The sequence below is a fragment of the Lotus japonicus genome, chromosome 6, assembly GCF_012489685.1.
Source record: "Lotus japonicus ecotype B-129 chromosome 6, LjGifu_v1.2".
In the NCBI taxonomy this organism is placed as follows: Eukaryota; Viridiplantae; Streptophyta; class Magnoliopsida; order Fabales; family Fabaceae; genus Lotus; species Lotus japonicus.
Genome location: NC_080046.1, coordinates 28,570,285 through 28,642,373, shown reverse-complemented (window position 1 = coordinate 28,642,373; position 72,089 = coordinate 28,570,285).

Here is a 72,089-nt window from a genome sequence, read left to right as displayed (position 1 = left end):
CCTCAAACAATTGCTCTAAGTCTTCCAAAGTTCCCTCAACTGAACCTCGGAGAAAAACAAAGCAGAAACCAAACAAAATCGATTAGTTCGATCGCAAAACAATACATAAACGATAGACAAAGCATTAAAGCTTCAGAATAGGACAATCAGGTACGAAAAGACAAGTTTTCGAAACCGAAAAACTCCCCCCTAAAGGAAATAGTCCACGGCCTCAAAGGAAAAAGGGCTTCGGCTCTTTTTCTTTGATCAAATCAATTCACAAGGTAGTTTTAGGGTAAAACTAAGGCAAAGAAACTGTCAGAACAATTTTCGGACAATCGGGCCGAAATACGACTATCCAGGGGCATTTTGGTCCAAAATAAAGGCTCAAAACTTCAAAGTTATCAGTTCTGAAAACAAATTTGATAGCAACGATCCTCATGACATCCGTGACAACAAATCCTAAAGGCACGAAGTCAGATTATGACTTTTCGACAATAAAGTTTCGAAATGTGAGACAAAAAGGTTTTGAAACAGTTTTTCAGATCCCTGTCAACTGGATCACAATCAGAGTTTACTGACAGAGGTTTTAGGCTCGTGGGAACCTAGAGAACATAACCCAAGCAAGAAATCGAAGAAAACGGACAATTTTAGAAAAAGCTCAAAACTGTGAGCACAGAAACGACTTCAGAAACGCAACAGAAACAACAATCAGAGGTAGGAATCGTGTTAGTTACCTCGATACCTAGAAGTAGGGACGAACTGCACGAAGATTGGTCAAGTTTTCGCGAAAATCTCCTCCCCCCTTGCTCTCCACGAAATTCAGCCACAAAAGGAAGAAAATGAAGGAATTTTTGCTTTTTGAGCTATTTATAGACAGGCGAAATCGCGGGAAAATGAAAATTTCGCGATTCCGATTTTTGCAGCACGATCACCGTGGAATTCTAAGAGAGATTCTGGCGTCAGAATTCCAGAACTCAAAACAAATATCTAAGATTTGGGAAAAACGATATCCAAAACGCCAAAAGCGGTGTAAGTTAGTCTGTCCCGAAAAACTACTTTTTGCTGTGATGCTCAGACGACAAAACTTCCAACAGAAGAAAGATTGGAAATGTCGAAACAAGTCTGGCCACACGGACGGAATCTTCGTTAGATGTCCCAAATAGAAAAAGTCTTCATCCTTCGCTCAAAACTAAGGTTTCGAAGCAAAGAAATTAGCGTCGGCGGACATCCGAAAAGTTAAACCTATCGTGCGTACAGTCCAGAGTTCCGAAATGAAACGCTGGTCGATGGAAAAATAAAGAGAAACTTTAAATTTTCCAAGAGTTTGAAATCTCACTTAAAACGTTGCTTTAAGAGCGAAATAGCCTATTCTGGACACGCTCGCCATAAGGCAGGTGTGCAGACGACTCGCACTAACTCCGAAAACAACTACGCAACATTCCTCAAGCAATTCCTGAACTTTCTTCTTCATTAATCTTTCTCAAATGTCAAACTCCTGTCACGCTTACACTGATTCTACGTGTGAGTCGGAAATTAACTTGTTCTGAAAATCCGGGTCTTACAGCCATCGTATCGAAATTGACATTGCCAACATAAAGATTGTTAGTCACAAAAGGTGGCAACAAAATTCCGTTAACAGTCATTACAACTAAAGGGGCCAACACATGGCTAAAAAGAAAAGTGAAAGTCCTAGATCCTAGACTTGAAGGAATCAAGCTGGCCATTAAAAGCAGCAATCCTTGCCTCAAGGCCACTCTTGGTTAGTTTGTCAGCTCCAATCTCTTTGGCAAGCCTCTGCGTCGAGATGATCACTTCTTTGGATTTGCTATTGAGCTCAGCCAAGAGATCGTTCACCAAAGGCCCCTCCTCAATCAAGGCAGTCTTTTTCTCCTCCAGCTTGATCATTTCTCTTTTCAGCTCGTCGAACCTGACATCAACACTAGAGAGATCAGCTGCTATAACCGCCTTCCTGGCACTTAATCTGGTGAACTCATCCTTCACCGTCGCGATCTGAGCCTTGCCAGATGAAATCTGAGCCTCCTTGGTCCTTATAACTTGGCCCACGCTCTTGTCCTGATCAAAGGTAGCCAAAGCATCTGCCAAAAGTGTTTGCAGCTCAGTAAGGGCAGTGGCCTGGGTAGGGGCAAGTTGTTGGCTGAACAGGAAAGTGAGTAGTTCCTTGACAGCATGACTAGCTTGAGAGTTAGCTTGAACTCGACTGAGGAATCCATCATCAAAGACTAACGCCTTAAGCTGGCCCAGACTCTCCTCAATCTGCTGAGCATTAGCTATCCTAGTAGACTCAGCAGAAGCATCAGCCTGATGAGGGGGAGAATCTATTTCTAGTGTGTCATCATGGAAGCCTTGAAGAGCGATGAGAGGGTCCGTGTCGAAAAGAACGTCAAGCTTCTCGCTGGACACATGAGATGAGGGTCCAGAGTCGAGGTCTGAGCACCAGCATCAGCAACCACTGTCTTTGGAGGAGGCATGGGAATGGCCACTTGGTCAGGTTGAACCACATGAGGCACCTCCTCCCCATCAGGATGAACTTCGACGCGAGGCATGTCTTCTTCAGGTTTGGTCAAAGTAGTGTCTGGAGAACCCTGTGGAAGGAAATCAGTAAAATTAGCTCGAGCCTCTTTAGTAAAATAAGGCTCTCGGCCAGAAGGTGCTGCCATGCAATTGGCTTTGAATCCAAATGGGACATTAACTTGTCCGACTCAAAGTCTATCTCATTAGAGTCCAGACTATTCACAGACTCCAAGCCACTGGAAGAACTCAACACAATAACAGGTGGAGATTTAGGATGTTTCGAGGTGGCTCTAGGCACAACCATTTTTGACATGCCAATCCTCTGAAGAAGGAAATTAAAACTGTTAAAGGGAAAAACCATGGGATAAAATACTAAGAAAGCCTTGACTTTCGAATGGTTACCTTTTGAGCAGGACCCTTGGCAGGAATAGACTCAGCCGAGCCCTTTGCAAACTGGGAGGACTTGTCACCAGATCTGTGACTGACCTTCTTCATAGACTTCTTTTTCCCAACTGGTGGAAGAGGGGCAGCCTTAGAAGGTTTCTCGACAGAGCGATGTTTGGATTTCTTAGGCTTGGGAGCGGGAGAGTCTTCTCGCGATGGAGGACTGGATACGGAGTGTTCTTGGGCTTCAATCTAAGAAAGAGAACAACAAACCAACGTAAGAAAGTGGTCACTTTACTGTCAATCAGGAACTACGTAAAACACACCACAATGTTCTCAGATGGGGAAGTCTTCTCGACAGAATAATTGTCTCCTTGTTCAGGAGCAGCCTCAGAAACGCCTTGGGTCATCGAGGTAACAGGTGAAGCTTTGCTAACGGTCGAGCCACCACCTCCTTTGGTCTTCTTCTGACCAGCGGAAGAGGTAGAAGTAGCTTTCCTTTTTCGGCTCTACATCAACATGAAAAAGTGTAAGTCAAAAGTCGATAAAAAGAAAAAAAAAATCCTAAGGAAAATACCTTGGTGATAGCAAGCTTCTCGGAGAGGCTAACTTCATCATCATCATCGTCACTCACTTCAACAGGAGATTTTGGGAAGTTTGAGGAACTTGGGAAGACTGCTGAGGGATAGGCGTAGCTGCAGGAAGAAAGAAAGAGTCAAGTAACAGATAATGTAACAAAGACCAAGTCTAAATTCCTACCTTGACCAATACGCATATTCAACGATATGTGGTTGAAGATTTCGATCGGCACGTAATATGGAAAATTCTCCATGTAATATTTGGTCCAGGTCACTCGCTTCCGATGAGGCAATGCCTCATTATATATATTCTTAATGCTAACATGATCAACCCACTTAGGGAGAACAAGTGGGAAGGCCAGAGCAAACCTACAGGTAGCAAAGGTGGAAACTTAAAGCCAGTTTTTCGAACAACAAAAGAAAGACCAGGCTCACCAGGAGGGATGATCAATCGAGATTTTTTTGGAAAGCGTTGATCTCGATCAAATACGGACCTTTGGTTTTCTTCGGAGCTTGGGTCTGCAAAAGAAAAGCAGTAGTCATATGCTGGATGCAATCCACAAGAGGTAATGCGATCTGAGTCCAATACCCAGACCACCACGTCTTAAAGGCCTCATGGGCATAATAAGAAACGGTATCAGGAAAAGGGTTGAGTATATAAGCAGTTCTTCGTTGTAGAACGCGACAATATTGTGAAAGGCTTGAGCCTTAGTGACAACCCCAGGATAAAGGACGAGGCTCTTGTCGAACAAGGTATTGGGAAAAACTTGGCTTAACCCAAACTGTCGAGATACTAACTGAGGGTTGTAGCCACACGAGGTGAAATCGTTGCTTGCAAAGCCCACTGTCAAAGCACGGGGAGAAAGCAAAGTTTGCCGAAGTTGAATATGATGGTTCTTAGGAGGCTCTTGGTTTTCGATATTGGGATAAGAACGCCTCAACCAAGAAGGGCCATAGGCTGGTTTTCTAGAAGGGGCAAAGCTAGAGTGGAAGCGTTCCAATTCACGGAACATGGCGAAGTACTTCCTGAAATCATATTCGAAGTTGTCTGCGTTGTGGAAATGAGTCAAAGTTTCTAGCCGATGGGCATCAATTCTCGTCCTGAAATTGCTGGGGGCACCCTCCCTTGGTAGTAGATAAAATCCAAACACCGAGTAGAGCCAGAGCTGAAGCAGCCACAAGGGACCAGCGACGTTCAAGGATGATGCTTTGGGATCTCGAAGGTCTGCTATGATCTCATTTAAGAGTTGGTAAAGATTACCAAGAACAAGCCTAGCCATGGAGATTTGTCGACCCTCATGGAGCATTTTTGGCAAGAGGAAGGAGCTTGGCAGGAATCCTCAGGGATTTGGTGCAAAACACATAGGCAGAAAGCCAATACAAGAGGAAAGCGACGTGTTCAACATCGGACACTTCACCACGAGAAGCACCATGTGTGTCAACAAATCGACTGAAAGCCATGTTGGCAGTTGGAATGGAAATTGGATTGGTAGGCGCGGGAGTAGAATGGTAATCATCGCCTATTGGCCACATACCAGTTATGGTAGCTACATCCAAAAGGGTAGGGGTGATCATGCCAAAAGGGACATGAAAACAATTGGTGGCCCTCTCCCAGAAGTAAAAAGAGCTAAGTAACATGGCTGGATTATACGAGATAGGGGATCTCGACAATTGAATTAAGTCGAAAATCCCTACCTGTAAGATCAAGATTTGGTCATGTGGTACAACTCTATGTTTTGATGATAACAAGTATTTATTTGTGGATGAACAACTATGATACTCTAATGTTTGTCTTGAGTGTTTTGACAAACAGGTTCTGATTCTGACACCAGAAGATATATTCGTCAGAAGTTCTGAAGATCAGAAGATCTGAGGATCAGAGGATCTGAAGATCAGAGGATCTGAGGATCAGAAGATCAGAGGATCAGAAGATCTGAAGATCAGAGGATCTGAAGATCAGAGGATCTGAGGATCAGAGGATCAGAGGATCAGAAGATCAGAGGATCAGAAAATCTGAGGATCAGAAGATCTGAAGACCAGAAGCTCTGAGGGACCAGAGGCTCTGAAGGTTCAGAAGCTCTGAAGGTCCAGAAGCAGAAGTTACGAAGGTCAGAGGATCCAAGCATCCCTCTGACTCTGATCACCAAGCTTCACAAGTTCCAACACGAAGCATAACTCTGATCAGAAGTCAATGGTTAAAGGCAAATGTCTCTATCAAGAAGTACAAGAGCAGTGTACTATTCTGAAAAGCCTACCTACCAAGGTTCAGCCACAGCAGGTTCTGGAAGTTCCAGAAATGCCCTCCAACGGTCATATTCTCTCAACAGAAATATCCTTTGCACCTTGGACTATAAAAGGCTGAAGAAAAGAAGAAAGCTAAGAGCGTGAGAAATCAAGAGCTGCAATACAAGAAAAGATTCAAGCCTCTACTTTCTTCATCTATTCTTATTTAGTTTACACTCAGCTTATTTAGAAGCAAACCTTTGTAAACACCAACCTCAAACAGTTGTTTGATTTTCCTTAAGGGACCGGGTAGGTCAGTATCCTTAAGAAGGCTAAGAGAGTGAATCTTAGTGGTGATTCCTTTAGGAGATCAAGGTTGATCGGATCCTAGAGAAGACTAAGAGAGTGAATCTTAGTGATAGCTAAGTCAGTGTATTGTTAGTCACTTGTAGGTTTCAAGTGCAGTTGTAACAATTATCTGATTAGTGGATTGCCTTCATTCTAAGAAGGAAGAAATCACCTTAACGGGTGGACTGGATTAGCTTGAGGGATTTATCAAGTGAACCAGGATAAAATACTTGTGTGCTTTTCTCTTCTCTCTATCTTTATCCGCTGCACCATCTATCTTAGAGAAACCGAAAAGATTTACTTTAAATCTTAAGGGGAAAGTTTTTATATTGAAAACGCTATTCAACCCCCCCCTTCTAGTCGTTTTTCACACCTTCAATTGGTATCAGAGCGCAAGTTCTGATTACCACACTTAACAGTGTTCAGTAGATCCGGGCCAGTGTGAAAAACTCATGGATGCCACCACTACTACGAGCAAATATCAATATAGTGCAAGACCACCTATCTTTGATGGTCAGAGATTTGATTTCTGGAAAGACAGAATCGAAAGCTTCTTTCTTGGCTTTGATCCTGATCTCTGGGATTTTGTTGTTGATGGCTACACCCCTCCTGTTGATAAACATGGTGTAAAGATCCCAAGGGAGAAGATGAGTGAAGATCAAAAGAAGGAGTTCAGAAATCATCACCGATCAAGAGCTATTCTGCAAAGTGCCATTTCATATGAAGAATATGTGAAAATTACTGATCGTGATTCCGCTAAGTGCATCTTTGAATCCTTGAAGATGTCTCATGAAGGAAACAAGAAAGTGAAAGAATCAAAGGCACTGTCTTTGATCCAGCAATATGAATCCTTCCAAATGGAAACTGACGAATCCATTGAAGATATGTTTTCCAGATTCCAGTTGATTATTGCTGGAATAAGACCTCTCAACAAAAGCTACACTACAAAAGATCATGTCATAAGGGTCATCAGAAGTCTTCCTGAAAGCTGGATGCCTTTAGTGACTTCAATAGAGCTTACAAGAGATGTTGAGCATATGAGTTTAGAAGAACTCATCAGCATACTGAAATGCCATGAGCTGAAGCGCTCTGAGAAGGCTAAATCTGAGAAGTCAAAAGCTCTCCAAGCTGAAGCAGAAGAATCTGAAGAAGCATCAGAAGATTCTGATGAAGATGAGCTGACTCTGATATCCAGAAAGTTCAACTGCATCTGGAAGCACAGGCAGAGCAAATACAAAGGCTCATCAAAGGACGAAAGGTCAAAGAAGCATTTCAAGACCAAGAAGAGTCTGATGGTGACTTTTGACGAATCAGAGTCAGAGGATGTTGACTCTGATGGTGAAGTTCAAGGACTCATAGCTATTGTCAAAGACAAAGGAGCAGAATCAAAGGAAGCTGTTGACTCTGACTCAGAATCAGAAGGAGATACAGACTCTGACGATGAAAATGAGGTATTTGATTCTTTCTCAACTTCTGAACTTAAAGATGCTTTGTCTGAAATTATGGATAAATATAACTCTCTCTTGACTAAGCATAAAAGGTTGAAAAAGAATTTCTCTGCTGCCTCTGAAACTTCTGTTGAACATGAGAAAATCATATCTGATTTGAAAAATGATAACCATGCTTTAGTTAATTCTAACTCTGTGCTTAAGAATCAAATTGCTAAGTTAGAAGAAGTTATTGCCTGCGATGCCTATGATAGTAAGCATGAATCTAAGTATGAAAAATCTTTTCAAAGATTCCTGGCTAAAAGCGTAGATAGAAGCTTGATGGCTTCATTGATCTATGGCGTGAGCAGAAATGGAATGCGTGGCATTGGCTATTCTAAACCAATTAGAAATGAGCCTTCTGTGTCTAAAGCTAAATCCTTGTATGAATGCTTTGTTCCCTCTGGTACCATATTGCCTGATCCTGTACCTGCTAAAGTTGCTAAACATCCTCTTATAAAGGGATCTTTCTCCATGTCTAAATATCATGCAAAAATTCCTGTATATTATCCTGTTGAAAGACCCAAAGTTGTCAGAACTTCTGGGCTAACTAACAAGAAAGGACCCAGAAAGTGGGTACCTAGGGATAAGATTATATATGTTGCAGATATCTTCAATAGGTCCATCGAAACTCCAACCATGGAACCTGGACAGTGGATGCAGGCAACACATGACGGGAGAAAGGCATATGTCCCAAGATCCAAAACTTGAACCTGAAGGTGAAGTTGATCTTGGAGGCATCAGTAGAGTAAGATTTGGTCAAGTCAAAGCTAGCTGAAAAAGCTTGTAGAGATGAGCATGACTGTTTCAGATAGAAACAAAGACTCAGAACTTGTCAAACCAGAAGCAACAACATCAGAAGATGCTAATACAACTTCTGACTTGCGTCATCAGAAGAAGAGTAGGTTCATAGCTTCTCATTCTGAAGCATCTGAAGATGGAATTTTTTCCAGAATGGAGATGTCACCAGAACCTCTGGACTTTGACACTTCTGCTCTCATACGAAGATATACTAATCAGCAGCCAAGTATCCCTTGGTATTCCTTCTGAGGGGGAGTATTTCGTCTTATACTCTTACTATTTTTTTCCACCTTCATTCTTTTTGCTTATGACAAAAAGGGGGAGAACTTATAGTATCTTGACAACTCCTATATTATTTAGCTCAGAATCTAGATATTACTAACGTTGATATTAAGTATTAGATTCAGGGGGAGCTTAGCTCAGAATCAAGCACGACTCTTGGATTCAGAAGGAGCAAGATAAACTATACACATCAGGATAAGTTTTAACTCTGATACCTTATACTCTGAGTGTATTCAGTTTATTTGTTTAGAGTTGTTCATCAAAATACATGGTTTTGTCATCATCAAAAAGGGGGAGATTGTAAGATCAAGATTTGGTCATGTGGTACAACTCTATGTTTTGATGATAACAAGTATTTATTTGTGGATGAACAACTATGATACTCTAATGTTTGTCTTGAGTGTTTTGACAAACAGGTTCTGATTCTGACACCAGAAGATATATTCGTCAGAAGTTCTGAAGATCAAAAGATCTGAGGATCAGAGGATCTGAAGATCAGAGGATCTGAGGATCAGAGGATCTGAAGATCAGAGGATCTGAAGATCAGAGGATCTGAGGATCAGAAGATCAGAGGATCAGAAGATCTGAAGATCAGAGGATCTGAAGATCAGAGGATCTGAGGATCAGAGGATCAGAGGATCAGAAGATCAGAGGATCAGAAAATCTGAGGATCAGAAGATCTGAAGACCAGAAGCTCTGAGGGACCAGAGGCTCTGAAGGTTCAGAAGCTCTGAAGGTCCAGAAGCAGAAGTTACGAAGGTCAGAGGATCCAAGCATCCCTCTGACTCTGATCACCAAGCTTCACAAGTTCCAACACGAAGCATAACTCTGATCAGAAGTCAATGGTTAAAGGCAAATGTCTCTATCAAGAAGTACAAGAGCAGTGTACTATTCTGAAAAGCCTACCTACCAAGGTTCAGCCACAGCAGGTTCTGGAAGTTCCAGAAATGCCCTCCAACGGTCATATTCTCTCAACAGAAATATCCTTTGCACCTTGGACTATAAAAGGCTGAAGAAAAGAAGAAAGCTAAGAGCGTGAGAAATCAAGAGCTGCAATACAAGAAAAGATTCAAGCCTCTACTTTCTTCATCTATTCTTATTTAGTTTACACTCAGCTTATTTAGAAGCAAACCTTTGTAAACACCAACCTCAAACAGTTGTTTGATTTTCCTTAAGGGACCGGGTAGGTCAGTATCCTTAAGAAGGCTAAGAGAGTGAATCTTAGTGGTGATTCCTTTAGGAGATCAAGGTTGATCGGATCCTAGAGAAGACTAAGAGAGTGAATCTTAGTGATAGCTAAGTCAGTGTATTGTTAGTCACTTGTAGGTTTCAAGTGCAGTTGTAACAATTATCTGATTAGTGGATTGCCTTCATTCTAAGAAGGAAGAAATCACCTTAACGGGTGGACTGGATTAGCTTGAGGGATTTATCAAGTGAACCAGGATAAAATACTTGTGTGCTTTTCTCTTCTCTCTATCTTTATCCGCTGCACCATCTATCTTAGAGAAACCGAAAAGATTTACTTTAAATCTTAAGGGGAAAGTTTTTATATTGAAAACGCTATTCAACCCCCCCCTTCTAGTCGTTTTTCACACCTTCACTACCTTTTTCCATTGTTTCCCCCTCGCAGCTTCAACCCTATCAAGCCATTTGAGATAAGCCCCATTATTGGCGGTAGGACTAGGAGCGACAGAACGAAAGGCTCTTCGAGGATCGGGAAGAAAGGGCATATGGTAGGAAGGTCGAAAAGCTAAAATAAGTTCATCACCTCGAATACTAGGGTAGAAGGATTCATGCCCCTTAGGAAGACTATCAGGTTTACCCTTTTTTACTTCTTTTAAAGGTCCTAACATGGCGCGAAAAGTACCATTAACAATAAAAAGGATAAGTACCTGGGATTTCTAGATAGCCCTCTTCTCCTCTTCATTTGGTGGCTCCGGAATGGGCACACGTGTGGACTCATCTAGCTTGAGCTCGGAGACCAATGGAACAGCACCACTAGGGTTGGAAGCCATGAAGAATGCTAGAAGCACTTACAAGATGGAAATGCCGAAGTTGCTGAGAAATTTCAAGAAGGTGGTTTGAGTTCTGGAAAACGTAAAGCTTGGGAGGAACGTTAATGGGGTATTTATAAACCTGAAGGAGAAGCGGATTTGAAGCTACATTATCTGATAGTGGATAAATTTTGAGGTCCAACGGTTATTTTAATAGTAAATTTCCATCACCCACGTGTTGTGCAAAAAGTGTAATCATGGCCCTAGTGCAAAAAGGCTAAACCTGGAGGTAGCAGTCAGAACTTCAGAGCCGTTGATTGGACCGAGGAATGAATGGCTGAGATCGTTAAACGATTGCGTCCGCAGATTTAAAATAATGGGAATTTCTTAGGCTCAAAAAATGCTTGGTTTCTCCAAAATGGTAGTCGAAGACCAACATTTTTGGGGGGCATCTGTTAACCCAAAATTTGGCTTAAGGTTTATCAACACAAACATGTCGAAATATGGCCTATGAAGAGCCAGAAAGTTAAGTTGATTGCAGAATTTGACAAACACAATGCCTGAAGCGGTTACGTGAAAAGCGGGCACGTGTGAGCACCCACGATGCAACAGAAACGGTTAAGAGCGTGTGCCTTCACCCACGACACAAGCCACCCACGATGCAGGCAAACGGTTGAGGTGCATCCCTCTCCCACGATGCAAGAAGCTTCTAGAGCAAGTAAGAGATCGGGGATCACCAAGCCCACGAACCCGTTCAGCAAAAGGAGAAACCGCCAAGGACATGTGAGGCAATGGAGCACTATAAATAGGAGAAGATCATTCAGAAGAAGGGGATCCCAACTCAACTCCAAAGCTCACTAAAAAGCTCACATGTCTGCATCAAAGAGACTTCAAGAGCCTAACGTGATGATGAAGGAGTATGTTGCAGAACCAGCCCTTTACAATTCCTGCATTTGACGCTTTTAAGCTCGTTGTTTTGTTCAAGTTTCCTTTCAATTTCCTGTCGATTTCTTGTCTGATGTAATATCTCTTTGCTTTCAATTTGCATTTTCTGTACGTTGCAGTAGATAAAAAACTACCGCTAACATTTGTGTCTGTTGTATGTACACCTAAAATGATATGCATACATATCATTACCTAATGATAAATGTTTTATTCTTTTTAATAAAGTATAGAGTTACGTTAAAAAAAAATATGGAGTTCAAATATTGTAACTGAAAAGAATATCACGTGACAAAGCCCCACAAAGAAGGATGTGGGTATCCATTGTCCAAGCTAGGTGTTAGATCAAAACAAGGCCACACAGCCTGAAAACAAAAAGGCAAAGATGAATCAACAGATGGGGTGTCTTGTGTATTTTAGAAAACAATATCTAATTTTAAAATATTCTGATAGGATCTTCGATATAACAACTTTTATTAATGCAGAAACAGGAATATGGATCCTCTCCTGCACCACACTTTCTCCAGCCCCTCCAGCAGATTTTTATCCATTGATTCAATCATCTAATGGTTGAAATTATTTTAACTAAAAAGTAAGTGTTAAATCACATTTAGTTCCTCTAACATTTATGCTCGCTGCACCATTCAGCCGCTGGAGAGGATCCAAATTCCAGAAACAGAGAACACATTATAGGACAATTAAAACTTCTCAATCATAGCCATATTCCTATTACAAAATTATGTAATCAAAGCATCCGTAAATGCATTAGCTTACCCCACAATCTAATTTGGCAGCAATTTAATTATTTATGCTGCACATCAGTTGAAGGTATAAAAAACGATAGAAATGGGGGTTTGAATAGTGTTTTATAACTAAAAACTCAACCCACTTTAGATTTAAATACATCTCTTCAAACACCAATGATAAATGTGCAGGGATAAGAGATAAGGAAAACACACAAATGATTTTATCCTGGTTCACTTGATAAATCCCTCAAGATAATCCAGTCCACCCGTTAAGGTGATTTCTTCCTTCTTAGAATGAAGGCAATCCACTAATCAGAGTTTTGTTACAACTGCACTTGCTACCTGCAAAGTAACTAACAATACACTGACTTAGCTATCACTAAGATTCAATCTCTTAGTCTTCTCTAGGATCCGATCAACCTTGATCTCCTAAAGGTAAAACAAACAACTGTTTGAAGGTATTGGGTTTACAAATAAATGCTTCTTGGAAAGCTAATAGTAAACACACTTAGTTCTATCTGAAGAAATATTGCTAAGAAGATTTGAAATATTTCTTGCGCGTGAATAAGTTTCTTAGGCAACATCTTTCAATCTTCAGCCTCTTTATATACTCCAAGGATTAGGGTTTGAACGTTGCATGCTACCGTTGGAGGGCAGATCTGGAATTTACAGGTTCTGCTGTGGCTGAATCAGTTAGGTAGGGTCGTCAGGAATGGTACAATTGCTTTTGTACTTTGGATAGCGACACGACCTTTATCCTTGTTGACTTCTGATCAAAGTGATACTTGATCTTTGAACTTGTGAAGCTTGATGATTAGAGTCAGAGGGAAGCTTGGATCCTCTGACCTTTGTACCTTCTGCTTCCGGACTCAGAGGAGAAGTGTAACACCCTCTAAACCCCGCATAATAATATATCATAAATCAGAGTAAAATGCATAACACAGAGGGTGTCACACTTATTCTCCAGAAACATAAATCAAAACACCTGTCATGCTCATAATAAATATATAAATTTTCCAACTTTAATGTCGCAACATCATATGCATAGCACAGCAGATTTATTTCAACTCCAAAATTTAACATAAAGAGAGTTCATAGGTAACTCTTAACATCAAGGTACAAAACTAAACGTTTCCCGGTGTTACATAATAGAGCATGACTCCCCTAACTAAACCGTAAATGAAAGACTAGCTCCTCCAACTAACCCTCGCGAGAAGCTCCACTATCTTCGGTACCTGAGCGATGTCGCATAGAACATCATTCCAACAGAAGGGTGAGAACTCATATCATATGGATAAGCATAATAATAAATATTGTAAAAGTTTATTTATGCTCCACCTAAATTACTCACATTCACTAACAAATAATAAATTATGTAATTTTAACATAATTAATCAAGTTCACAGTTATGGCAAATACTCCATAAATTATAGCTCAATTAGAACATATATAATAGTCTCTAATTACCACCACATCAAATCTCTCCAAAAATATCACCATAACACATATGACTCAAGTGAGACCCGTGCAAATGCCTTTGGTACCAAAGTTGTTATCCTTAGAGGTATCACCGCGTCCACTCCAGACAGATAACCACCAATAAAGCCCTCGCTCTAGGCTTCAAAACCACTCCAGTTTTGGGACAAGTCACTAGCCTCCACGAGAACTAGCAAACATTGCCTCTTGACAACTATGCAGTGTATTGTGCAAAACTCAACTAATATATGCATATTCAGACCATCTCCAAGTCCTAATTATTTTAGCATATTCATCACCAGTTGCACAAAACACATATTACATGTTATCAATTATACAACTTGCAATCACAACAACTTAGCATCTCAAACATAACATCAATTCAGAAACAACATCATATAATGATTATTAAAAATAGATGTAAATTAAATATAATTCATATATAACAGGTTCTGCAACTATTTCCTAAAGACTGGATTTCTCTCTAAATTTTCCCAAAAACTCGCGACATGCTCATGCTCGCCATCTCGCGACATCTCACTGCACAACTCGCCATGTCGCGACATCTCACGACATCTCCCTACGCAACTCGCCATGTCGCTGAATAACTCGCCATGTCGCGACATCTCACGACATCTCCCTACGCAACTCGCCATGTCGCGACATCTTGCGACATCTTCCTGCGCAACTCGCCATGTGCGCGCACCACACATCTAATGAACTATTAAACAGATGTAAATTATCAAATATACTCAGAAAAATCTAATATTTTTATCATGGTTCCGTATACACGTTTTGTAAACCTCTATAAATTTTCAAGTCACAATTCAAAGTACAAAAATCAGGAAAATCGTACACTAACCGCAGTTCGTAAGAAACTGGACAGCTTAACCTATACTCACTAAAATACACATAACTCGAGCTACAGACGTCGGAATGCCGTGAAACCAGTGGCAAAAGTTTCGTAACAGAAAAACCTACAACTTTTATGAAGACTACTTCTTCAAATTCGGCCATTAACATAGCACGAAAAAGGGTACAAGAGAACGTAAATTTCTGCGCATCATGCAAGCCTATCATCTACCCCCAAAATCATCTAAAAGCCAAACCCTAACTATTTTAATTTGGGAATTTTTGCAACCTAGGGTTCCTAAATCATGCTTTCTATCATTATCCACTATCATACCAATCCATAAAACATGAATTCAAACCCTTACCTCTTGTAGATCAGTTCTAAGTTTTCTCCTCTTTTCTCCTCTCCTTCTCTGCTTTCACGTGTTTCTAGTTCTGCTTCTCTTCTAATCCTTATTTTTTTTCTTTTCTTTCTTTCTATTTCACTCCTAACCCTTAAATAGCCATACAATGGGCCCCACTCTCAATTACTTACACTAAACCCTAAAACCTTATTTATCTATATCACATAATCACTTAATTATCTAATAAAATCACTTAATTACCATATACCATAATACTAATTAAAATAAAATAATAAATAACCTAATAACATAAAATGGGGTGTTACAACTCTCCCCCACTTAAGAATTTTCGCCCTCGAAAATTGCCTTAAACGAACAATTCGGGATAGGAATTCCAAAACAGTATCGATTGTGTCATAAACACATATCGAATACAAAAAGAATTAGACATGCTAATAACCCTAGACTACTGACCAATCATGCTCTGATACCACTAATGTAACACCCTCTAAACCCCGCATAATAATATATCATAAATCAGAGTAAAATGCATAACACAGAGGGTGTCACACTTATTCTCCAGAAACATAAATCAAAACACCTGTCATGCTCATAATAAATATATAAATTTTCCAACTTTAATGTCGCAACATCATATGCATAGCACAGCAGATTTATTTCAACTCCAAAATTTAACATAAAGAGAGTTCATAGGTAACTCTTAACATCAAGGTACAAAACTAAACGTTTCCCGGTGTTACATAACAGAGCATGACTCCCCTAACTAAACCGTAAATGAAAGACTAGCTCCTCCAACTAACCCTCGCGAGAAGCTCCACTATCTTCGGTACCTGAGCGATGTCGCATAGAACATCATTCCAACAGAAGGGTGAGAACTCATATCATATGGATAAGCATATAATAAATATTGTAAAAGTTTATCTATGCTCCACATAAATTACTCACATTCACTAACAAATAATAAATTATGTAATTTTAACATAATTAATCAAGTTCACAGTTATGGCAAATACTCCATAAATTATAGCTCAATTAGAACATATATAATAGTCTCTAATTACCACCACATCAAATCTCTCCAAAAATATCACCATAACACATATGACTCAAGTGAGACCCGTGCAAATGCCTTTGGTACCAAAGTTGTTATCCTTAGCGGTATCACCGCGTCCACTCCAGACAGATAACCACCAATAAAGCCCTCGCTCTAGGCTTCAAAACCACTCCAGTTTTGGGACAAGTCACTAGCCTCCACGAGAACTAGCAAACATTGCCTCTTGACAACTATGCAGTGTATTGTGCAAAACTCAACTAACATATGCATATTCAGACCATCTTCAAGTCCTAATTATTTTAGCATATTCATCACCAGTTGCACAAAACACATATTACATGTTATCAATTATACAACTTGCAATCACAACAACTTAGCATCTCAAACATAACATCAATTCAGAAACAACATCATATAATGATTATTAAAAATAGATGTAAATTAAATATAATTCATATATAACAGGTTCTGCAACTATTTCCTAAAGACTGGATTTCTCTCTAAATTTTCCCAAAAACTCGCGACATGCTCATGCTCGCCATCTCGCGACATCTCACTGCACAACTCGCCATGTCGCGACATCTCACGACATCTCCCTACGCAACTCGCCATGTCGCTGAATAACTCGCCATGTCGCGACATCTCACGACATCTCCCTACGCAACTCGCCATGTCGCGACATCTTGCGACATCTTCCTGCGCAACTCGCCATGTGCGCGCACCACACATCTAATGAACTATTAAACAGATGTAAATTATCAAATATACTCAGAAAAATCTAATATTTTTATCATGGTTCCGTATACACGTTTTGTAAACCTCTATAAATTTTCAAGTCACAATTCAAAGTACAAAAATCAGGAAAATCGTACACTAACCGCAGTTCGTAAGAAACTGGACAGCTTAACCTATACTCACTAAAATACACATAACTCGAGCTACAGACGTCGGAATGCCGTGAAACCAGTGGCAAAAGTTTCGTAACAGAAAAACCTACAACTTTTATGAAGACTACTTCTTCAAATTCGGCCATTAACATAGCACGAAAAAGGGTACAAGAGAACGTAAATTTCTGCGCATCATGCAAGCCTATCATCTACCCCCAAAATCATCTAAAAGCCAAACCCTAACTATTTTAATTTGGGAATTTTTGCAACCTAGGGTTCCTAAATCATGCTTTCTATCATTATCCACTATCATACCAATCCATAAAACATGAATTCAAACCCTTACCTCTTGTAGATCAGTTCTAAGTTTTCTCCTCTTTTCTCCTCTCCTTCTCTGCTTTCACGTGTTTCTAGTTCTGCTTCTCTTCTAATCCTTATTTTTTTTCTTTTCTTTCTTTCTATTTCACTCCTAACCCTTAAATAGCCATACAATGGGCCCCACTCTCAATTACTTACACTAAACCCTAAAACCTTATTTATCTATATCACATAATCACTTAATTATCTAATAAAATCACTTAATTACCATATACCATAATACTAATTAAAATAAAATAATAAATAACCTAATAACATAAAATGGGGTGTTACAACTCTCCCCCACTTAAGAATTTTCGCCCTCGAAAATTGCCTTAAACGAACAATTCGGGATAGGAATTCCAAAACAGTATCGATTGTGTCATAAACACATATCGAATACAAAAAGAATTAGACATGCTAATAACCCTAGACTACTGACCAATCATGCTCTGATACCACTAATGTAACACCCTCTAAACCCCGCATAATAATATATCATAAATCAGAGTAAAATGCATAACACAGAGGGTGTCACACTTATTCTCCAGAAACATAAATCAAAACACCTGTCATGCTCATAATAAATATATAAATTTTCCAACTTTAATGTCGCAACATCATATGCATAGCACAGCAGATTTATTTCAACTCCAAAATTTAACATAAAGAGAGTTCATAGGTAACTCTTAACATCAAGGTACAAAACTAAACGTTTCCCGGTGTTACATAACAGAGCATGACTCCCCTAACTAAACCGTAAATGAAAGACTAGCTCCTCCAACTAACCCTCGCGAGAAGCTCCACTATCTTCGGTACCTGAGCGATGTCGCATAGAACATCATTCCAACAGAAGGGTGAGAACTCATATCATATGGATAAGCATATAATAAATATTGTAAAAGTTTATCTATGCTCCACATAAATTACTCACATTCACTAACAAATAATAAATTATGTAATTTTAACATAATTAATCAAGTTCACAGTTATGGCAAATACTCCATAAATTATAGCTCAATTAGAACATATATAATAGTCTCTAATTACCACCACATCAAATCTCTCCAAAAATATCACCATAACACATATGACTCAAGTGAGACCCGTGCAAATGCCTTTGGTACCAAAGTTGTTATCCTTAGCGGTATCACCGCGTCCACTCCAGACAGATAACCACCAATAAAGCCCTCGCTCTAGGCTTCAAAACCACTCCAGTTTTGGGACAAGTCACTAGCCTCCACGAGAACTAGCAAACATTGCCTCTTGACAACTATGCAGTGTATTGTGCAAAACTCAACTAACATATGCATATTCAGACCATCTTCAAGTCCTAATTATTTTAGCATATTCATCACCAGTTGCACAAAACACATATTACATGTTATCAATTATACAACTTGCAATCACAACAACTTAGCATCTCAAACATAACATCAATTCAGAAACAACATCATATAATGATTATTAAAAATAGATGTAAATTAAATATAATTCATATATAACAGGTTCTGCAACTATTTCCTAAAGACTGGATTTCTCTCTAAATTTTCCCAAAAACTCGCGACATGCTCATGCTCGCCATCTCGCGACATCTCACTGCACAACTCGCCATGTCGCGACATCTCACGACATCTCCCTACGCAACTCGCCATGTCGCTGAATAACTCGCCATGTCGCGACATCTCACGACATCTCCCTACGCAACTCTCCATGTCGCGACATCTTGCGACATCTTCCTGCGCAACTCGCCATGTGCGCGCACCACACATCTAATGAACTATTAAACAGATGTAAATTATCAAATATACTCAGAAAAATCTAATATTTTTATCATGGTTCCGTATACACGTTTTGTTAACCTCTATAAATTTTCAAGTCACAATTCAAAGTACAAAAATCAGGAAAATCGTACACTAACCGTAGTTCGTAAGAAACTGGACAGCTTAACCTATACTCACTAAAATACACATAACTCGAGCTACAGACGTCGGAATGACGTGAAACCAGTGGCAAAAGTTTCGTAACAGAAAAACCTACAACTTTTATGAAGACTACTTCTTCAAATTCGGCCATTAACATAGCACGAAAAAGGGTACAAGAGAACGTAAATTTCTGCGCATCATGCAAGCCTATCATCTACCCCCAAAATCATCTAAAAGCCAAACCCTAACTATTTTAATTTGGGAATTTTTGCAACCTAGGGTTCCTAAATCATGCTTTCTATCATTATCCACTATCATACCAATCCATAAAACATGAATTCAAACCCTTACCTCTTGTAGATCAGTTCTAAGTTTTCTCCTCTTTTCTCCTCTCCTTCTCTGCTTTCACGTGTTTCTTGTTCTGCTTCTCTTCTAATCCTTATTTTTTTTCTTTTCTTTCTTTCTATTTCACTCCTAACCCTTAAATAGCCATACAATGGGCCCCACTCTCAATTACTCACACTAAACCCTAAAACCTTATTTATCTATATCACATAATCACTTAATTATCTAATAAAATCACTTAATTACCATATACCATAATACTAATTAAAATAAAATAATAAATAACCTAATAACATAAAATGGGGTGTTACAAGAAGTACTTGGTCTTCAGAGCCAGCTTACTCTTAGACTTCAGAATCTTCACTACTCAGCTTCTGATCCTTCAGAGTGTCTGATCCTTGAGAGCTTCTGATCCTTGAGAGCGTCTGATCCTTCAGAAAGTCTGATCCTTCAGAGCGTCTGATCCTTCAGAACGTTTGATCCTTCAGAGCTTCTAGTGAGCTGAATCCATATCAGAGCTTTATGATCTTCAGATCTTCTGAAGCTTGATCTACTGTTCAGATTGAACATAGTACGTGCGAAAGCGTTGCAAAGGTTACTCTTTGAACATTGTGCTTCTGAAATATGTGAAGTAGAACCAGAATCTTGGCCTGTCATTTGAACACTCAGAAAACAACGTTAGAGTACCGTAATTGTTCATACTTAATAGTTAACTTGTAATCATCAAAACATAGAGTTGTACTACTAGATCAAAACTTGATCTTACAATCTCCCCCTTTTTGATGATGACAAAACCAAGTATTTTGATGAACAATTCTTAAACAATAAAATGAATTCACTCAGAGTTTAGAGAACAGAGATAAACTTATCCTGAGGTGAATGGTTTATGTTGTACATTCTGAATCCAAGTCACAACTTGATTCTGAGCTTAGCTCCCCCTGAATCTAGGACTTAATGAAAATATTAGTAATATCTAGATTTTGAGCTAAATAATACAAGAGTTCAGAGTAAGAATATATGACATAGATGAGATGAAATAATCAGAGCGCATAAGTATTCAGAGTTATGAGCAGAGTAAAGGTATCAGAGTCAACTAGCATCACTTTAGAGGAAGTGAAAATGTATTCCTTGTATTTGCCAAGTGACACATCTATGGTCCTAAAAGTGGAACTCTTAAGTTCTCCAAAAGGAGAAAGAAATCACACTAGCACAACTTACACATCAAAAACTGCGTTATACTCCCCCTTTTTGTCATCAGCAAAAAGCATGGGGTGTGAAAAACTTATCTTGAAGTACAAGGTACTCCCCCTTAGAGAAGGTCTAAGTTTAAAAGATGGAGAAAATAAAATAATAAATTAATGAAAACGTATTTAATTAATGCATATGCAGAAGATTAAATGAAGAGGTTGAACGTTAACCACCAGCCAAGGAGTTAAGGTAAACTTCTGTTACCAATAAATAATCCTCGAGAAACTTCTTCAACATTAACTTCTGTAGACTGAACTGAGCTTATTAATAGCGGTTAAACCATATCAGTCTTCACATCTCATTTTCACTTGAACTTAAAATTGCAATGGCATTCGTCATAGCATCCAGAGGAACCGAGACCCTGATAAACCGGCTATTAGGCATGAGCATGAGTCCAGAAATGGACAACATCCTTGGACGCTTCCTCAGATTCATGGAAGAAATGCAATTTTGCTTCCAGAAGGAGCTGGAACTATATAAGGAAATCAGAGCAACAGAGGCGTCTCTGGAGACGGTGACTGGGGGTCCTGAGAGGCAGGAGCTGCGCCAGAGCTTAGTCCTTTTAGAGCATAGGCAGCATCGTCTAAAGCTTAAGAAAGCAGCGATGCGTAGGCAATGTAGAGAAATGAGGAAAAATTCTCCCTTTTAATGTAGCAATGCTTTGTATGCAATTTCTTATTAGTGAAAAAAAAAACGTTTGGTTGTTGGTTAATGAGTATGCGTGAAAGAAATTTTATGATGAACAAGTATTATGCAACACATAATGAAACTGATAATAGAATAATACGAAAATAGATAAAGGAATATAGTTCAAAACAAATAAACGTGGAAAAGAAAAACATAATTCAAGAAGAAAAATTCAACACAGATAAAAACAGAAGAGAAGAGAGTTCCTAAGACTAGGGTTTAGGTGTCCTCTGAAGCAGCTCTGTGCACATTTCTTTCAAACTCTGAAGAAGATCTTCATGAGAGTCAAGTCTTTATTCAATGATATCAATCCTTGAATCTGACTGAGGTTGAGCAGACGTGGTAGCTTCATCAGAGTGAGGAACTTGAGCAGATGTGGAGGCAACATCAGTAACTGGAACAATTCTAAGTGCTTGATTTCTGAGTGCCTCAGCTTCAGCTTGTTATTTTGCTGCTTGTTCCAGAGCTTGCAACCTTGCAGCTTCACGTTGTTCTGCCTTAATCTGTGCAGCTTCTTCTCCTTGTTCTTTCTTCTTTCTATTTTCTTCAATAACAGTATAGAGCTATTCTCTCATCAGCTGTTCATTCAGAGCTTTTCTTCTTCTGAGGCGTTGTTTGGCAGCTTCAACACACTTGTTCTTTTCAGCATTTAGAAACCCCACCATTACTGGAACTTGATCAACCAGCCAAGAACACAGATGATCCCAATCCTCAACAACCATGTCTGGATGCTCACTTAGATCAGTGTGACCATGCACATTACGAACCCTTAAAGATGCTTCATGATTAAATGAGTTGATGCAATCAAGGAGGGTGTTTGGTCTAGAGTAGGTGTAGGGAACAAGAGAGAGGTTAGGTTCAGGTGTTGAAGAGTTATTGCTACTTGCAACCTCAGAGGGAGAACCAATCTGCATAGTCTGATGTGAAGATATGTTGGTCTTAGGGTTTTGATGAGAGGTTTCAGTCTCAGGGTTTGATGATTTGTCTGGGGAATGATTTGAGACTGATTCATCATTCTCTGGAAGAGGAGAATGAGGAGGAGGAGGTGGAGGAGACATTGAAGCCAGAGGGACCGTTTGGATTGGGAGATCTGGAGCAACCAGAGGTTCTGGCCTTGGTCCAGGGTAGCGGTTTGGACTAGGAACAGTAATGAAATGTGTAGGGATTTCTGAAATCATTTCTCTAGCAATTTGAAAGAATTTCCGATTGGCTTCAGAGTCATTTGAGGGAGAAGAGAAAGGAACATTGGTTGGAAAAGAAACATAGGGACCAGGAGAGAGAATTTCACGTTCAGAGTGAATACGTAAATGTGGTTCAGAGGTGGTTTTATCAGAGGCTTGTGTTTCACTGACTTGTGGTTCAGCGGTTTCTGGATTGTATGGGAGAATAATGGGTGAGGTTGAAGCAGAGGGTTTGTTAGCTTGGAGCATTTTCCATAGGGGTTCTTCCTCAATGGAAGGTTGGAAGAATGAGGCCCTAGGGGGTGAAGGATGAGAAGTTGGTTGATTGATTGGTGTGGGTTCAGGATTGGTTTCATCATGAATTGCATCAAGCAAATTTAAATCATCATCTTAAAGAACAACAAACTTACTTGAAGCTCTAGCTGCAGATCTTGTGACTCTGGTAGAAGGTGCAGTTCTAGCAGGCTCTTGAGTTGGTTGCAGATGAGTGACTTGAGTCACAATCCTGACCTTCTTGGCCTTCTTCTGAGGCGGTGGTTCATCATCATCATTGTCATCACCATCAGAGGGATCATTCTCCTCAGAGGCTTCAACTTGCTTTCTCTTGGTCTTCCTCTTCCAGGGAGATTGAAAGTCAGGAGGATCTGGGAGATTCCTGAAGAATTCAAAGACATCAATCTCAAAGCCTTGCCGCCTCAAATCATCAAGGTAGATTCGGATTGCCTCTGGGTCATCAGCCTTGGACCAGAGGGGGTATTCCTTCAGATGGGTTCTTCTTCTTGGTCTTGCATCAGCAATTTTGACTTCAGCCTTTGTTTCTATCAGGCCCATTCTCTTCATGGAAGTAGGAGTGAAGACATCCCTAGTAACTGTTGTCAAGTCTTCTGTGCATCCTAATTTTTGCAGATCCTTTATCAGTTTGCTCTCAATGAAGAAGTCAGAAAGTAATCTGCCAAATGGTATGTATTTGATTGCAGACTTGGGTGAAGCAGTGATTCTTGACTTCTTGATGCACTCCTTCATATAGGAGAAGAGAAAGTAGGGCAGGCAGACTTTGCGGTGCTCCTTGATAAAGAAGAGCAACACCTTCTGAGTGAAGTTGATGTAATCTGGAGAGCTTCCCTTTGGCCTTTAATTTATGCAGTTTAGCAGAATCTTGTGCCAGATTCTCAATTCAGGATGAAGATTCTTGATCTTGCAGTCATTTTTCCCTGGCTTCCATGTAGAATAAAGAGCCATGTTGACTGCCTCTTTGGTTTTTGGTTTGACTTTTGATTCTTGCAACTGGAATCTGTAGCCATTGCTTATTTCTGCACCCAGAAGCCTTGCAAAAGACTTCTCAGAAATGATGATCCTCTTTCCCAGAACAAATGACATGATAGAACCCAGTAAAATTTGAGTATTATTTCTATGAAGAACCCTAATTCCCTTCCCAATTTGGGAATTAGAGAAGATACATGAGAGAAGGGATACCAAACACCCTTCAAACCCAGAAAGAGACCACTCTCTCTCTAGAACCCAAAACCAAAACAGAATACAACGATACCCAATTGACTCTAACTTCCCCTTATTTATAGGACCAACCTCTAACTAACTAACTAACCCTCCCAATTAATTAACTAACAGTGAGTTCCTATCAATACTCCCCCCCTGAAAATTCACCTTGTCCTCAAGGTGAAGGACAAAATACAAGCAATCTAAATGAACAACTATGCCAAAGAACCAATGGTGACCACAACACCTTCCCTGGGCACCCAAAACATATTCTGCCAAGAGTCATATGGCAGAAAACCCAGCAGATTGCAACTAGAAACAGCCAAGGAACAACAACTCTAAAAGCAAACTCAACTAAGAATGAGTTGGTAAGCATCTCCCCATATCCAGCTCCCAAATGCTCAAAGAGATCAATCCTTGAATTGGCAGGTATCTTCCCAAAACTAGCCAACAAAGTCTCAAATAGCACAATACTGGAATCAGCACTAAAAATCAATACTCCCCAATGTGACTCAAGTTGGAATAGAGTCCAGCTGATATAAACAGAAATATGTGGATACCAAAGTAGAACATTGAACTTAGCCACTTGAGAATGGTCCCTTAACCTTTGAATTAGCAAGCTAGTGCAATCAGCAACAGCTAGGTCCCTCAAACTAATAATTCCCGACCCATTTTCCTTCCCACTACCAACTTCAACTTGATTTGTATGAAGAAATTTAAGGGCTGTAACATGGCCATCACTATGCTGAAATTGTCATGTTAATTCCAAATTATTCTGGGCTTTTCCTTCCTCCCAAACACTTTTGTTATATTTGTGCCCCAACAAATGTGCTAGGCCTAGGAATTCCAAAGCTCTAGGTACAAAGGCAGTACACAAAATAAGTGCTAAATCTTGGAAAAACAACAAGCTAGTAGCAAAAATACTGTCATGCCTCTTTCCTGTACCAAGTTGGAGATGGTCTAAACTAGCAGTAAAAGCTTCAACATCCCATTTTATTGTACTACTTTGGCCTTGTTCCATTCTACTAAAATATTTAAATGCATACCTGTGGTGCATCTCACAATTAAAGCAGAAGTATAATTTTGACACAGCAGCCCTAACTTCTTTATTACCCCCATTTGAAGTTAACACCATAGTTCTAGTAAAATCTTGGGAGTGACCACAAGCTCTTTCACTTAGCATTTGCAAATAACCATGTGACTCTTGGAAGTGAATTATGATTCCTTGTTGTCTCATATCAATGGGTAAATTGGGTTTTAGCCCAAAGTATGATAAGTTGACCCAACCCATACGAACAACCTTGTTTTCCATAAAAACTCTACTTCTCTTGATCAGACCAGCTCTATCCTTCTCTAGGGCCCAATTTTTTCCAATAGTGAAATGGGTATGACCCATTCTGTGAAGAAAAAGTTCCGGCTGGTACCCAATTCCTGCTGGCCTTGTCTCCTTGTTCCAAGTATCCCTGAAGCAGTCCCTCACATGCATGCTTCTTCTTACTGGAACAACTTGCTTTGCTTGCCCCCAATTGGCTACTATCTCTGTTTCCACCTCATCCAGAGTTGAATCAAATGGTTTTCGCTGCTTAAACTTTACCTTAACGCTTGCTGTCTTCGTTTCCATGGCTTAGGGGTTTGCTCTCATCATCACCTCTGTTGTCATTACTAAATCTGCAAACCTTGCATGATCAACCGTTAAATCCAGCGGTTCCGGCGGTGGTTGTTTCTCCTCCGGCGACCTACAACTCATCAGTTCCACCGGCGCCATCGCCCCACCAATCTGGCGGTTCCGCCGGTGGCCGTACTGTCTTCCGTCGCATGAGAAAGATCGCTCGCTCGTCAGCTTTCTTCCAAACCAATTCCATCAGCGTCGAAACCCATAACTCCGCCATGTGAGGTGGTTTCGCCGGCGGCCGATTCACCATCTCCTCCTCGCTAGGCCAGAACTTGGTTCTCTTTTCCCCCAATTATGAAATTCCTGGTCCGGGGAACTCTAATTTGTCAATTTGGGGCCAAACAGGGAAATTTTCCCTCTTCTCACCCACGAACGATTCCTTTTGTCGCAACGCCTCGGTGGCCAAACGCCTTGAATCCTCCGCTCTTGTCTCCGATTCACCCTCTGTTTCAAGACTTAGTTTCTGAATCACTTTTGCCGCCGTAGTGTCATGATTCACATTCTCCGGCGTCGCCTCTGCTTCAGAGGTTTCGTTTCCTTCTGCCTCTGATGCAAACTCTGATCCTGTCCTTTCTTGTGCGACCAGAATGGTTTTCTGAATAATCTCAGAAAGAGAATGAAATTCATAGGATTGTACCTCTATCCGGATTTCTTCCTTCAATCCCTTCAAGGAAATGCCTTTCACAAATTCTGGATCAATTTCTCTGAGAGCACCCACGTACCTCTCAAAATCTTTCACATAATCTTCCACTGTTTCATCTTGCTTCAGAGAAAGAAGCAACTCAAATGGATTCTGAATCTTTGAGGGCTGAAACCTCCTCACCACTGCAATCTTGAACCCTTCCCATGATGAATTGGGATTACAACTGGTCCACCATTGAAACCAGGTAAGAGCCCTTCCTTCTAAGTCCTCCATGGTTGCTTGCATCTTGTCTTCCTCTCTAACCTTCTTCAATAGAAAATACCGCTCCAAACAGTGTACCCAATCACACGCATCATCACCCCCAAAAATTGGAATTTCCCTCACCAATTCCTCTGAACTCTCACAATGCTCCTTGATTCTTCCATAACGCAGCAAAGAAATTGTGGTTCAGGCACCAGATCGGTGCTCTGATACCAATGATAGAACCCAGTAAAATTTGAGTATTATTTCTATGAAGAACTATTTGGGAATTAGAGAAGATACATGAGAGAAGGGATACCAAACACCCTTCAAACCCAGAAAGAGACCACTCTCTCTCTAGAACCCAAAACCAAAACAGAATACAACGATACCCAATTGACTCTAACTTCCCCTTATTTATAGGACCAACCTCTAACTAACTAACTAACCCTCCCAACTAATTAACTAACAGTGAGTTCATATCATGACACCACTTGATGCTCATTGCAATCAGCGTGCTTCCAGAATTCCTTCACGAGTTGATCATAAACTGGACCATGGAGTCTTTCGAAATACCCTTCCCAGCCTTGAGCTTAAGCTTCAGGACGAAGATCAACTACATTGTCAGCAATGTTGTCTAGGTCAAATCTCCATTTAGCAAGAACTTGGAGATCTTTTGGAGGGAAGATGCAGGTAACTGCACATCTTCTCTGAGATAGGGGAACAACATCTTCCGCATCTTGGACTTGTGCTAGAGCACCCTAAGTTAATCTAGAACGCAGAACAGGACACACTTGCCCTGTTGGAAGACCCACAACCATTCTTGGAAATACTCTTCCATCGGCGGAATCAGACCTTTCACCAGAGTCAGCTCTTTCAGAATTCGCCATTGTTGAAGGTAGGAGGTTTGGGTAGATGAGAGATGAGTGAAAGCGAGAGAGAATCGAAGAGGATGAGGGTTTTGCAAACAGGAGAGAGAAGCAAAAGACGTGAATGATGGAGAACGTGTGTGCGTAGTGGTTTTAGAAAGTAACCGTTGTTGATTGTAAAAGAAAAGTAAAATCAACGGTTGAAAATTAAGAACATCATTATGAACAGTTAATACACGAATCACACGGTGGAGAAAAAGCACATCAACACTCATTACAACAGATTGTCAGCACGGGCACAAGGAACGATGTATCAAAGTAACTGACACACGCTTACTGTCTCGTCTCAGAGTAAGCACCAATGGGTACTTATCTTCTGACTGAGTTACCTTCTGAACTAGACATCTTCTGATGAGGAAGCATCATAGTCAGAGGTTCTGATTCATCTTCATACTGGACAAAAGTCCATATTCAGATTTTTCAGTATAAATTTAAATATATCCTCTTCTAAGGGCTTTGTGAAGATATCTGCCCATTGATGGTCAGTATCAATAAACTTCAGAAGAAGTACGCCCTTCTGAACATAATCTCTAATAAAGTGATACTTTACCTCAATGTTTTTAGCCCTTGAGTGTAAGATTGGATTCTTACTAAGTGAGATTGCAGCAGTGTTATCACAATAAATTGGAATGTTGGTCTCAAGGATTTGATAATCCTCTAGCTAAAGTTTCATCCAGAGCATCTGAGTGCTGCAAATAGCTGTTGAGATATATTCTGCCTCTGCAATGGATAGTGCAATAGTAGACTGCCTCTTGCTTGCCCATGAGATTAAGTTACTTCCCAGAAATTGACAATTTCCAGAAGTACTCTTTCTTTCAGTTCTATCTCCAGCATAATCAGCATCACAATAACCTGAAAGCTTATACTCTGATGTTTTCTTATACATCAAGCCAAGGTTAGTGGTACCTTTCAGATATCTGAGAATTCTCTTAACAACAGTTAAGTGAGTTTCTCTAGGATCTGATTGGAATCGAGCACATAAGTGTACACTAAATGTAACACCCCGATTTCCAGGTGTCACTTTAGTAACCAAAAATAGACTTTACGCTGAAAACAGGTAATTTTTTTCGTTTGATACCTTTTAAATCAAGCAATAGAAAATAAAGACAAAACCCAACCAACACACAAATATTTACACATGTACAGCCTCAGCTGCACTCCCATGTCACGCGCACTCGCAGTGACTCCAAAGTAGTGTGCCCGTAGGCAAATAGTTACAGATCCAGAAGTGTGAGTGAAAAGGTTATAATTACAATCCACTGGGAGAAAGTCGGCCTCAAAATGGCCTAAGCAAAGACCCCTATAGTCCGACTGACTCACTGTGATCCCTCAATAAGAGAACCACACAAAAGCCATGCGTCGGGAACCTACCCCGTCCCAAAAGCAAAACGAATCAGAGCTCTACACAAATATGACGCCTGCCTAACTCTACCAACCCATAACTGCTCACACATCCGAGTCCTCGGCGAACTGAAGACGGCAAGTTGAAGCTCAGCTCCATGCGTCGTAGAACTTCTTTCGTCAGATGTTCACACTCGTCAGTCCGGTCCTCCATGACCCTTCCCCGGTACGTCGCTCGATGACCCACAACATCGATCACCCAAGCGGTGGGGGCATCCCGATCCACAAGCTCATATCTGATCCCCCCCGAGGGAGAGACCATCGAACACCAGTCGGCCATCGACATCTGGCAGCAGGCCGACCGCCCAAACACAAACATACAAACAAAGCCAAGGCGCTAGGGTCAACTCACAGCAATAAGTAGATATACACTCAACATGTGATATGGGGTATAGATATATGTTGATATATATACATATAAACAATCCTAGCATGTTATGGCTCTAACATTGCTTCAATAAACAAACAGCACACAATCTCAGTCAGCATGAATGTATGCGTGAAATGCACAATATGTATCCGGATTTGTGACGCGTTCCCGTTCGCCACAAGTGAAGCATTTTCACTATGGATGGACCATTCCCGTTATCCATCCTGGATGAAATCCATCCTGGATGAACCATTCCCGTTATTCATCCTTGGTGAACCATTCCCGTTATTCACCGAATGATGAACCATTCCCGTTATTCATCATTAATGCAAGGTGAACCATTCCCGTTATTCACCATGATATGCACAGGTGAACCATTCCCGTTATTCACCCGATTGAATGCAACGTGGTTAGCCAAACAACGAATCGTCCTTACCACGAAAGTGTTTAGCTCACAACCCAATCTCAACAAACCCATGAGTTAGTGTCGGTCAATACAACACAACTCGGAGTAAGTGTCGGTCAATACAACACAACTCCACCCACAGAATACACAAGGGTCTAGTGTCGGTCAATACAACACAGCCCAAACAACAAGAGCACTAGGTGTCGGTCAATACAACACGGCTCCACAACACTCCCCAAGAGTACTAGAGTACTCGGTGACTTTCAATCATCACCATAGCTCACCTTAGTGGCTTCCCCCAATTCCGATAACTCTCCAAACCCACAACAAAGTCGACTTTTCCCCGTCTTTCGTAAATATTTTCCCCTTCAGTTCTCCTATGCTTAAACGTTAATAAAAATTGTTTCAATTCGAATTAGTCAAGTTATGAGTTTATTTCTCAAAGTCTAAGTTTCCCAAGTCTTTAGATTTTCAAAGCTCTATCATTCTAAGTTTTCAAAGATCAACCACCCAAAATAAATTTCCCGGGGAAAGTCTAAGAATTCCAACATATGGCTAAGTCTCAAACCCCACATTTGGACTTGCCTAGGGTTGTTCATCCAACCCGAAATATCAAAGATCACCAAATCAATGAATCTCCACTCCGAAATTGCGTCAAAACGCTCAATCCAACAAAAGCACAACATCACAAGTATGGAAAAGCATCATAACATCAACTCATCATCAAAAACAACATCAGATAAAACATAAGTCGAATTTATCGACGCCTATCATGCAGTCATAGCTAATATATAGTAAGTTGCCCTAACCTCGAGCTGATCCAGCTTCGCAAATCAAATCTCCTTCACAGGAATGCCTTGAAACTTCCAAAGTTCCTTCAACTGAACCTCGGAGGAAAAACAAAGCAGAATCCACACAAAATCGATTAGTTCGATCGCAATACAATACATAAACGATAGACAAAGCATCAAAGCTTCAGAATACGACAACCGGGTACGAAAGGACAAGTTTTCGAAAACGAAAAACTCCCCTCCCCTTAGGAAAACCCCACGGCCATAAGGAGAAAAGGGCTTCGGCTCTTTTTCTTCGATCAAATCAGTTTACAAGGTAGTTTTAGGGTAAAACTAAGGCAAAGAAACTGTCAGAACAATTTTCGGACAATCGGGCCGAAATACGACTACGCAGGGGCATTTTGGTCCAAAATAAAGGCTCAAAACTTCAAAGTTATCAGTTCTGAAAACAAATTTGACAGCAACGATCCTCATGATATCCGTGACAACAAATCCTAAAGGCACGAAGTCAGATTAAGTCTTTTCGACAATAAAGTTTCGAAATGTGAGACAAAAAAAGTTTTGAGTCAATTTTTCAGATCCTGGACAACTGAATCGCAATCAGAGTTTACTGACAGAGGTTTTAGACTCAGGGGAACATAAGGAACATAACCCAAGCGAGAAATCAGAGAAATCGGACAATTTTAGAAAAAGCTCAAAACTTAGAGCACAGAAACGACTTCAGAAACTCAGCAGAAACAGAAATCAGAGGCAGGATTCATGATAGTTACCTCGATACCTAGAAGTAGGGACAAACTGCACGAAGATTGGTCAAGTTTTCGCGGAAATCCCCTCCCCCCTTGCTCCCCACGAAATCAGCCACAAATGGAAAGAAAATGAGAGGATTTTGCTTTTTCGCGCTATTTATAGGCGGGTGAAATCGCGGGAAAATGAAAATTTCGCGATTCCGATTTTTGCAGCACGATCACCGAGAAATTCTAAGAGAGATTCTGGCGTCGGAATTCCAGAACTCAAAACAAATATCTAGGATTTGGGAAAAACGATATCGAAAAACTCAAAAGCGGTGTCGGTTAATCTGCCCCGAAAAACTACTTTTTGCTGTGATGCTCAAACGACAAAACTTCCAACTGAAGAAAGATTGGAAACGTCGAAACAAGTCTGGCAACGCGGACGGAATCTTCTTTAGAAGTCCCGAATAGAAAAAGTCTTCATCCATTGCTCGAAAATAGGGTTTCGAAGCAAAGAAATTAGCGTCGGCGGACATTCGAAAAGTGAAACCTATCGTGCGTACAGTCCAGAGTTCCGAAATGAAACGCTGGTCGATGGAAAAATAAAGAGAATCTTTAAATTTTCCGAGAGTTCGAAATCTCACTCAAAACGTTGCTTTAAGAGCGAAATAGTCTATTCTGGACACGCTCGCCCTAAGGCAAGTGTGCAGACGACTCGCACTAACTCCGAAAACAACTACGCAACATTCCTCAAGCAATTCCTGAACTTTCTTCTTCATTAATCTTCCTCAAATGTCAAACTCCTGTCACGCTTACACTGATTCTACGCGTGAGTCGGAAACTAGCTTGTTCTGAAAATCCAGGTCTTACAATACTCCCCTCCAAAAAGAAAGTTTCGTCCTCGAAACTCAGAGTTCTGCAAAAAGTTCGGAATACAGTTCCTTGATCTTATCTTCCAATTCCCATGTAGTAGTGCCTGTGTCATTGTTCCTCAAAATCTTTACTTAAGCAATCTGCCTTCCCCTTAACTGTTTCACTCTTCTATCCCCACTGCTAACTATCGGCGTCTCAAAAGACAAAACATCATTCAACCTCATGTCGTCTGACTCGATTACTTGCGTCGGACCTCTGCTTGAAATGATACCGGTTGGCATTCCGTGCAGTCGCACAACCTTAGCCACTTACTTCTTTACTTTCGGTCGTCCGGAATTCTTCTTAAACTCAGTGCCTCTCTGTCATCATAAAGTAGATACTCAACTTGTCCTCGTGATCTTCATCTACAGTCCATCACTTGTTCGTTCGATAACTCTTAGACGAAACATTGTGTTGGAATCTAATAGTCCATTAACGTCACATCCAACTTCGTAACTATCATCACTCGCACAATGAAATCAATCTCCTACTTAGTCACCATTCGAATTAAAAATCGACTTATGTCCTTATTTCTTGTCCTTCACTAATCTTATCCCCTTCAACATCAAGTTATCAACAACTTATAAGATAATCCTCTTCTTAATATCTAACAATCCATTATTATCGTCTTCTTCCTTAGAACTTCCCTCACTCAAACCTATTTACACTTACTGAAATCCCTAACACTTCGCACGAATCGAGACTTATCCTCTAGAAGATTAAATCATAACTATACCTCAAGGGACTTAACTAGCCATTACATCTTCCGATCCTTCAACATTCTGAGATTTAACTCTTATCGTAACCGCTAACACCACTAAATCTCTTATGTGTACATGAATCTCAGCTCACTAGGTCAACCTTAGCCCTAGGATTCTCATTCAACTTTAGTAAAATTCACTTGTTACTCGTAATATGCATTATCAAAATCCATAAAAAAGTCCCATTGACTCTTATACTCTACGAAACTCGTCAAAATATAACAACCTCAGGTATTCATCTTAATACTAACACCTTCCTTTCTGTGACTCAATCACCATCTCGTCAATCAACTTCTTAATCTCTCAATCAAATTCTGACAAACTTCGAGTCCTACACCTTAGACAGACATTCATAGATTTAAAACCTACACCTTCACCAAGTTTGGTCCTCTAATAACATTTAATTCTTCAATACTTCTTAAATGAATATCCGTTCCTTAAAACTATAACTCCTTCACTTACCCAAACGACCTGATAAGTGTCGTCATGCTTCCACACTCACCACTTGATCCTGCTATCCATAATCATAACTTATTATGCTAACATCATTCAAATCTTATCACATGGTCATGATGTCCGCAACCTCATAATCAACATCAATCGATCACCAACCTTAACACTCCACACAACCCAGAATTCCCTTACTTCAAGATCTCTCTTATACTACACCTCAATGGTCTTAACCCGAAACTCACCTTCAGGTCTTCAATCTTCTAAGATTCAACTCCTATTGTCACACCTACAACCATAAGATCTCCTACTCGTACGTGATTCTCGGCTCTCAAGATTCAATCTTAACCCTAAGATTTCAATCCAACTTAGTAAATCTCACTTAGTAATCTCAGCATATTTCCTTGGAATCCATATCACCAACCTCAAGTATTCAACTTATGCTAAAACTTTCTTTCTCCAACTTAATCATTAATTCAACACTTTTCAAGCGAAAATTCATCTCTTAAGACTATAATGTCTCCACATATTAATCCAACGCTTAGCAAAACTTATTCCTCGAACTCGACTATAACAATCTAGTTCAGAGTTAATTCTTCTCAATCTCGCTACCATCAAACAATCATCTATAACCGGATATTAAATCCAACCTATCTAATCTCTAATAATCCCACGTCAGAAATCACATAACCTATGACTTCATAACTTCCGAGAAAATACTTAAAGATTTTCCAACATCAATTCTATTGGCTTAGTCTACCTCTACTTGGAGTAATCACACGAACTAACCAATCAATGTCTATACGAAAATCATCAACTTCCAAAGGTTCAAATCTTAATCTTGTACAATCAAATGCTTAACACGAACTTTCCTCCCAAATCCGACTAATCCTCAATCAATTCAAATTCATCTTACCCGTCCTTCTATCAAAGTCCATAACCAGCTGTGATTCCGAATATCACCCCCTCAATATTAGGTTGATCAGGCCTAATACATCGAAGGTGGAAATTTAGAAAAACCCACTGGAACAGACAATGAGATCCTAACATCCAGTAACCACAATTATCCTGATATCAAGTTCCTAACGATTCCGCTACGGAACCACACACCCTCAATCCATGTAAAAGATTAATCCTTCCTCGTCAATTGAGTCAAAGGTCCAACAATCTTGGCAAATCCCTCAATGAAGCGTCTATAATATCCAGCTAAATCCACAGAACTTCTGATCTCTGTCACCATCTTCGGTTGCTCCCAAGCCAAAACAGTCTCCACTTTCGCCGGATCCACAGCTATGCCCTCCTTCGAGATAGCATGGCCTAAGAAATTGACTTCCTCCAGCCAGAATTCACACTTGGAAGGGTTCTCATACAGCTTTTTCTCTCTCAACAATTGTAAAACTTGGCGCAAATGTCCTTCATGTTTATTCGCGTCCTTCGAATAGATCAATATGTCCTCAATAAACACCACCACACGCCGATCTAAGAACTCCTGAAAGATGCGGTTCATGTAATCCATGAAAACAGCAGGTACATTCGTCACTCCAAACGGCATCACTAGGTACTCGTAGTGTCCTTAACGTGTCCTGAAAGCAGTCTTCGGTATATCCTCAATCTTCACTCTGATCCGACGATAGCCTGACCTCAAATCTATCTTGGAAAATACGGTAGCCCCTCGTAGTTGGTCCATCAAATCATCTATCCTCGGCAACGGGTATCTGTTCTTGATCGTTGCCTTGTTCAATTGTCGATAATCCACCCACGATCTCGACCTTCCGTCCTTCTTCTTGACTAAAAGCACTGGCGCTCCCCATGGTGAAACACTCGGTCGAATGAATCCCTTTTGCCGAAAGATCCTCTAACGACTCCGCTTCAAAACTAAACGCCCTAAAATCCTACGATTCGTACCCATAAGGAATTTCCCTGAGATCCTATCTTCCTTATCAACGCCTCGGTAAAACAACTCCCTAGCTCCGCGTGCTATTCTAGATCTCGTGTAACCTCTATAGTTAAATCACGAGCAACTTCGAATAAGGTCCTACTAGGGATAATAATCATAGGATCATAGTCTAAGTAGTAAATACAAGTTAGGCGCGTCACACTCGCTTGAATATAAAAGAGTAAGTTATTCTAGAATACGAGAACAGTTAAAATATTACCATCGTTCCCACGTTCTTCCTCGTTCGACTCCTCAACTCTTGCTCCTCCCTTGATATGAATCCTTTCCTCTGTAGTAAGTTGTTTTCCTTTCCCAACATTCCCTGATGATTCGCCCCTGAGTGCCTTGCAATCTTGGGAGAAATGTCCCGGTTGGTTGCAATTGAAGCATAGACTTTCTTTGGTCTTGCAGTTCACAGCTAGATGCCCCTCTCGGTTACACTTGAAGCATCTCCGTCCAATCACTGAGCATTTGTTAGCAAAATGCCCAAACTTTCTGCAACGAGTAGATGTCACTCCTTTGTCACCAACTGGCTTCCCCCCCAGTATCAGCAGTCGTCGGTTTGTACTCTCTTGAGATAAGATTTCTTCCCTCGGAACGCTGATATGGTCCCCACTTATGGTAACTCTTCCTTCCGTTGTAGCCTTGGGAACCTGACCTCATTGGTCCCCCAGCTCCAGTTCGGTTCATTCCTCTTTGTTGATACATTGCTGTCGCCATCAGTCGTTGATGATGCTCACGTGTAGCCTCCGCCATCCGGTTAAGATCCACCATCCTATATCCCATCGAACGTCCGATTAGTACTAACCATACGGTAGCACTAGACAAACCACTCAATCCGATTGAGTAGTAACGCAAGCAATTAGAGCGAAAATCGCTCTGCAGACAATCAATTTTCACTCTTTGCAGAGTCACACAACCTAGCACAGAAGACCTATTCCCCAAAGACTCCCAAAAGACTCGACTAAGCTCTGATACCACAATGTAACACCCCGATTTCCAGGTGTCACTTTAGTAACCAAAAATAGACTTTACGCTGAAAACAGGTAATTTTTTTCGTTTGATACCTTTTAAATCAAGCAATAGAAAATAAAGACAAAACCCAACCAACACACAAATATTTACACATGTACAGCCTCAGCTGCACTCCCATGTCACGCGCACTCGCAGTGACTCCAAAGTAGTGTGCCCGTAGGCAAATAGTTACAGATCCAGAAGTGTGAGTGAAAAGGTTATAATTACAATCCACTGGGAGAAAGTCGGCCTCAAAATGGCCTAAGCAAAGACCCCTATAGTCCGACTGACTCACTGTGATCCCTCAATAAGAGAACCACACAAAAGCCATGCGTCGGGAACCTACCCCGTCCCAAAAGCAAAACGAATCAGAGCTCTACACAAATATGACGCCTGCCTAACTCTACCAACCCATAACTGCTCACACATCCGAGTCCTCGGCGAACTGAAGACGGCAAGTTGAAGCTCAGCTCCATGCGTCGTAGAACTTCTTTCGTCAGATGTTCACACTCGTCAGTCCGGTCCTCCATGACCCTTCCCCGGTACGTCGCTCGATGACCCACAACATCGATCACCCAAGCGGTGGGGGCATCCCGATCCACAAGCTCATATCTGATCCCCCCCGAGGGAGAGACCATCGAACACCAGTCGGCCATCGACATCTGGCAGCAGGCCGACCGCCCAAACACAAACATACAAACAAAGCCAAGGCGCTAGGGTCAACTCACAGCAATAAGTAGATATACACTCAACATGTGATATGGGGTATAGATATATGTTGATATATATACATATAAACAATCCTAGCATGTTATGGCTCTAACATTGCTTCAATAAACAAACAGCACACAATCTCAGTCAGCATGAATGTATGCGTGAAATGCACAATATGTATCCGGATTTGTGACGCGTTCCCGTTCGCCACAAGTGAAGCATTTTCACTATGGATGGACCATTCCCGTTATCCATCCTGGATGAAATCCATCCTGGATGAACCATTCCCGTTATTCATCCTTGGTGAACCATTCCCGTTATTCACCGAATGATGAACCATTCCCGTTATTCATCATTAATGCAAGGTGAACCATTCCCGTTATTCACCATGATATGCACAGGTGAACCATTCCCGTTATTCACCCGATTGAATGCAACGTGGTTAGCCAAACAACGAATCGTCCTTACCACGAAAGTGTTTAGCTCACAACCCAATCTCAACAAACCCATGAGTTAGTGTCGGTCAATACAACACAACTCGGAGTAAGTGTCGGTCAATACAACACAACTCCACCCACAGAATACACAAGGGTCTAGTGTCGGTCAATACAACACAGCCCAAACAACAAGAGCACTAGGTGTCGGTCAATACAACACGGCTCCACAACACTCCCCAAGAGTACTAGAGTACTCGGTGACTTTCAATCATCACCATAGCTCACCTTAGTGGCTTCCCCCAATTCCGATAACTCTCCAAACCCACAACAAAGTCGACTTTTCCCCGTCTTTCGTAAATATTTTCCCCTTCAGTTCTCCTATGCTTAAACGTTAATAAAAATTGTTTCAATTCGAATTAGTCAAGTTATGAGTTTATTTCTCAAAGTCTAAGTTTCCCAAGTCTTTAGATTTTCAAAGCTCTATCATTCTAAGTTTTCAAAGATCAACCACCCAAAATAAATTTCCCGGGGAAAGTCTAAGAATTCCAACATATGGCTAAGTCTCAAACCCCACATTTGGACTTGCCTAGGGTTGTTCATCCAACCCGAAATATCAAAGATCACCAAATCAATGAATCTCCACTCCGAAATTGCGTCAAAACGCTCAATCCAACAAAAGCACAACATCACAAGTATGGAAAAGCATCATAACATCAACTCATCATCAAAAACAACATCAGATAAAACATAAGTCGAATTTATCGACGCCTATCATGCAGTCATAGCTAATATATAGTAAGTTGCCCTAACCTCGAGCTGATCCAGCTTCGCAAATCAAATCTCCTTCACAGGAATGCCTTGAAACTTCCAAAGTTCCTTCAACTGAACCTCGGAGGAAAAACAAAGCAGAATCCACACAAAATCGATTAGTTCGATCGCAATACAATACATAAACGATAGACAAAGCATCAAAGCTTCAGAATACGACAACCGGGTACGAAAGGACAAGTTTTCGAAAACGAAAAACTCCCCTCCCCTTAGGAAAACCCCACGGCCATAAGGAGAAAAGGGCTTCGGCTCTTTTTCTTCGATCAAATCAGTTTACAAGGTAGTTTTAGGGTAAAACTAAGGCAAAGAAACTGTCAGAACAATTTTCGGACAATCGGGCCGAAATACGACTACGCAGGGGCATTTTGGTCCAAAATAAAGGCTCAAAACTTCAAAGTTATCAGTTCTGAAAACAAATTTGACAGCAACGATCCTCATGATATCCGTGACAACAAATCCTAAAGGCACGAAGTCAGATTAAGTCTTTTCGACAATAAAGTTTCGAAATGTGAGACAAAAAAAGTTTTGAGTCAATTTTTCAGATCCTGGACAACTGAATCGCAATCAGAGTTTACTGACAGAGGTTTTAGACTCAGGGGAACATAAGGAACATAACCCAAGCGAGAAATCAGAGAAATCGGACAATTTTAGAAAAAGCTCAAAACTTAGAGCACAGAAACGACTTCAGAAACTCAGCAGAAACAGAAATCAGAGGCAGGATTCATGATAGTTACCTCGATACCTAGAAGTAGGGACAAACTGCACGAAGATTGGTCAAGTTTTCGCGGAAATCCCCTCCCCCCTTGCTCCCCACGAAATCAGCCACAAATGGAAAGAAAATGAGAGGATTTTGCTTTTTCGCGCTATTTATAGGCGGGTGAAATCGCGGGAAAATGAAAATTTCGCGATTCCGATTTTTGCAGCACGATCACCGAGAAATTCTAAGAGAGATTCTGGCGTCGGAATTCCAGAACTCAAAACAAATATCTAGGATTTGGGAAAAACGATATCGAAAAACTCAAAAGCGGTGTCGGTTAATCTGCCCCGAAAAACTACTTTTTGCTGTGATGCTCAAACGACAAAACTTCCAACTGAAGAAAGATTGGAAACGTCGAAACAAGTCTGGCAACGCGGACGGAATCTTCTTTAGAAGTCCCGAATAGAAAAAGTCTTCATCCATTGCTCGAAAATAGGGTTTCGAAGCAAAGAAATTAGCGTCGGCGGACATTCGAAAAGTGAAACCTATCGTGCGTACAGTCCAGAGTTCCGAAATGAAACGCTGGTCGATGGAAAAATAAAGAGAATCTTTAAATTTTCCGAGAGTTCGAAATCTCACTCAAAACGTTGCTTTAAGAGCGAAATAGTCTATTCTGGACACGCTCGCCCTAAGGCAAGTGTGCAGACGACTCGCACTAACTCCGAAAACAACTACGCAACATTCCTCAAGCAATTCCTGAACTTTCTTCTTCATTAATCTTCCTCAAATGTCAAACTCCTGTCACGCTTACACTGATTCTACGCGTGAGTCGGAAACTAGCTTGTTCTGAAAATCCAGGTCTTACACTAAACAGAATATCTGGCCTAGATGCAGTTAAGTATAGGAGTGAACCTATCATTCCACGATAGAGCTTCTGACATACTTTTCCACTGGCATCTTCTTTCTCCAGAATGCATGTAGGATGCATAGGGGTCTTAGCAATTATTGATTTTGTCATATTGAACTTCTTCAGAAGTTCCTTGGTGTACTTGCTCAGATGAATGTAAGTAGCTTCTGGTTTTTTATCAACTTATATTCCCATAAAGTACTTGAGTTCTCCCATCATACTCATTTCAAATTCAGCCTGCATCATCTCAGAAAATTCTTTGCAAAGAGATGGATTAGCTGATCCAAATTTGATATCATCAACATAAATTTGCACAATTAAGATATCATCTTTGTAAGTTTTGCAAAAGAGAGTTGTATTTACTTTACCCCTTACAAACTCATTTTCCAGAAGGAATGAGCTGAGTCTCTCATACTATGCTTTAGGAGCCTGCTTTAGATTATAGAGAGATTTCTTCAATTTGAAAACATGGTCAGGGTTCTTCTCATCTTCAAAACCAGGAGGTTGATGCACATATACTTCCTCTGAGATGTATCCATTCAGGAAGACACTCTTAACATCCATCTGATGAAGAATTATGTTGTGATTCACTGAGAAGGATATCAGAAGTTTGATTGCTTCCAATCTTGCTACTGAAGCAAATGTTTCAGTATAATCTATTTCTTCTTGCTGACTGTAACCTTGAGCAACTAGTCTTGCTTTGTTTCTGACTACATCTCCTTTTTCATTCAGCTTGTTTCTGAATACCCATTTGGTTCCAATGATGTGAGCGCCTTGAGGTTTCTTGACAAGGTTCCAAACATCATTCTTGGAGAATTGATTCAGTTCTTCTTCCATTGCCAAAATCCAGTCTTTGTCTTGAAGAGCTTCATCAATTGATTTTGGTTCAATTAGGGATACCATGATTGGTGTTTCAGTGGAGCGATCAAGGATATCTGCAACATAGATAATCTTATCCTTAGGTACCCATTTTCTGGGTCCTTTCTTGTTAGTTACCCCAGAGGTTCTGATGACCTTGGGTTTCTCAACATGATAATATAAAGGGATTTGAGCATGATATTTAAGCACATAAGGAGTTCCTTTTTTACGAGAAGGTTTAGCAATTTTAGCAGGCAATGATTCAGGCAAAATGGTACCAGAGGGTACAAACTGTTCATGCAGAGGTTTGGCCTTAAGCATAGGAGGCTCATTTCTACTTGGTCCAGAATAGCCAATGTCACTCATCCCATTTCTGCTAACGCCATAGATCATTGAAGCCATCAAGCTTCTATCTACGCTTTTAGCTAGGAATCTTTGAAAGGATTTTTCATATTTAGATTCATTCTTTATATCAGAGGCATTACATGCAACAACTTCTTCTAACTTGATAATTTGGTTTTTAAGCACAGAGATAGAATTAACCAAAGCATGATTATTTTCTTTCAGTTCAGAAATAATTTTCTCATGTTCAGTAGAAGTTTTAGAAACAGCAGTAAATTCCTTTTTCAACCTTTTATGCTTAGTCAAGAGAGAGTTATATTTATCCATGATATCAGACAAAGCACATTTAAGTTCAGAGGTTGAGAAGGAAGCGAATACCTCATTTTCATCGTCAGAGTCTGGATCTTCCTCTGATGCTGATTCAGAATTAGTTGCTTCTTTTGACTCTGCTTCTTTGTTCTTGACAATAGCCATGAGTCCTTCAACAACTTCTCTATCAGAGTCAACATCCTCTGACTCTGATTCATCAAAAGTCACCATGAGGCCTTTCTTAGCTTTGAAATGCTTCTTTGGCTTCTTGTCCTTTTTCAGCTTAGGACAATCACTCTTGTAGTGCCCTGATTCTTTGCATTCAAAGCATGTGACTTCCTTTGATGAAGACTTCTTCTGACCAGAAGAAGATTCATTCTTTCCTTTATACTTTCCAGAGCCTTTGTACTTGCTCTGCCTGTGCTTCCAAATGCGGTTAAGCCTTCTGGAGATCAGAGTCAGCTCATCCTCATCAGAATCTTCAGAGGCTTCTTCAGATTCTTCTTCTTCTGCTTGGAGAGCTTTAGCCTTTTCAGATTTGGATTTCAAGGCTATAGACTTCTTCTTCTGATCTTGATGTTCAGAACGCTTCAGTTCATGACACTTCAGTATGCTTATGAGTTCTTCCAGACTCATCTGATCAACATCTCTTGTGAGCTCCAAGGAAGTTATCAGAGGCATCCACCTTTCAGGAAGGCCTCTCAGAATTCTCATGACATGATCAACAGTTGTGTAGCTCTTGTTGAGAGGTCTAATTCCAGCAATGAGTAGCTGAAATCTGGAGAACATGTCCTCAATGGACTCACTGGATTCCATCTGGAAGGATTCATACTTTCTAATCAAGGCCAGGGCCTTTGACTCCTTCACCTTTTTGTTTCCTTCATGGGTCATCTTCAATGAATCAAAGATACCCTTAGCATACTCACGATCTGTGATCTTTTGATATTCTTCATAAGAAATAGCACTTAGAAGAATAGTTCTGGCTTTATGATGCAGTGAGTAAAGCTTCTTTTGTTCTGCGGACATCTCTGATCTTGAGATCTTCTTGCCATCAACATCAACTGGACGCTCGTAGCCATCCACTATAATAACCCAGAGATCTGCATCAAAGCCCTGAAAGAAGCTTTCAATCCTGTCTTTCTAGTATTCAAATCTTGGCCCATCAAACATAGGAGGCTTTGCACTGTAGACATCTTTTTGCGTTTCAATGGTGGCAGCCATTTTAGTTTTTCACACCGGCCCGGATCACTGAACACTGTTAGGTGTGGTAATCAGAACTTGAGCTCTGATACCAATTGAAGGTATGAAAAACGATAGAAATGGAGGTTTGAATAGCGTTTTACAACTAAAAACTCAACCCACTTTAGATTTAAATAAATCTCTTCAAACACCAATGATAAACGTGCAGAGATAAGAGATAAGGAAAGCACACAAATGATTTTATCCTGGTTCACTTGATAAATCCCTCAAGCTAATACAGTCCACCCGTTAAGGTGATTTCTTCCTTCTTAGAATGAAGGCAATCCACTAATCAGAGTTTTGTTACAACAGCACTTGCTACCTGCAAAGTGACTAACAATACACTGACTTAGCTATCACTAAGATTCACTCTCTTATTCTTCTCTAGGATCCAATCAACCTTGATCTCCTAAAGGTAAAACAAACAACTGTTTGAAGGTTTTGGGTATACAAATAAATGCTTCTTGGAAAGCTAAAAGTAAACACACTTAGTTCTATCTGAAGAAAGATTGCTAAGAAGATTTGAAATATTTCTTGCGCGAGAATAAGTTTCTTAGGCGACATCTTTCAATCTTCAGCCTCTTTATATACTCCAAGGATTAGGGTTTGAACGTTGCATGGAAATACTACCGTTGGAGGGCAGATCTGGAATTTCCAGGTTCTGCTGTGGCTGAATCAGTTAGGTAAGGTCGTCAGGAATGGTACAATTGCTTTTGTACTTTGGATAGCGACACGACCTTTATCCTTGTTGACTTCTGATCAGAGTGACGCTTCATCTTGGAACTTGTGAAGCTTGATGATCAGAGTCAGAGGGAAGCTTGGATCCTCTGACCTTTGTACCTTCTGCTTCTGGACTCAGAGGAGAAGTACTTGGTCTTCAGAGCCAGCTTACTCTTGGACTTCAGAATTTTCACTACTCAGCTTCTGATCCTTCAGAGTGTCTGATCCTTTAGAGCATCTGATCCTTTAGAGCGTCTGATCCTTCAGAGCGTTTGATCCTTCAAAACGTCTGATCCTTCAGAGCGTCTGATCCTTCAGAACGTCTGATCCTTCAGAGCTTCTAGTGAGATGAATCCATATCAAAGCTTTATGATCTTCAGATCTTCTGAAGCTTGATCTACTGTTCAGATTGAACATAGTACGTGCGAAAGCGTTGCAGAGGTAACTCTTTGAACATTGTGCTTCTGAAATATGTGAAGTAGAACCAGAATCTTGCCTGCCATTTGAACACTCAGAAAACAACGTTAGAGTACCATAATTGTTCATACTTAATAGTTAACTTGTAATTATCAAAACATAGAGTTGTCCTACTAGATCAAAACTTGATCTTACATCAGTTAGATTTAATTGATTAATATGGTTCTATGACTTATTTGCAACGCAGTTGATCCATCCCACAATTAGGGAGGAACTACTCTTAATGAATGAGTGAAATCTGCTTTATTCCTAGTTACAACTTACAATTTATAATGTCAGAAATAAAACTGCTTTTTTTTTTTTTGCTGCATTAATATTTTACTTGTTGAATCAATAAATTTGGATTAATTAATAATAATCAATTTGATAAAAAAACGAATGAATTTTCCCAAAATTAATATTTTTTCTTTACAAAATAAAAAACTAGTGTCATTACTATTACTGATCAATAAAATATATATATATATAAGGGGAGGAGGATAGGAAAGCAATAAAACTGCTAACACAATCCTACGGTTAAAATTCAAATATAAAAATAACTTCCTATTTTACAACCTTTGATCCTATAACTTCTAGTAACTCCCCATTTGCTACATGCCATCTTCAGTTCTGCTTGCTGCCTGTCTTGGTCGAAGAACTTGTCTAATTACTCAAAATAAGCATGTCCAAATATTGCTCCACAGACTTCAAACACATTGGCTTAAGATTATAATATTTCGACCTTGGAAAACATAAGCATAGTGAATATATAATTCCATGACTAATGGTCGAATAATATATCTTAACATCACAAGCATTGAATTATAGAATCACGCTTGCATTCTTTGACACCAAACATGTTAACACATAATTTCGACTAATACATATATGTTTGACAAATAATTTGGCAGTAAAATAAAAACTACACTAAAACATGACATGCATCTATGTAAACAATTTCTCCATAATTAATTTCTAATTCTAGGAATTTTGGTGTAATCAGAGACCCCCCAAAATGTTATTTCTCGAAGGAAGTGAGAGGAATAACATTTTGAGTAATGTCACCAAAATTAGCCAACACTATATGGCTTTCTACAATAACTTAGCCATCTTAAATGCTAACTACCATCTTCTATTTCGTTTTGGGTATCTTTAGTCGAAGAACTCTTCCAAAATTATGCTTACATTAGATACCTTCGACGTGCTTCACTTGTTTCCTCGAAATGATATTAGTCTTGGTCGAAAGATGGCCAATTTTCAAAAATGGAACAAATTTATTTAACTTTGATAAACTTCCAGCATCCTTTAGTCCAAGTTCGACACATTCCTAATATCAAGAGTGAAATTTCAAATGTACTATTTCCATGGAAATCACATAGGTCAAGTACTTATTGCATCGAAATGTATATTGCATCTGCCATCTAGCAATAATCTTCGACCTCTGAATAAGAACCTTGGATAGGTGTTTACACGGATTTTTGGTAAACAAATATCCTCTTAGTTCGACTAAAGGAAGTTTAGATTTCGGGGTCCTTTTGAGAAAACGTCTTGCCAAAGTGTCGTGTGTGAACTAGTGTTTTTCGACAATGGTGAAGAAAACTGGATTTAATTACATAAGGATCGATTACATAAAGTCAGATAAATCAAAATAACATGAACACTATCAAAGATGTAGAATTCGACAAGAAACTAAACAAGCTTAATACAAGAAAACTAAAAATGCTGGTTTCGGTGGCGTCACTTTAGTAACCAAAAGAAATACTTAAGCGGAAAAACGTGAATTATTTTTTTTATAATATGATTTAAGACAGAAACATTACACATCTCAACGAAAGATAAAAGAAACTAATATACATCTACATATATATACATGCCCAGCTAATACCAACCACGTCGCGAGTAACCTCCAGCGACGGGTGACAGAAAGAAAGTAACGCCCGAAGGCAATATGTACAAACCAAGGTAAAACCTGTGTCCGCAACACCCTACCTCAAAAACTGAGAACAAATTGGCCCAGCGGCCTAAGAAAAGACCTCCTAAGTCCAACCAGCTCTCTGTGATCTCCATAAGAAAACCACACAAAAAGTTCAAAAAGTTCAAAAAATTCACTTATCCAAAAAGAAAGTTTCGACCTCGAAACTTAAAGTTCAGTAAAAAGTTCTGGATACTGTTCCTTGATCTTTTCCTTCAGCTCCCACGTCGCATCACCGGTGTCCTTGTTCCAAATAACCTTCACTAACTCGATCTCTTTTCCCCTCAACTGCTTTATCCTTGTGTCACCAATGCTGATTGGCGGTGTCTCGAAAGACAAGTTATCCTTCAAATCAATGTCATCCAGCTCGATTACATGTGTCGGATCAGCAATATACTTCCTCAGTTGTGACATGTGGAATACATCGTGAATGTTTGATAGGAAAGGCGGTAGTGCGATCTGATAAGCTACCGGTCCTACCCGACGAGTAATCTGATAAGGTCCAATGAACTTTGGCGTAAGCTTTCTTTACTTGATTGCTCGACCAACTCCTGTAGTCTGGGTAACCCACAGGAACACATGGTCTCCTTCCTCGAATTCCAGGGTTCTACGCCTTTGATCTGCATAACTCTTCTGTCTACTCTGAGAAGTCTTCATCTTCTCCCTGATCTGTTTGATCTTCTCAGTCGTCTGTTGGAGAAGTTCTGGTCCTACTAACAAATTATCTCCATCTTGATACCAACATAAGGGTGTTCTACTCTTGCGGCCATACAAAGCCTCATACGGTGCCATACCTATGGTCGTATGAAAACTATTGTTATATGTGAACTCAATCAGCGGCAATAGGGTATCCCAACTGCCTTGTTGTCTAACACGCAAGCTCGTAGCAAATCCTCCAATAATTGGATAGTTCTCTCAGTCTGTCCATCAGTTTGTGGATGATAAGCAGAACTTAATCTCAGCCTCGTTCCCAAAGCATTATGAAGAGCTCCCCACAAATGTGAAGTAAACTTCGGGTCTCTATCGGAAACGATACTTGTTGGCACTCCATGAAGTCGTACAATCTCATCTATGTATATCTCTGATAGCTTTTCCACGTTGTACGTAGTCCTCACAGGTATGAAATGAGCCGACTTAGTCAATCGATCCACGATTACCCAAATCGAATCCTACCCTTTCTGAGTCCTTGGCAACGCCACGACAAAATCCATCGATATGCTATCCCATTTCCATTGAGGTACATCCAAGCTCTGTAGCATACCTGAAGATTTCTGATGTTCCACCTTCGCCTTCTGACAGGTTAAACATGCAGCTACATACTCTGCTACTTGTCTTTTCATTCCTGGCCACCAAAAATTCACCTTCAAGTCCTGATACATCTTTTTCATCCCAGGGTGGATGCTCAACTTGCTTTTGTGACCTTCGTCCATAATCAACCTCCTTAAGTCAGGGTTGTTAGGTACGCAAACTCTACCCTTACACCGTAGGATATTGTCACTTGCTACCTTGAATTCCGGGTCCTTACCCTGACTTACCAAATTCCTTTTTCCGAGTAAAAATTCATCTTGTAACTGTTGGTCTCGGATTTCTTCCATCAACCCATTGGTAATCCTGATCATTCCAAACTTCAGTTCTCCCTCGGATACTCTCACATCTAAACTCAAATCTCAGAATTGTTCTAGCAGTTGCAGCTCCTTAACCATCATTGATGAGATATGCATCTTCCTGCTCAATGCATCAGCAACAACATTAGCCTTTCCAGGATGGTATTGTAAGGTAAAATCGTAATCCTTGAGAAATTCCATCCAGCGTCGTTGTCTCATGTTCAACTCCTTCTGGTCGAACAAGTACTTTAAACTCTTGTGATCACTGAATATGGTGAAATTGCATCCATATAAGTGATGTCTCCAGATTTTCAAAGAAAATATAATGGCAGCGAGTTCTAAGTCATGAGTCGGATAGTTCTTCTCATGAGTCTTCAGTTGTCGTGAAGCATAAGCCACCACCTTCCGATGCTGCATCAGCACACATCCCAAACCTTGATGCGAAGCATCACAGTACACTTCATACGGTTCCTCTGGTTGCGGTAAAACGAGTACAGGTGACGTCGTCAAACGTTCCTTCATTGTCTGAAAGCTAGTTTCGCACGCTTCGGTCCATGCAAAAGGTTGATCCTTCCTCGTAAGTTGAGTCAAGGGTCCAACGATCTTGGCGAAATTCTCGATGAAGCGACGATAGTATCCCGCCAAACCGACAAAACTCCTGATCTCCGTCACGGTCTTTGGCCGTTCCCATGACAACACAGTCTCTACCTTTGCTGGGTCCACAACTATACCTTCTTTAGAGATCACATGGCCCAAGAATTTTACCTCTTCGAGCCAAAATTCACACTTAGAAGGGTTGGCGTACAACTTTGTCTCTCTCAACACTTGTAAAACCTGACGCAAGTGCCCTTCATGATCTTCAGCATTCTTTGAGTAGATCAGAATGTCGTCGATAAACACCACGACGAATCGATCCAAGAACGGATGGAAGGTCCTGTTCATGTAATCCATGAAAATGGCAGGTGCGTTTGTCACCCCAAATGGCATCACTAGATACTCATAGTGTCCATAACGAGTTCTGAACGCCGTCTTCTGGATGTCCTCAGTCTTTACTCTGATCTGATGGTAACCCGACTTCAGGTCTATCTTTGAGAATATCGCAGCTCCTCGTAGTTGATCCATCAAATCATCAATTCTAGGTAGCGGATACCTATTCTTGATGGTCACTTTGTTCAGTTGTCGATAGTCGACACAAAGTCTAGATTTCCCATCCTTCTTCTTTACCAATAGGACAGGTGCTCCCCAAGGTGAAACGCTTGGTCGGATAAATCCCTTCGACAGAAGATCCTCTTGTTGAGACTTCAACTCCACTAATTCTGCAGGTGCCATCCGATATGGTGCAATCGAAATCGGTCCTGTTCCCGGTACTGTAACACCCCGATTTCGGTGGCGTCACTTTAGTAACCAAAAGTAAACTTAATGCGGAAAAACGTGAATATATTTTTTTCTTTTATAATAACTAAGACAAGACTGAATTGAATAAAACCCGAATGCGAAAAGTAATAAAACTAATATACAATATATAAACAGCCCCCGCTGTAAGTAACAACCTCGTCACGAGTAACCTCCAGTGACGGAAAGAAAACTGTAACGCCCGTAGGCAATATGTACAAACCAAATAAAAAGGTGAAGTGTCCGCAACACCACCCCTCAAAACTGAGAATAAGTCAGCCCAGATGGCCTAAACAAGACCTCCTAAGTCCAACCAACTCCCTGTGATTCCCGTAAAGAAACCACACAAAAAGCTATAGGTGGGAATCTACCCTGTTCCCAAAGGAACAAATGATGTTCAGAGCTAGGACTCTACTCCTACACTAAACCCATCCCGAGGAGCTCACACTAACACTCAATCCTACATGCTAGCATGATCGTCGTCCGAATTCGAAATCCAGAACGACCTAGTCTACATACATCATCCGTCCTCCTCTCGCAACCGCGATACGCTCCAGTTCCTGCATCTCAACCCTAGTTCCTCCCGAAGGATGAACCATCATGAATCAGCCCGCCAAAGACATCTGACAAAGGGCGTTTGTTCGCCAAAGCACACACAAAAGACGCGAGGGTCAACTCCAAAGAATTAAATAAATAATACCACCAATAGATACCATTAAAGGATTAGCCACTTAGGCTTATAACTCGGGATAACATCCTAGGGTTGCATTATTCCACAAAGAATATAACGACAGTAAAACACAGTTAACCTGCATCAAGTAGAACTACCAAGTATCAAACACACTCATCACTAAGTCAGTATGCATGTTGCATGAAATGATATGCAGGTTAACCCAGTCAACCACATGCATTCCGGAAAGGGATGGACATCAAACGGATCAGCCCTAACACCAGCCACAGTGGAACCATTTCGGCCCGCGTGCCTCTTACACCACAAAAAGGTAGCCAGATCAGCAGTAAACCCGTAGGTCTGCCATTTCGGTCTGCTACAAGAGACGTCTATAAACGCTCTTACACGGCATTCCGGGTCTTATGACCATTTTGGAAACCGACAACATTTGGAATTCTCCGAGGTCCGGTATCACGCCGTGTATTAACCTCCTATGTATTCATGAATGCAATATGATTAACCAAACAACGTCTCCGACCTCACTCGACACGTCGCCACGTGTTCTAGGTAAATTAATGTCTCTAAAAGCTTACCCTAAGGTAAAAGTCGATTCTGCGACAAAATACAATAATCATAAAATGAGTGCAACCACTCACGATAACTCTTCGAGTCATCAATGCTCTCACGAAGTCTCCCGCTTCAGTGGAGTCTCACACATTCACAAAGTCTCACGCTTCAGTGAAGTTTTATGCTTTCACAAGGTCTCACGCCTCAGTGAATTTACACACTTGCACGAAGTCTCACGCTTCAGTGATGTTTTACGCTCTCACAAGGTCTCACGCCTCAGTGAAGATCACGCATTCACAAGGTCTCACGCCTCAGTGAAGCTACATGCTGTTCACGAGGTCTCACGCCTCAGTGAAGATCCATGCTTTCCACAAGGTCTCACGCCTCAGTGGAGTATCCCGCATTCACAAGGTCTCACGCCTCAGTGAAGCTTCTCGGCTCATCCCGTGGATGGCTAAACCAACTGCTCCCAGAGCACAGGAGTATCAACATACTCACAACTTCTTAACATTCTCATTACTTGGGATCCGACGACACTTCTCGCTTTCCACAACTAAGATTTGCATCCAAAGCTTCCTTTCGAGGTTAACGCCATTACTTAAAGATTTAGAGGTTGTTTAATGTCTTATGAGTTTTCTTTTCAAAATAATATCCTTTTAGTCTTATCGCAAATCCTATAAGTTCTCGGGATCTCCAAATCCCCAAATGACTCCGGAGAATGTCTCGATCCATAAACATCATAACAAGGCCCGAATCTCATTCGTCCTATCAAGCTTCCTCCAAAACTCTCAAAATAAAATCGGCATGACCTGCCCGCTATCCTCACCATTCAGAATCTCAGTTTCTAGTGCAAAGCATATTTAAATCATCACAATCAACAACATGTCATATATCCATAAATCTCATCATAAACACTTAACACTTAGCGTATAAAGCATGCACCACACATCCTAGATTACCCACATAGCACATAGCATGTAAGTCAATCTCAAAAACATTCAGTAGATGAATCATCTACATTGTCAGCCGAAGCCTCAGAAAACATTTTCCAATCACACACAATTCCAGTGCATAAACAGTAAACAATGTCGAAACATCGACCCTAAGCATTAACTAGAGATTCAGTGAGAAGCCCTCACCTGCAGATTCTCCAGGATTATCTTCTAACTCTTCCTCACAAGCAAAGCGTTGCTCCTCAGGAAATTCCTCAAAAGTTCCTTTAAAGCAAAGTCACAGAAATACTATCAGAATCTATCGAAAACTAAGCTATCGATACTTACTAAGGTTACACGAAGTAATCTATACTCTAAGGTACGATAATCTAGCGCGAAAGACAAGTTTTCGGAAAAGGAAATTTTCCTCCTCCTCCCCTATAGGGCTCGGCCACTTTTGGTAATTATGGGGCTCGATTTTTCTTCGATCAAACTTGGTTCCTATGCTATCATTAGCCGTAACTAAGGGTATTCTGAACTCGGAAAAATTATCGGATCAAAAACTGTCGCAGGGGTATTTTGGTCATGATTTTTAACTTAGGATTTTCAAAACTGAAATCCCAAAAATATAATTTTGCAGGGACGTCACCAACGACGTTTATGACAACTAATCCTACTAGCACTAAGCTAAGGCGATAGTTTTCAGCCTAAAGGTTGAAGCTTTACTCCAAAAACTCCAAAAATGGGTATTTTAGGCTCAAATTGATTCCGGCGGAATTCCGACGACATAACGGAAAATCTAACCCGGCAGAAGTGATCTTGGGCGCATAAGGAAGAGGTTTAGAATCAGAAATGAAAGATTCAGGATAGTTTTGCAAAAACCCATAAACTATCCGCTCAGAAAACTCTACAGAAAAGCTATGGAAAAAGCGATCAGAGGTAAGGATTAGCGACTATACCTCGAAGTAGCAACTGATTGATCGACGATCAAGCAAACGATGAAGAAAATCTCCTCTTCTCCCTCCCTTGTAGAACTCGCGGCCTTGATGAAGAAAATGGAGGAAAATTTGAGTTTTTCTTCCTTTCTTTGCTATATATAAAGGTTGGAAATTCGCGGGAAAATGAAAGTTTCGCGAATCTGATTTTTTCCGGCGTCATTCTCCGTGAATTAATAGATATGTTTTGGCAAAAGAATTCCAAAACTATAAAGAGGTCTCCTTGTATTTTTGGCAACTAATGCATAGTCGGTATAAAACTATTTTACCCGATAAGTTGCTTTTTGCATCGAATGTCGGAATAGAAAACTTCCTTCGGAAGAAAGATTGAAATCATCAAGAGAAATGGGTGTACGCGTGTAGAATATTCATCTGAAGCTCTGAATAGAAAAAGTCTTCATTGTCGAGAAATTCTAGGGTTTTGAAATATCAGGGATTCGGTTTCGGCAAACTTCCGATGATTGGAATCGAACGTTCGTAGATCCTAGAGTTTCTCCTCGAAACGATTGTGATATATGGAAAAAGAGAAGTTCTAACATTTCTCTGAAGATTTTTGGAATTAACTTCCGTCGTGCCTAAAAGTGAAAATTAGCTATATACTAGGGTTTCTGACCTAGGTTAAGCGTATAACGATCGTACTATAACTTTTATCGATCATGATGTAATCCTTTGACTTTTCCTGAACTTTCTCCTTCATAAATTTATTTCATTTGGTAAACTCTAGTTCAGGTTTCCCTTCACAATACATCAACCCTAATCGTAAATGGAAATCTCTTCCACTGATCCTAAGCTTAAAATCTTGGGTCTTACAGGTACGATGTCGATAGCAAACTCAATATCGCGTACAGGCGGCAATCCCGGTACATCTCCAGGAAAAACATCCGCGAAGTCTCTCACAACTGGAATATTGCTCACTTCAGGATTCCCTTTACTCTCCAAGCTTAGCAATACGGAATACTCTTGAGATCCTTCATTCAAAGAGACGCTAATGTGATTGGCGGATAGATACTCGGAAAGATCCGAGTCAGGAAATACCACTCTCTTTCAGTTGCAGTCCAGAAGACAATGGTAGTGGGACAACCAGTCCATCCCTAGGATAACATCTAGGTTCTTGAGAGTTAGGCACGCTAGGTTAGCATGGTAAACTCGATCTCTATAGGTTACTGGGCAATACATGCATGCAGTATTAGCAAGCAGGGTTTTGGCAGGTGTGGTAACTATAAGATCGAAGCTCAACGCAGTAATAGGAAGTTTTAATCTAGTAGCACATTCCCTAGAGATAAAAGAGTGCGTTGCTCCGGAATCGAAAAGTACAGTTAGGAGATTACCGTCAATCTCGCAGTCTCCCCTGATCAGACCATCAACTCCTTCAGCTTCTTCACCATCCATGGTGTAGACTCTTGCCTTGGCAGCAGGACGCTTCCCACGAGCAGTGTTGACAGCTGGTTCTGTTTTGGGTGCTGTGCATTGACCTGCAGTATGCCCCAACTTGTTACAGTTAAAGCATTTGGGCCTCATATCAGTACAGGCATTGGCGTAGTGCCCAGGCTGCCCACATCTGTAACAGGTCATCTCCCTGTTCACAGTCTGACCTCCAGAACCACCAGCAGTACCCACCATGGGCCTATACGATCCTGAAGCAATCCCTCTACCAGCAGGACGTTGATACGGCTTCCTGCTCTGAAATCTCCCTCTGCCTTGAAAATTTTGAGAGCCCGACCTCATCGGCCTGTTCCGTGGCTTTCTCAACCAAGGTCTGGAAGCGAGTGATTCCCAACGGTTTCACCGAGTCCTCAATATCGGGCATCAGCCCATTCACAAAGCGTTTGCACATGTAGGGTTCATCGACCCCATTGCGGAAGAATCAAAAGTGCTTGGCCAACGATTCCAGCTTGGCAGCATATTCCGGGATGGACATGCTACCCTGACGAAGAGTCAGGAATTGTGACTCACGCTCGTCACGAGCACTATCTGGAAAATACTTCTCTAGAAAAGCAGCACGAAACGAAACCCAGTTCACCTCTAAGTTGTTTGCTTCCATCATTCCTCTGGTGCCCCTCCACCAGTACTCAGCATCACCCAACAGTAGTTTGTAATACACCAAAGATCTTCTCAATCTCTTGGATCCAGAGATCCGCTTTGTCCGGGTCGGTACCCCCCGAGAACTTAGGTGGATCCTGTCTCCTGAAGTCATTCAGGCCTCTGTTCTGGTCCAGTGTCACTTCCCTCTGGCGTTGATGCTGATCACGTGCCTCCTCAGCAGCACGCCTCATAGCATTATCGTTTGCCTGTGCAGTCACAGCTTGGGCCATAGTGGCCATCACCTCAGCTAGTTGGTTAACGTTCACCATGTTCTGCTAAGTCAAACAAACAGTTAGTACTCATCATAAGATAGCATCTAATATAACTATACAATATGATTAAGCAATAACTTCAAGCAATTCTAAGCGAGCAATCGCTTGGCAGACAATCAATTTTCACTCTTTGCAGAGTCACACAACCTAGCACAGAAGACCTATTCCCCAAAGACTCCCGAAAGACTCGACTAAGCTCTGATACCACAATGTAACACCCCGATTTCGGTGGCGTCACTTTAGTAACCAAAAGAAATACTTAAGCGGAAAAACGTAAATTATTTTTTTTCGATAATATGATTTAAGACGGAAACATTACACATCTCAACGAAAGATAAAAGAAACTAATATACATCTACATATATATACATGCCCAGCTAATACCAACCACGTCGCGAGTAACCTCCAGCGACGGGTGACAGAAAGAAAGTAACGCCCGAAGGCAATATGTACAAACCAAGGTAAAACCTGTGTCCGCAACACCCTACCTCAAAAACTGAGAACAAATTGGCCCAGCGGCCTAAGAAAAGACCTCCTAAGTCCAACCAGCTCTCTGTGATCTCCATAAGAAAACCACACAAAAAGCTACCGGCAGGAAACTACCCTGTCCCAAAACTGAAAGCATGACGGTCAGAGCATCAACACTACTCCTACACTAATCCCAACTCGAGGAGCCCACACTAGCACTCGACCCTACATGCTAGCGCGGTCGTCGTCCGAATCTACATCCAGGATGACTAAGTCGACATACACAACACTACCCTCTCTATCCACCCTGATGCGCTCCTGCACAGGTCTCTCGGGCTCGGGGCCCGGACCAGGATCCTCGATGACAGCAGCAGTAAACGAACTGGACTCCGTCGAAGTCCCACCCACTGGCACCTCCTCAGAGGGGTCCTCATCATCCGAAGATAATGGTGGTGGTGGTGGTCCTCCCAGGCCCTCCACAATGCACGTCGGGCGGCAAGTTGAAGCTCACTATATGCCTCCTCATCACTCCCTCCGTCAAGCGTCCGAATCGGTCAACACGGTCCTCCATGATCCGACCGGTGTAGGTCGCACGGTGGCCAATGGGGTCGACCACCCATGCACCTGGGTCGTCCTGGTCAAGCATCTCGAACCTGGTCCCCCCCGAGGGGCTGACCATCGTAAACCAATCCGCCATACTCATCTAACAATGGCGTAGTTCGCCCAAACACACACAGAAGACGCGAGGGTCAACTCCAAAGAATTATATAAATAATAAAACCAGATATATATAGGATAATAATTATTAGCCTTTCAGGCCTAGAAGTTTAGGGATAACATCCTAGGGTTGCATGTATCACAATGAATATAAAAGATCATAATAACAATTAGCATGCCTCAAATAGGATAAACAAGTACCAATCACACTCAGCAACTAAGTCAGAATGTATGTTGCATGAAATGCAATGCTGGTTGACAAGATGCATTCCGGAAGAAAGGATGGACATCAACGAGATGGCCCTAACACCAGCCACGGTGGGTACCTTCCTGCTCGCGTGTCTCTTACACCACACAAAAGTAGTCAGATCAGCAGTGAACCCGTAGGTCTGCCATTCCGTCTGCTACTAAGGACCACCGCAGTGTCCTAAATATGGAAATCCGGGTCTTATGACCATTTTGGAATCCACCGAGGTCCGGAATCCCACCGTGTATTAACCTCAAAATGAGTGCATGAATGCAAGTGATTAGCCAAACAACGTCTCCAACCTCACTCGACATGTCGCCACGTGTTCTAAATAACTTAAAGTCTCTAAAAGAATACCCTAAGGTAAATGTCGATTCTGTGACAAAATGAATTAATCAAAAGAAGAAAGAATGTACTTTGGAACTCATGGTTCCCGGCTAAACTTTAGATAGCCAATCAATAAACTGCTCATCGAGCGAAAAGGTACCGAAGTACTTGGAAACTCATCGTTTCCGGCTAAACTTTAGATAGCCAAACAATAACCTGCTCATCGAGCAAAAGAGTATCAACATACTCGAAAACTTGTATATTTCCTCAAAACTTGGTCTCGACGACACTTCTCATATTTCCAAAACCAATATTCAGGCTCTAAGCTCTTATCTAAGGTTGTTATCATTGTTCAAGGGGTTTGGAGATTGATTAATGTCTTATGAATTTTCCTTGAGAAAATAGATTTCGTTTTGTCTTATGATACTTCCCATGAGTTTCAGAGATCCCATAATCCCGAATAATTCCCTGAGAAGGTCTCGATCCATTAAAACATAACAAGGTCCGAACTTCGTTCGTCCTTTCAAAACTCTCTCAAAAACCTCATAAAAATTCGGCATGACTTGCCCGCAATCCTCACTCCTCAGAATCACAGTTATAAGTGGAATAGCATAAATCAGCTCAATCAATAACCATAAACAGCATATTCCAACACATCCTAGATTAACCATTTAGCACATAACATGTGAATCATTTAGCACACAATATCATGGCATCAAGTACTCAACAAGATCGGCCGAAGCCTCAGAAAACATTTCAGACATTTAGCAAGTAAGTGCATAACACATAAATCAAGTCGAATTCGTCGACACCTAAAGCATTATCTAGTAATTTAGAGAGTAGCCCTCACCGGTGGGTCCTCCAGCTTCCTCCTCGCAAGTTCCTTCACGCTCCTCTCCTTGATTTCAAGGAAACTCCTCAAATGAACCTTAAGCAAAAACAGAGAAATCAACACAACGAATCAGAAACTCAGCAAACAATAAGTCCTAGGGTCACACGGAACACTACAAACTCCGTGGTACGACAATCTAACGCGTTAAGACGAGTTTTCGAAAAGTCGGATTTTCCTCCCCCCTTGGTATAGCTCTCGGCCACTTTCCTTAATTGGGACGGTCGATTTTTCTTCGATCAAAATTGGTTCCTAGGTTATCATACGCCGTAACTAAGACAGTTCTAAGCTCGGAAAATGTAACACCCCGATTTCGGTGGCGTCACTTTAGTAACCAAAAATAAACTTAATGCGGAAAAACGTGAATATTTTTTTTTGATAATAACTAAGACAAGACTGAATTGAATAAAACCCGAATGCGAAAAGCAATAGAACTAATATACAATATATAAACAGCCCCCGCTGTAAGAAGCAACCTCGTCACGAGTAAACCTCCAGTGACGGAAAAAAAAGTGTAACGCCCGAAGGCAAAAGGTACAATCCACAAGAAAGGTCAAGTGTCCGCAACACCATCCCTCAAAACTGAGAATAAGCTGGCCCATCGGCCTGAAGCAAGACCTCCTAAGTCCAACCAACTCCCTGTGATTCCCGTAAAGAAACCACACAAAAAGCTATAGGTGGGAAACTACCCTGTTCCCAAAGGAACAAATGATGTTCAGAGCTAGGACTCTACTCCTACACTAATCCCATCTCGAGGAGCTCACACCAGCACTAAAACCTACATGCTAGCATGATCGTCGCCCGAATCTGAATTCAGAACGACCTAGTCTAAGTACACCATCCGTCCTCCTCTCGCTACCGCGATGCGCTCCTGTTCCAGCATCTCAACTCTAGTTCCCCCCGAAGGGTGAACCATCATGATCTAGACCGTCGTGGACATCTGACAAAGGGCGTTTGTCCGCCAAAGCACACACAGAAGACGCGAGGGTCAACTCCAAAGAATTATGTAAATAATAACATCGATAGATACAGATAATAGAATAGCCACTTAGGCTTATAGCTAGGGATATTATTCCTAGGGTTGCATGTTCCATAATAACATAAACGCAATAATAGCAGATAGCAGGTTCCAAATAGGTTTAACAATTACCAATCACACTCAACAACTAAATTAGTATGCATGTTGCATGATATGTATGCAGGTTAACCCAGTCAACCAATATGCAATCCGGAACGGATGGACATCAACGGATCAGCCCTAGCACCAGCCACGGTGGGACCATTTCGGCCCGCGTGCCTCTTACTCCAACGACAGCGGTAGTCAGATCAGCCGTAACCCGTAGGTCTGCCATTTCGGTCTGCTACAAGAGACGTCTACAGACGCTCTTTCACGGAAATCCAGGTCTTATGACCATTTTGGAATCCGACAACATTTGGAATTCTCCGAGGTCCGGTATCACGCCGTGTATTAACCTCCTATGTATGAATGAATGCAATATGATTAACCAAACAACGTCTCCGACCTAACTCGACACGTCGCCACGTGTTCTAGGTAAATTAATGTCTCTAAAAGCTTACCCTAAGGTAAAAGTCGATTCTGCGACAAAATACAATAATCATAAAATGAGTACAACCACTCACGATAACTCTTCGAGTCATCAATGCTCTCACGAAGTCTCCCGCTTCAGTGAAGTTTCATGCTCTCACAAGGTCTCACGCCTCAGTGGAGTTCCATGCTTTCCACAAGGTCTCACGCCTCAGTGGAGTATCCCGCATTCACAAGGTCTCACGCCTCAGTGAAGCTTCATGCTGTTCACGAGGTCTCACGCCTCAGTGAAGATCCATGCTTTCCACAAGGTCTCACGCCTCAGTGGAGTATCACGCATTCACAAGGTCTCACGCCTCAGTGAAGCTTCTCGGCACATCCCTTGGATGGCTAAACAAACTGCTCCCAGAGCGAATGAGTATCAACATACTCAGAACTCACAATCTTTCTCAACCCTTGGATCCGACGACACTTCTCGCTTTCCACAACTAAGATTCAATCCTCAACTTGCACTCGAGATTGTTATCATTATTTAAAGGTTTAGAGGTTGTTTAATGTCTTATGAATTTTCCTTATAAAATAATATCCTTTTTAGTCTTATCGAAATTCCTATAAGTTCTCGGGATCTCCAAATCCCCAAATGACTCCAGAGAATGTCTCGATCCATAAACATCATAACAAGGCCCGAATCTCATTCGTCCTATCAAGCTTCCTCCAAAACTCTCAAAATAAAATCGGCATGACCTGCCCGCTATCCTCACCATTCAGAATCTCAGTTTCTAGTGCAAAGCATATTTAAATCATCACAATCAACAACATGTCATATATCCATAAATCTCATCATAAACACTTAACACTTAGCGTATAAAGCATGCACCACACATCCTAGATTACCCACATAGCACATAGCATGTAAGTCAATCTCAAAAACATTCAGTAGATGAATCATCTACATTGTCAGCCGAAGCCTCAGAAAACATTTTCCAATCACACACAATCCAGTGCATAAACAATAAACAATGTCGAAAACATCGACCCTAAGCATTAACTAGAGATTCAGTGAGAAGCCCTCACCTGTAGATTCTCCAGGACGATCTCCTAACACTTGTTCACAATCAAAGGCTTGCTCCTCTGGGAATTCCTCAAAATCACCTTTAGAGCAAAACCACAGAAATACTATCAGAATCTATCGAAAACTAAGATATCGATACTTACTAAGGTTACTCGAAGTAATCTATACTCTAAGGTACGATAATCTAGCGCGAAAAGACAAGTTTTCGGAAAAGGAAATTTCCTCCTCTCCCTTTAATAGGTTCGGCCACTTTAGGTAATTAGGAGACTCGATTTTTCTTCGATCAAACTTGGTTGCTATGCTTTCATAAGCCGTAACTAAGGGTATTCTGAACTCGGAAAAATTATTGGATCAAAAACTGTCGCAGGGGTATTTTGGTCATGATTTTTAACTTAGGATTTTCAAAACTGAAATCCCAAAAATAAAATTTTGCAGGGACGTCACCAACGACGTTTATGACAACTAATCCTACTAGCACTAAGCTAAGGCGATAGTTTTCAGCCTAAAGGTTGAAGCTTTACACCAAAAACTCCAAAAATGGGTATTTTAGGCTAAAAATGATTCCGGCGAAATTCCGGCGACATAACGGAAAATCTAACCTGGCAGAAGTGATCTTGGGCACATAAGGAAGAGGTTTAGAATCAGAAATGAAAGATTCAGGATAGTTTTGCAAAAACCCATAAACTATCAGCTCAGAAAAGTCTACAGAAAAGCTATGGAAAAAGCGATCAGAGGTAAGGATTAGCGACTATACCTCGAAACCTTGAAGCAGCAACTAACGGATCAACGATCAAGCAAGTAATGAAGAAAATTCTTCTTCCTTCTTCCTTGGATGAACTCGCGGCCTTGGAGAGAAAAATGGAGGAGTTTTGTGTTTTTTTCTCACTTGCTTGCTATATATAGAAGATGGAAATTCGCGGGAAAATGAAAGTTTCGCGAATCTGATTTTTCCGGCGTCATTCTCCGTGAATTAATAGATATGTTTTGGCGAAAGAATTCCAAAACTATAAAGAGGTCTCCTTGTATTTTTGGCAACTAATGCATAGTCGGTATAAAACTATTTTACCCAATAAGTTGCTTTTTGCATCGAATGTCGGAATAGAAAACTTCCTTCTGAAGAAAGATTGAAATCATCAAGAGAAATGGGTGTACGCGTGTAGAATATTCATTTGAAGCTCTGGATAGAAAAAGTCTTCATTGTCGAGAAATTCTAGGGTTTTGAAAAAACCAGGGATTCGGTTTCGGCAAACTTCCGATGATTGGAATCGGACGTTCGTAGATCCTAGAGTTTCGCCTCGAAACGATTGTGATATATGGAAAAAGAGAAGTTCTAACATTTCTCTGAAGATTTTTGGACTAAATTCCTACAGTGTTCCAAGGGTGGAAGATTTTTGGAAATTTTATTCCTATAGTGTTCCAAGGGTGGAACATAGTCTTTTCCTAAGGTTCTTATCCTAGGTTTAAGCGAATCGATCGTGCTATACCTTTTATCGATTTTGCTGAAATCCTTAGACTTTTCCTGAACTTTCTCCTTCATAATTTTATTTCATTTGGTAAACTCTTGTTCAGGTTTCCCTTCACATTACATCAACCCTAATCGTGAATAAGAAATTTATTCACTTAGCATAAACTTAAAAACTTGGGCCTTACATTACTACCCTCCAAAAAGAAAGTTTCGACCTCGAAACTTAAGGGTTAGTAAAAAGTTCTGGATACTGTGCTTGAATCTTCTCCTTCGGCTCCCATGTCGCATCACCGGTGTCTTTATTCCAAATGACTTTCACTAACTCGATCTCTTTTCCTCTCAACTGTTTTATCCTGGTGTCACCGATGCAAATTGGCGGTGTCTCGAAAGACAGATCATCCTTCAACTCAATGTCATCCAGCTCGATAACATGTGTCGGATCCGCAATATATTTCCTCAGTTGTGACACGTGGAATACGTCATGAATGTTTGATAGAAATGGAGGTAGTGCAATCTGATATGCGACTGGTCCAATTCGACGAGTGATCTGATACGGTCCAATAAACTTGGGCGTAAGCTTCTTTGACTTGATTGCTCGACCAACTCCCGTCGTCTGAGTAACTCTCAGAAATACATGATCTCCTTCTTCGAATTCCAGAGTTCTGCGCCTTTGATCGGCATAACTCTTCTGTCTACTCTGAGAAGTCTTCATCTTCTCTCTGATCTGCTTGATCTTCTCAGTTGTCTGTTGCAGAAGTTCCGGTCCTACCAACAGATTTTCTCCGTTTTAGTACCAACACAAAGGTGTTCTACACTTGCGGCCATACAAAACCTCATACGGTGCCATACCTATGCTCGTATGAAAACTGTTGTTGTATGTGAACTCAATCAATGGCAATAAGGTATCCCAACTACCCTTGTTGTCTAATACGCAAGCGCGTAGCAAATCTTCCAATGACTGGATTGTCCTCTCAGTCTGTCCATCAGTCTGCGGATGATAAGCAGAACTTAGTCTCAGTCTCGTTCCCAAAGCCTCTTGAAGAGCTCCCCAAAAATGTGATGTAAACTTCGGGTCTCGATCGGATACAATACTTGTTGGTACTCCGTGAAGTCGTACAATCTCCGCTATATATATCTCTGATAGTTTCTCCACGTTGTACGTAGTCCTCACAGGTACGAAATGAGCCGACTTAGTCAGTCGATCCACGATTACCCAAATAGAATTGTAGCCCTTCTGAGTTCTTGGCAAAGCTACCACGAAATCCATCGATATGCTATCCCATTTCCATTCTGGCACATCCAAGCTTTGTAGCATACCTGAAGACTTCTGATGCTCCACCTTTGCCTTCTGACATGTCAGACATGCAGCTACATATTCAGCCACTTGTCTTTTCATTCCTGGCCACCAAAAATTCATCTTCAAGTCTTGGTACATCTTTTTCATTCCAGGATGAATGCTTAATTTGCTCTTGTGACCCTCATCCATAATCAATCTTCTCAAGTCAGGGTTGTTAGGCACACAAACCCTATCCTTGCACCGTAGGATGTTGTCACTTCCTACCTTGAATTCTGGGTCTTTACCTTGACTTACCAAATTCCTTTTCCCGAGCAGAAACTCATCTTGTAACTGTTGGTCTCGGATTTCTTCCATCAATCCATTTGTGATTCTGATCATTCAGAACTTCAGTTCCCCTTCGGACAATCTCACATCCAAGCTCAAATCTCTAAATTGTTCCAGCAGTTGCAGCTCCTTCACCATCATCGACGAGATGTGCATCTTCCTGCTCAAGGCATCAGCAACTACGTTCGCCTTTCCAGGATGATATTGCAGAGTGAACTCGTAATCTTTGAGAAATTCCATCCACCGACGCTGTCTCATGTTCAGCTCCTTCTGCTCAAACAAATACTTCAAGCTCTTATGATCACTAAATATGGTGAAATTGCATCCATATAAGTGATGTCTCCAAATCTTCAGCGCAAATACGATTGCAGCTAGTTCCAAGTCATGAGTTGGATAATTCTTCTCATGCACCTTCAGTTGTCTTGAAGCATAAGCAACCACCTTCCGATGTTGCATCAGCACACATCCCAAACCTTGATGCGAAGCATCACAGTATACTTCATAAGGTTCCTCCGGTTGCGGTAAGACGAGTACAGGTGACGTCGTCAACCGTTCCTTCATCGTCTGAAAACTAGTTTCGCACGCTTCAGTCCATGCGAAAGGTTGATCCTTCCTCGTCAGTTGAGTCAAAGGTCCAACAATCTTCGCGAAATTCTCGATAAAGCGACGATAGTATCCCGCCAAACCGACAAAACTTCTGATCTCAGTCACAGTCTTTGGCCGTTCCCATGACAATACGGTCTCTACCTTTGCTGGGTCCACAGCTATTCCCTCCTTAGAGATCACATGGCCTAAGAATTTTACCTCTTCGAGCCAAAACTCGCACTTAGAAGGATTGGCATACAACTCCTTCTCCCTTAACACTTGTAAAACTTGTCGCAAGTGCTCTTCATGGTCTTCAGCATTCTTTGAGTAGATCAGAATATCGTCGATAAACACCACGACGAATCGATCCAAGAATGTATGGAAAGTCATATTCATGTAAGCCATGAATATTGCCGGTGCATTTGTCACCCCAAATGGCATCACTAAGTACTCATAGTGTCCATAACGGGTTCTGAATGCCGTCTTCTGGATGTCCTCGTTCTTGACCCTGATTTGATGATAACCCGACTTCAGGTCAATCTTCGAGAATATTGTAGCTCCTCGCAGTTGATCCATCAAATCGTCAATTCTAGGTAACGGATACTTATTCTTAACAGTTACCTTGTTCAATTGTCGGTAGTCGACACATAGTCTCGATTTCCCGTCCTTCTTCTTCACTAATAAGACTGGCGCTCCCCAAGGTGAAACACTTGGTCGAATAAATCCCTTCGACAACAGATCTTCTAGTTGGGACTTCAATTCCACTAGCTCCGCAGGTGCCATACGATATGGTGCAATCGAAATCGGCCCTATTCCCGGTACGATGTCTATAGCAAACTCAATGTCGCGTACAGGCGGCAATCCAGGTACATCGCCAGGAAAAACATCTGCGAACTCTTTCACCACTAGAATACTATCAACTCCCGGATTCCCTTTACTCTCCAAGCTCAGCAGAACGGAATACTCTTGAGATCCCTCGTTCAAAGAGACGCCAATGTGATTGGCAGATAGATACTCAGAAAGATCCGAATCAGGAAATACCACTCTCTTTCGGTTGCAGTCCAAAAGACAATGATAGCGGGACAACCAATCCATTCCTAGGATAACATCTAGGTTCTTAAGAGTTAGGCATACTAGGTTAGCATGGTACTAGGATAACATCCTATGCTTAGTCAAAGAAACAGTTAGTACTCATCACAAGATAGCATCTAGCATACTATGTAATATGATTAAGCAATAACTTCAATCAATTTTTAAGCGAAAAATCGCTTGCAGACAATCAATTTTCACTCTTTGCAGAGTCACACAACCTAGCACAGAAGACCTATTCCCCAACAACTCCCGAAAGACTCAACCGTGCTCTGATACCACAATGTAACACCCCGATTTCGGTGGCGTCACTTTAGTAACCAAAAATAAACTTAATGCGGAAAAACGTGAATATTTTTTTTTGATAATAACTAAGACAAGACTGAATTGAATAAAACCCGAATGCGAAAAGCAATAGAACTAATATACAATATATAAACAGCCCCCGCTGTAAGAAGCAACCTCGTCACGAGTAAACCTCCAGTGACGGAAAGAAAAGTGTAACGCCCGAAGGCAAAAGGTACAATCCACAAGAAAGGTCAAGTGTCCGCAACACCATCCCTCAAAACTGAGAATAAGCTGGCCCATCGGCCTGAAGCAAGACCTCCTAAGTCCAACCAACTCCCTGTGATTCTCGTAAAGAAACCACACAAAAAGCTATAGGTGGGAAACTACCCTGTTCCCAAAGGAACAAATGATGTTCAGAGCTAGGACTCTACTCCTACACTAATCCCATCTCGAGGAGCTCACACCAGCACTAAAACCTACATGCTAGCATGATTGCGCCCGAATCTGAATTCAGAACGACCTAGTCTAAGTACACCATCCGTCCTCCTCTCGCTACCGCGATGCGCTCCTGTTCCAGCATCTCAACTCTAGTTCCCCCCGAAGGGTGAACCATCATGATCTAGACCGTCGTGGACATCTGACAAAGGGCGTTTGTCCGCCAAAGCACACACAGAAGACGCGAGGGTCAACTCCAAAGAATTATGTAAATAATAACATCGATAGATACAGATAATAGAATAGCCACTTAGGCTTATAGCTAGGGATATTATTCCTAGGGTTGCATGTTCCATAATAACATAAACGCAATAATAGCAGATAGCAGGTTCCAAATAGGTTTAACAATTACCAATCACACTCAACAACTAAATTAGTATGCATGTTGCATGATATGTATGCAGGTTAACCCAGTCAACCAATATGCAATCCGGAACGGATGGACATCAACGGATCAGCCCTAGCACCAGCCACGGTGGGACCATTTCGGCCTGCGTGCCTCTTACTCCAACGACAGCGGTAGTCAGATCAGCCGTAACCCGTAGGTCTGCCATTTCGGTCTGCTACAAGAGACGTCTACAGACGCTCTTTCACGGAAATCCGGGTCTTATGACCATTTTGGAATCCGACAACATTTGGAATTCTCCGAGGTCCGGTATCACGCCGTGTATTAACCTCCTATGTATGCATGAATGCAATATGATTAACCAAACAACGTCTCCGACCTCACTCGACACGTCGCCACGTGTTCTAGGTAAATTAATGTCTCTAAAAGCTTACCCTAAGGTAAAAGTCGATTCTGTGACAAAATACAATAATCATAAAATGAGTACAACCACTCACGATAACTCTTCGAGTCATCAATGCTCTCACGAAGTCTCCCGCTTCAGTGAAGTTTCATGCTCTCACAAGGTCTCACGCCTCAGTGGAGTTCCATGCTTTCCACAAGGTCTCACGCCTCAGTGGAGTATCCCGCATTCACAAGGTCTCACGCCTCAGTGAAGCTTCATGCTGTTCACGAGGTCTCACGCCTCAGTGAAGATCCATGCTTTCCACAAGGTCTCACGCCTCAGTGGAGTATCACGCATTCACAAGGTCTCACGCCTCAGTGAAGCTTCTCGGCACATCCCTTGGATGGCTAAACAAACTGCTCCCAGAGCGAATGAGTATCAACATACTCAGAACTCACAATCTTTCTCAACCCTTGGATCCGACGACACTTCTCGCTTTCCACAACTAAGATTCAATCCTCAACTTGCACTCGAGATTGTTATCATTATTTAAAGGTTTAGAGGTTGTTTAATGTCTTATGAATTTTCCTTATAAAATAATATCCTTTTTAGTCTTATCGAAATTCCTATAAGTTCTCGGGATCTCCAAATCCCCAAATGACTCCAGAGAATGTCTCGATCCATAAACATCATAACAAGGCCCGAATCTCATTCGTCCTATCAAGCTTCCTCCAAAACTCTCAAAATAAAATCGGCATGACCTGCCCGCTATCCTCACCATTCAGAATCTCAGTTTCTAGTGCAAAGCATATTTAAATCATCACAATCAACAACATGTCATATATCCATAAATCTCATCATAAACACTTAACACTTAGCGTATAAAGCATGCACCACACATCCTAGATTACCCACATAGCACATAGCATGTAAGTCAATCTCAAAAACATTCAGTAGATGAATCATCTACATTGTCAGCCGAAGCCTCAGAAAACATTTTCCAATCACACACAATCCAGTGCATAAACAATAAACAATGTCGAAAACATCGACCCTAAGCATTAACTAGAGATTCAGTGAGAAGCCCTCACCTGTAGATTCTCCAGGACGATCTCCTAACACTTGTTCACAATCAAAGGCTTGCTCCTCTGGGAATTCCTCAAAATCACCTTTAGAGCAAAACCACAGAAATACTATCAGAATCTATCGAAAACTAAGCTATCGATACTTACTAAGGTTACTCGAAGTAATCTATACTCTAAGGTACGATAATCTAGCGCGAAAAGACAAGTTTTCGGAAAAGGAAATTTCCTCCTCTCCCTTTAATAGGTTCGGCCACTTTAGGTAATTAGGAGACTCGATTTTTCTTCGATCAAACTTGGTTCCTATGCTTTCATAAGCCGTAACTAAGGGTATTCTGAACTCGGAAAAATTATCGGATCAAAAACTGTCGCAGGGGTATTTTGGTCATGATTTTTAACTTAGAAATTTCAAAACTGAAATCCCAAAAATAAAATTTTGCAGGGACGTCACCAACGACGTTTATGACAACTAATCCTACTAGCACTAAGCTAAGGCGATAGTTTTCAGCCTAAAGGTTGAAGCTTTACACCAAAAACTCCAAAAATGGGTATTTTAGGCTAAAATTGATTCCGGCGGAATTCCGGCGACTTAACGGAAAATCTAACCCGGCAGAAGTGATCTTGGGCACATAAGGAAGAGGTTTAGAATCAGAAATGAAAGATTCAGGATAGTTTTGCAAAAACCCATAAACTATCAGCTCAGAAAAGTCTACAGAAAAGCTATGGAGAAAGCGATCAGAGGTAAGGATTAGCGACTATACCTCGAAACCTTGAAGCAGCAACTAACGGATCAACGATCAAGCAAGTAATGAAGAAAATTCTTCTTCCTTCTTCCTTGGATGAACTCGCGGCCTTGGAGAGAAAAATGGAGGAGTTTTGTGTTTTTTTCTCACTTGCTTGCTATATATAGAAGATGGAAATTCGCGGGAAAATGAAAGTTTCGCGAATATGATTTTTCCGGCGTCATTCTCCGTGAATTAATAGATATGTTTTGGCGAAAGAATTCCAAAACTATAAAGAGGTCTCCTTGTATTTTTGGCAACTAATGCATAGTCGGTATAAAACTATTTTACCCAATAAGTTGCTTTTTGCATCGAATGTCGGAATAGAAAACTTCCTTCTGAAGAAAGATTGAAATCATCAAGAGAAATGGGTGTACGCGTGTAGAATATTCATTTGAAGCTCTGGATAGAAAAAGTCTTCATTGTCGAGAAATTCTAGGGTTTTGAAAAAACCAGGGATTCGGTTTCGGCAAACTTCCGATGATTGGAATCGGACGTTCGTAGATCCTAGAGTTTCGCCTCGAAACGATTGTGATATATGGAAAAAGTGAAGTTCTAACATTTCTCTGAAGATTTTTGGACTAAATTCCTACAGTGTTCCAAGGGTGGAAGATTTTTGGAAATTTTATTCCTATAGTGTTCCAAGGGTGGAACATAGTCTTTTCCTAAGGTTCTTATCCTAGGTTTAAGCGAATCGATCGTGCTATACCTTTTATCGATTTTGATGAAATCCATAGACTTTTCCTGAACTTTCTCCTTCATAATTTTATTTCATTTGGTAAACTCTTGTTCAGGTTTCCCTTCACATTACATCAACCCTAATCGTGAATAAGAAATTTATTCACTTAGCATAAACTTAAAAACTTGAGCCTTACAGAAAAATTTTCGGATCGAAAACTGATATAAGGGTAGTTTGGTCATTATTTTCAGCTCAGAATTTCAAAACTGGATTTTTGAAAAACAAATTGGATGGGGACGTCAACAACGACGTTTATGACGATTAATCCTACTAGAACTAAGCCAAGTCGATAGATTTCAGCTTAAAGGTTGCGACTTTGCCTAAAAATGGGTATTTGGTGCAAAAATTGATCCCGGCGGCATTTCGTCGACATCTGACAAAATCTGATCCGCAGAACACGCTCAGGAGCATGCAGGGAATAAGTTTAGACACTGAAATCAGCTTATTTGAACAGTTTTTCAAAAAGCTCAAAACTTTGAGCACATAAAGACATAGAAGAAGTCGACAGAAACGACGATCGGAAGAGAGATATAGTTTACCTACCTCAAGGTCTTCGATTAGCAACGATCGGTGAAGCAAACGGGCAAGAAACGATGAAGATCCGGATCCTCTCTCTCTCTCTTGGGGCTCGCGGGTTTGGGGAGGGAAATGGGTAGTTTTTTTGCAAAAAATCTAACTTTCGAGCTATTTATAGGTTTTGGAAAATGCGGAAAAATGAGTTTTTCGCGATTCCGATTTTTCCTGCGCGTTCCTCTGCGAATTCTAAGATAGGTTCTGGCGACAGAATTCCAGAACTCAAAACAGGATTCTTGGAATTAAACCAAATGATCCAAAGTCGGCATGAGTCGGTGTAAGTCGGTTTATCCCGAAAAACTACTTTTTGCAGTGATCGTCGGAAGAGAAAACTTCCTTATGAAGGAAGATTAGGAATAACGAGAGAAATAGGAGAGCGCGGGTGGAATCTTCATTTGAAGCTCCGAATAGAAAAAGTCTTCATCGTCTGTCGATCTTAGGTTTCTCGAACTATCAGGGATTCCGTTTCGGCAAACTTCCGAGAATTGGAATTTGACGTTCGTACTTTCCAGGTTTTCGTGTCGAACCACTTGTTTATGGACGATAAAGAGAAATTCTAACATTTCTCTGAAGATTTTTGGAATTAGTTTCCATCGTGTCCTAAAGTGTAAATTAACTATTCACTAATACCTTTGACATAGGATTAGGCGTATGTTAGTCGTGCTATAACTCTTATCGGTTTTTCGATAAAATCCTTGGACTTTTCCTGAACCTTTTTCCTTCACAAATTTATTTATACAAATAAACTCTTTTATTTTATTCACTTATCCAAAGCTTAAAACTTGGGCCTTACACATCACGCCTCGCTCCCTGAGTCTCATTGATGCGGACATTAGAGCTTTTGGTGATTTTTTCAGAGTTTGAGTTGGGAACCTCTTTTCTAAATCAGATTTTCCTATTTATAGAGCTCCACGTCTTGCGTGTCCCTGGCGGTTTTCTTCCTTGTCAGACGGGTTAGTGGGTCTGATTCCCCACGATCTGATGCTTGCTCCGGAAGTTTCATGCGTAGTGGTGGGGGTCGTGTTTCTCAACTGCCTCAACCGTTTCCTGGCCACATTTTCGACCATCGTGGGGAGAATTTGACTCGGTCAATGTGGCACGTGTTACATGTGCCTGTGTTTAGTAGTAATTGTTGTTGTCGAATTTGGCTGCCCCCTTGACTTGGTGCGTTTTCCTTTTCCTTTCTTTAGTCAGAATTCGACTACCTTGAGTGTTTTGGGCTGAATGCGTTTTTCTTTCTTGGGCCAAAATATTGGGCCAACAATAGGCCTTCCACATAATTGATTTTTCTTCACTGCAATTCAAAATATACACTTTTGATAATTCAAATTAGTCTTTGGCTAAATTTAATTTGACACAATATGAGACTAACCGAATACACCACGAAGCAAATCTTGAAAGAAATACTTTACACCCAACATAACCAGTTTGAACTTTAATCCTTTTTGTATTAAAATCACATCGAAGAGTTGTTTTCGCCATGAAGACCGTTTGTTTTTTCTTTTTCGGCTATGAATGCCGAAATTTGTATGAAGGTACTTGTAATTCAACCAATCCCTTTTCGTGGAAGTGATATTGGATGTATCATGTATGGAATTCTAAACCTTGAAATTCCAAAACTTGAAGCATTATTATCCATAAAAACCAAATTTTTCCAACGCACATGGCTTACATCAAACTTGGAGATCCACAGCAGAGTCACCAATTTGTTTTGGGATATTTTCATAAAAAATCTCCTTCTCAATTTTGAATCGAAATGCTTTCTTCCTATTAAAATTGGCAATATATATAGCCTTTTATCAAAGTTAAAAATATGAAAACTTTGAATATGCTCCAAGTCAATAATGTAATCACGATGATCTTGCAACTGAATTTTAAATTCCAAAATTCAACATCTAGATTCTTGAAATTAACTTAGACCAATATCTTAAATCAACGTGGAGTTTGAACCAGATTTAAAATGACACTTAAAACACTTAATTTTCATAATCTTGTCCCACTGGGTGTGCCAATTTGTTTACACCAAATTTTGGTAAAACAAATAGAGAATCCAATGATCAATCTGGGGACTGGATTCGAGTCATCTTGGGTTCTTTGGTGAAAACGTTTGAGTGTCAATTCCAGATTTTTTCATAAAGAACAGGATGAAGTAAAGAAATTGAGACAAATGAAGGAAAAATAAAAGAGAAAAAATAAGAAAAGATGAAACAATATGAATTGAAATGCAAAGTAAATGAGATTACACAACAATCATGCTCATGATCTCCTAATTGCCATTTGTCTGTGTGATTGATTTGTTGGCTTTCAGAGTAATAGAGTCTAAATGTGTGAAATTTGATTTATTCCTTGTTACAACTTACTATTTATAATGTCAGAAATAAAACTGCTAACACAATCCTACGGTTAATATTCAAATATAAAAATAACTTCCTATTTTACAACCTTCACGCTTGCATTCTTTGACACCAAACATGTTAACACATAATTTCGACTAATACATATATGTTTGACAAATAATTTGGCAGTAAGATAGAAACTAGACTAAAACATGACATGCATCTATGTACACCATTTCTCCATAATTAATTTCTAAATCTAGGAATCAAGCATTTTTGCTCGTGCAATTCGATGGAGCTTGACGACTGTTCGCGACTTTCCACTTTTCTGATTTCAAGTCCCATAAGAGATCCAATCGTTTGACTTTTGCTCCAATCAGAAGCCTTGACGTCTGACTTCGTCTGCCGTGTGCCGTCTCTACTTTAGAGTAATCATGGCCCTTTTCTAGCCTTTTCATTAGGGTTTGCGGTTATATAATAAAATAACCGTTGGATTTCAAAAATTTTTATGCATCATCCTGTAATGCAGCTTCACGTCCGACTATTCGCTTGCCTATAAATACGCCATTGTTGGCCCTCTGCGAGCTTTACCGTTCTTTCAAACATTCAAGCTTTCAAACC